The sequence below is a fragment of the Denticeps clupeoides genome, chromosome 13 (assembly GCF_900700375.1).
Source record: "Denticeps clupeoides chromosome 13, fDenClu1.1, whole genome shotgun sequence".
Classification (NCBI taxonomy): domain Eukaryota; kingdom Metazoa; phylum Chordata; class Actinopteri; order Clupeiformes; family Denticipitidae; genus Denticeps; species Denticeps clupeoides.
In genome coordinates, this window is record NC_041719.1 from 20,958,493 (window position 1) to 21,030,581 (window position 72,089).

At 40.8% G+C, this 72,089-nt stretch overlaps 3 protein-coding genes across 9 annotated transcripts in view; 1 reads left to right on the plus strand and 2 right to left on the minus strand.

Moving 5' to 3' along the window:
- Window positions 1-2,626: 2,626 nt before the first annotated feature.
- On the minus strand, window positions 2,627-19,421 carry podn (podocan). 4 transcript variants are annotated; one of them, XM_029001782.1, is made up of 11 exons: window positions 19,299-19,421; window positions 15,517-15,622; window positions 14,298-14,701; window positions 13,980-14,073; window positions 13,715-13,779; window positions 9,655-9,764; window positions 9,425-9,581; window positions 9,024-9,139; window positions 8,109-8,766; window positions 7,842-7,990; window positions 2,627-5,097 (listed from the first exon to the last, which is right to left on the minus strand). In XM_029001782.1, exons 3-11 carry the CDS (start codon window positions 14,595-14,597, stop codon window positions 4,947-4,949), a joined length of 1,800 nt encoding a protein of 599 aa, XP_028857615.1. In that variant the 5' UTR covers window positions 14,598-14,701; window positions 15,517-15,622; window positions 19,299-19,421; the 3' UTR covers window positions 2,627-4,946. The 4 variants fall into 4 exon arrangements, with proteins under 4 accessions (XP_028857615.1, XP_028857613.1, XP_028857612.1 ...); XM_029001780.1 differs by having other exon boundaries at window positions 14,298-14,798; XM_029001779.1 differs by lacking the exon at window positions 15,517-15,622 and having other exon boundaries at window positions 19,299-19,415.
- Window positions 19,422-23,922: 4,501 nt separating this feature from the next.
- scp2b (sterol carrier protein 2b) lies at window positions 23,923-31,390 on the minus strand. Its single transcript, XM_029001050.1, has 5 exons — window positions 31,149-31,390; window positions 29,796-29,895; window positions 28,750-28,879; window positions 25,548-25,627; window positions 23,923-24,527 (listed from the first exon to the last, which is right to left on the minus strand). Exons 1-5 carry the CDS (start codon window positions 31,169-31,171, stop codon window positions 24,432-24,434), a joined length of 429 nt encoding a protein of 142 aa, XP_028856883.1. The 5' UTR covers window positions 31,172-31,390; the 3' UTR covers window positions 23,923-24,431.
- Window positions 31,391-42,939: 11,549 nt separating this feature from the next.
- The window catches only part of st3gal3a (ST3 beta-galactoside alpha-2,3-sialyltransferase 3a), a 40,139-nt gene continuing 10,989 nt past the window's right edge, over window positions 42,940-72,089 (plus strand). The window contains exons 1-10 of one of the 4 annotated variants that reach the window (XM_029001079.1): window positions 42,940-43,243; window positions 43,518-43,637; window positions 43,722-43,865; window positions 47,408-47,455; window positions 49,143-49,185; window positions 53,481-53,573; window positions 56,541-56,635; window positions 65,426-65,489; window positions 67,076-67,171; window positions 67,256-67,442. In XM_029001079.1, the coding sequence (XP_028856912.1) occupies window positions 43,748-43,865; window positions 47,408-47,455; window positions 49,143-49,185; window positions 53,481-53,573; window positions 56,541-56,635; window positions 65,426-65,489; window positions 67,076-67,171; window positions 67,256-67,442 (744 nt within the window). In that variant the 5' untranslated portion in view covers window positions 42,940-43,243; window positions 43,518-43,637; window positions 43,722-43,747. The remainder of the gene's footprint in view (window positions 43,244-43,517; window positions 43,638-43,721; window positions 43,866-47,407; window positions 47,456-49,142; window positions 49,186-53,480; window positions 53,574-56,540; window positions 56,636-65,425; window positions 65,490-67,075; window positions 67,172-67,255; window positions 67,443-72,089) is intronic. The other 3 variants (XM_029001081.1, XM_029001082.1, XM_029001080.1) reach the window with 3 other exon arrangements.

The window sequence follows — 72,089 nt, forward strand, 5'->3', positions numbered from 1 at the left end:
TCAGTGGCACCTCAGTGGCACGTTGGTGGTTCGGGATTCGAACCGGCAACCTTCCAGTATCGGGTCTGTTTCCTTACCCGCTAGGCCACCACTGCCCCAACTGTTCACACTGTACACACGACTGTGCTCCAGCCCACAACAGCAACACCATAGTCACATTTGCAGATGACACCGTTGTGGTGGAGCTCATTTCTTGAGGTGTAGAGTGTGCTTACAGGGACAGAGGTTGAGGCGGAGAGGTTGACAGTGTGGTGCACAAACAATAACCTGCTCCTGATCACAGCAATGACCAAGGAGATTGTTGTGGATTTCAGGAAAAGGAAAATTGACATCAAACCTCTTAAATCAGTGTGGACTGTGTGGAGAGGGTGTCAGCCTTCCGCTTCCTTGGCATTCACATCATGGAGGACCTGTCCTGGGGAGTGAACTAAACAGAGCTGGTGAGGGAGGCTCAGCTCTTTTCTTTCAAAAACTGCTGGTGTCCTTCTACTATTGTTATACTGTGAGCATCCTGTTCTAATGCATCTGCACGTGGTTTTCTAGCTACACTACAGCGCAAAGAAAATCACTGCAGTGGTTGTGAAGAATGCCCAGAAAATAATTTGATCTGGATCCTTTCAAGTTATCCATCAGTTTTTTCCAGTGACTCTGTGGTGGCCAATTATTTTCATAAAATCACTTATGACGTTTAATTTTTCCACCTCCACCTTAAACTTTGTATCATATTTTGTGTTATATTTATATTACATTTTGCATTATATTAGTATATGTCTTCTTTTAAGATGCCTCTCTGGCTCAGGGACTGCACCTAATTTTGTTGTACTTGTTACAATGACAATAAAGATATTCTGACTCAGATTCTAATTCTGTTGTTGTCAAAGTCCTGAACTATGGCCGATGACCAATTTAAGGAGCTTTGCGCAAGATGCAGAGGAAAACTTGTAGTGTGTACATGACAAATGAATGAAGTAAAGGACTAAAAGGTGGGAACCATTGAGACCCTAAATGTAGAAGTTGAACAATAACATGTGGCATTAGGTAATATTGATGTACTCACCAGTCTGCTCTACTAGAACAAGAAGAAAAGAAGATTGACAAAGACGACTGGTACCAATTTAGAAAACAAACCTTTGAAACATTTGAGAAGGAAGTAGATATGTGGAAAAGTGCTAAATCTGAATCACAACCCAATTCAACCCTAGCTTCTGGTGGTGGTGTTGCTTCTAAAGCGTTGTTGGTGTCTCCTGCTTGACTGAAGGCTGAAGCTAAAAGGGCAGCCCTCATGCTAAGAAACACAGCACATGCTTTGGAAAGGGAAAACATTTAAGTGCAAATTGGAAAGAAAAAGGCTGAACTTGACACAGAATTGCCTGCATCTGAAGCCAAAGTATAAGTATTGAACATTGCTGTTGAGCCAACAAGCTTTTTCTTTACTTCAGTGGAACTCTCAGCACCAGATGGCACGGATGCGTATCTGAAGTGTTACCATGAGCAATCTCTGGAGGATCTTCACTCAGAGCCTTCACCACTGGAATATGCCAACATTTCTGTGGTTCCAAAAACACCACTGCAAAGAGTCTTAATACAGCATTCGAGGTTGCAGAGGTATGGTATTGGTAAAGGCAGAAACGTATGATTGTAATGATGACATTGTACTCTTGCAATTGTACCAGTTCACATAAAGGTAAGCAACTCAAGTCATGTATTTCAGGCATATACTTTCCTTGACCCCGGAAAAGACTTCATAGAACTACCTGAATTTTTCTCTTAGGAATAAATGCACCCAGGTTGATGGAGCCTTGGAGAATTATCAACAGCCAGAGTAATGGACCCTTTGCTATGAAGACACTGCTAGGTTGGGTGGTGAATTGACTTTTCCATATCAAAAGGTCAAAAACCTGTTCATGCTTATCTTATTTCTGTTGAAAAACTAAGCAAGCTTTTAACCTTTGAGGAAAAGATGTCCATGGAAGATTATGGAGATTATGGACATGTCTGCTAAGGTAGTTCATGGACATTTTCAGCTGCCTTTAAAATTCAGGAAGGAAAACCCTATAATACTGAGCTGCTTCAAGGTCCAAATCTTACAAATACCTTTGCCAAGGCAAAGCTGGCATAATGCCTGGAGAAAATGTTCCATCAAATCTCATTTCATCATGTAAACTTCTTATCCTTTCTCTGGTGGCCACATGGATACATCAGTCAGCCACTGAATGAGTACACAATGATTGTAAATGTTTTTGGCACAACACCATTATCCAGGTGTGCAGGTTATGCTTTTATTATTTTCATAATTAGAGCCATAATCTGAAGTTTTTGGTTTTGGTGCCACTGAGCACCATACTGTCCCCACACTCTGCTCCCCGGGCGCCTGTCATTGTTGCCCACTGCTCACTAAGGGTGATGAATTCAATACAGAGGACACATTTCGTTGTGTCCTCTGTGTGCTGTGCGTCAGTGTTTCACAATGACAATCACTTCACTTTCACTGATGTATCCCACCCTGACCATCCTTGTTCCTCACCTGATTGTATATAATGGCAACGTGCCTTAGTGGGATGACAGTTTCCATCTTCCAATGGAAAATACCAACAGGGTAAATATGCTCTAATCAATGTTAAATTGCTGAGAAAAAAAACTGCTTTATTGTTAACATTTTAAAGGTGCAGTATACCAACCTCTGTCAAGACAACATACAGGTGAGTTTGCATGAATAAGGCAGGTGACTTAGAGAATTTACCAAGAACAAATTATAACATGCATTTATAACACAGGTTTAGTTTAGCAAGATGAGTACCATAAATATTATACAGCCATTTTTAGAAAAGAGTATCCATTTCTTTTCATTTACTCTATTTTACTCTAGAAAAACATTTCTCGCTCAGTCTTTCGAGCAAATTATACATTCATGTGTCAATCCAATTTCAATTACTTTTCCATTACTTTATATGTTTATTTAAAATTCCATAACTTTTCCAGGTTGCTGCATAACAGCCTAATAGAGTATACTGGAATTCCATTGGTCATAATGTATCAATTTATCCAAATTTCCCAATATTGCACAGAGTACTCTATATCTAATGTCAGGTTCTTCTATGGAATTATAAACTGCTCAAAAAAATAAAGGGAACACAAAAATAACACTTCCTAGATCTGAATGAATGAAATGGTATTTTTAAATACTTTGTTATTTAGATAGTTGAATGTGCTGACAACAAAGTCACACAAAAATTATTGATTCAAATTTATCAAGTAGAAAAACACACTAAAGGCTGATCCAACTTTGATTTAATGTCCTTAAAACAAGTCAAAATGAGACTCAATAGTGTGTGTGGCCACCACATGCCTGAATGATCTCCCTACAATGCCTGGGGGATCCTGAGGGATCTCCTCCCAGACAAGGACTAAAGCATCCGCCAACTCCTGGACAGTCTGTGGAGCAACATGGCTTTGGTCAATGAAGCAAGAAATGATGTCCCTGATGCGCTTAAATGGATTCAGGTCTGGGGAACAAGTAGGCCAGTCCATAGCATCAATGCCTTTGTCTTGCAGGAACTGCTGACACACTCAAACAACATGAGGTCAGGCATTACCTTGCATTTGTAGGATCCCAGGGCAAACAGCATCAGCATATGGTCTCACAAGGGGTCTGAAGATCTCATCTCAGTACCTTATGGCATTCAGGCTACCTCTGACGAGCACATGGGGGCTGTGCAGCCCCCCCAAAGAAATGCCACCCCACACCATTACTGTCCCACTGCCAAACCGGTAATGCCGGAGGATGTTGCAGGAAGCAGAACGTTCTCCACTGCATCTCCAGACTCTATCACATCTGTCACATGTGCTCAATATGAACCTCCTTTCATCTGTGGAGAGCACAGGGTGCCAGTGGTGAATTTGCCAATCTTGGTGTTCTCTGGCAAATGCTAAACGTGCTGCACAGTGTTGGGCTGTAAGCACAACCCCCACTGTGGACACCAGGCCCTCATATCACCCTCATGGAGTTTGTTTCATGACCATTTGAGTAGACACATGCACATTTGTGGCCTGCTGGAGGTCAGGGCTCTGGCAGTGCTCCTCTTGTTCCTCCTTGCTCAAAGGTTGGGGTAGCGGTCCTGCTGCTGGGTTGTTGCCCTCCCACAACCTTTTTGCCACAGCTCGCCTTGATCTGCCATCCTGGATGAGCTGCACTATCTGAGCATCTTGTGTGGGTTGTAGACTCTGTCTCATGCTACCACTAGAGTGAAAGCGCCGGCACCATTCAAAAGTGACCAAAACATCAGCCAGAAAGCATAGGAACTGAGAAGTGGTCTGTGGTCACCATCTGCAGAAGCACTCCTTTACTGGGGATGTCTTGCTAATTGCCTATAATTTCCACCTGTTGCACAACAGCATGTGAAATTGATTGTCAACCAGTGTTGCTTCCTAAGTGGACAGTTTGATTTCACAGAAGTGCGATTGACTTAGAGTTACATTGTGTTGTTTAAGTGTTCCCTATATTTTTTTTAGCAGTGTATGTAACATCATACTTGGTGTAATAAATTACAATCATAATTTGAACAAACATGCTATAAAAATGGCAATGGCAATGATCTGTTCACATTTCTGGTTTAAGCAAATAATGACTATGATTTCTTTGATCTGAATCATCAGTAGTTGTCAGAGAAAAAACCCTCCTCTACTCAAAACCACAAAGCCTGCTCTACATAATCTCGTCTACATTATTGATGAAACTGGTATAGCATGTAATTGGCATAAACAATCTGATATTTTACATCAGACATCTATATGTTCTCTTTTCAATACTGCTAAATGTCAATCTTTGTGTACATGTCACATCAATATGTTAGAAAGATTACACTACAGGCATGAGGTGTCAGATATAGAGAACTGTTAGTGGTAGATGTAGTGTGATCTCAGAAATAAGCTTAGACACTCTTCAGCTTTTATTCCTTCTCCTGCCAAAGCAGGTCTTCCACTTCCTCCTCCTGCTTAGGAATGGGGATGACAATGGCCTGACCAATGTCCAGCACTTGCAGATGAGCCAGATGGGAGAAGGAACTCTCTTTTATGGAGTTCACAGAGAGGGGATTAAATCTATCGGAGAAATCAAGGAAAAGATAGGTTGTGTTTGTCTTAATAGGTAATTCTAGACTCTTTAAACTGAAACATTACAAATGTGATTTTTTGTACATACGTTTGTCTGTATGCGCAAGTCATGACTCCACCCCCCAACCAGCATAGGAAAAATCCAACCAATTGACCAAGTAATCACTATAGATGATGTTCCATGCTCTTTTTGCTCCCTCACACTGTGCTACCTCCTTGTGCAAGCTCTTCTGTTTCATGGCCTATACATCCCCCACTGCAGCTCCCTTATTTTTCATCAGTAGGGAAGGATAGAAGTGTCAGATGTTGAATTTATTAAGGCAAACATAAACAGGTATCTATATAAATCCCCCTTGCCCTTTCTCAATACAGACTCTAAGCAGTGGATCACCAGAGTGCCCATCACCTGGAGTGCATCCCGGATGAAGACTTGTGGCAAACTAGGCTCATTCTGCTGTGTCTCCTTCACCACAGACATTTTGTAAAGCTTGAGAAATGCTCCTTCCACAAAACCAAGGCCACCTTTCTCGGGTTCCTCATCAAAGGTCACTGCAGTCCTGGACTGGCACGCCAACTACAATGAAGCAGCTCCAGCAATTTATATGGTTTGTTTATTCTTAATTAGAGCTACCTGTCAGCACCCTTGACTCCTATATAAGAAAACTCACTCCAGTCCACTCCTACCCTGCTCCACACATTATGAAAAGATGGATCTTTTCATGTCAACTCTACCCTACGGAATGTAATTATGACATGGCCAATAGAGAACTCCTGCCTCTCAAACTAGCTCTGAAGGAATGGAATGACTGGTTGGAAGGAGCACAAAATCCATTTCTTGTCTGGACCAATGACAAGAACCCGGAGTACATCTGTGAGTGAAGGTTGGAAAGGTTGAAAACAAGTTGTGCTGCAGTGTTCTGGATCAACTGGAGAGGTCAAGGAACACTTAGAGAAGTGAGTTATAGTCTTGTTTGGAGATTACTAGAGATTGGACACGTATCTGCATAGCCTTTGTTGATAACATCCTTCTAATGCTGTAGACATGCTGTTAACCTGATATTGTGGTTACAGAGGGAGAGAGAATTTCAGATAATGAGTTCAGCCTTAGTCCTGCTCATGTATCCTCTGACACAGAATATATACTGTCTGATTCCTGCATTTTGGCTCTGGTACAGTGGACTCTGATAAATGAGATCCATACTACTCAATGGGGGCAGCCACCAGAGAGGCCCTCTTGCCATATATATGGTCCATTCCCATAATTATGTTCCACTGTTCCATTATACAGTTGAGACCAAAATTACTAGCCTCCCAGGCTAGTAATTAATTTTCCTGAACTTCTTCCCAATGTATGCTGCATTGATTAAACTTGAACATTTAGTAGCTTTTGGTACATTTTGTAATCTAAAATATATTTTGGGCTTGCTTTATATGAAATATAGTGAAAAAAAATGGGATGGTCAAAAATATTAGCCCCATGTGGATGTTTGCTTTGAAACCACACCTGTGCAGTCAATTGTCTTCCTAACACTATAAATCAACAAACAAAGTCTCCAAGTAACAGGACACTTGAACACATGAGAGGGAATATTGTTATTCACCACGACGAAAGCAAAGGAAACCAGTCTGGAGCTCAGAAAAAAGATAGAGGCTCATGCTTAGGGGGAAGGCTACATTGCCATCTCCAAGTGATTCAAAGTGTCTAAAACACCTGTAATGTTAATTACAAATGATAATTACCAAGTACAAGGAGAAAAACAAACCTGGCTATGGCCATAATATCCTAATTAAACTTATATTTCTAGAGTAATTGATGCACGGACATGATTGACATGCTCAATAATTAGTGGGGCACCATCTTGAATTAGGACCCGCTTGATTTTGCCTGTGTTAACGCTAGCCTTTTTCTGATTGCCGAAAGCGTAATAACAAAATTCACCTGAATGACGACCCTTTTGGATTGCCCTTATCTGTACTTTCATTGACCTGGATGTTGCAGTCTTCACGTCTGGACCTCAACGACTCTTTAGAACATCCCAGTTGCACGCTGACACTCAACAACTGCCTGAGATTCATGGTCAAGCCACCTTCCTCTTCACCCTGCCATAGTCAAGATGATCCACCATCCATCTCTGTGCATGCTGCCTGCCGCTTAATAGAACTCCATGACTTCGACCTCCCCCTCTCCACTGGCGCATGCACCGCTTGTCCCCCTTCTTTCCTTCTAAAGTGCCCATGGCTATCCAGAGACAAAAACCCTCCCAAAAATCCAACCCTCCTCCCAGTGATCAGATGCTGTGTCTAACCATGGCAAATGTGAGAAAAAAACTTTGCAGTTTGAGTTAATTCAATGATGGACCAGCCAACATCCCTGTAAGGGTGCTCAGAGAATGTGCAGACCAGCTGGTTGATGTTCTCATATCTTTAACACTGAGCATCACTGTTGATCCAACATGTCTCAAGGCCACCATCATTGTGCCTGTTCCAAAGAAGTCTTCAATGTTGTGTCTTAATGACTACACCTATCAGTGGGGCAGTGGCCTTGTGGCAGTGGTTGGTCTAGCGAGTAAGGAAACAGACCTTAGAACAATAAAACTCTACACTAACTAAACCAGTTTTAATTTGATTAATAATTTTAATTTGGTGATCGAGGAAAAATTACAATTGGGTTTATATTGCATAGTTAATACTTCTCTGTCCATGTCTGTGTGTAAGTGCACGTGTCTACTAACCTGAGGAAAATCCCTTTGATGTTAGGTGTGCTCTCAAAGGTAACTGCTGAGAGGCTGCTAATACGGTTGTTCTGTAGGCAGAGGAACTCCAGAGACTCAGGTAGGTCAGAGGGAGCATGGGAGAGCTGATTTCCTGAAAGATCTAAAGTCTATAAAGACATACAAAACAATAAATCAGCCCATAACAAATTGAATTAATATTCCCTTTCTACATTATACTACATGACTAAAACCAAATAGTCCAAAATATTTGACTCTGTTTCTCACCTTCAAGGAGCTAAGTTCCAGCCATGCCCCCTGGTAGATGGAGTTGAGTTTGAGTTGGTTATTTGCCAGACTGATCTCTCGCAGTTTGTTCATCCCTGCCAGTGACCCCTCAGGGACAGATTTCAGATGGTTGTCCTTGACTTTGAGCATATGGAGATTTTTGGGCAGTCCCATAGGCAATGTATGCAAACTGTTTCCAGAGAGATCCAGCACCTCCAGCAACCGCAGCTTCCGAAAAGCATCTCTGTGCAGCTTGGCATTGGTGAGTCGGTTGTAGCTGAGGTTAAGCTCTGTCAGAGTATATAGCAGCACCAGGTCATTACGGCTGATCTCAGAGATAAGATTGTGCAGCAACATGAGGGTTTTGGCACGGCGGGGCAAACCGCGAGGAACCTGCTCTAGCTGATTATTGTACATATGCAGTGTGTGCAGTTTTTTCAGGCCATGGAAAGCTGCTGGATGTATGTAGCGGGAGCGTAGGTGATTGTTGTGCAGCAGCAGATATTCCAGGTTGCGAATGGGTGTCAGGGCATTGGCTGGGATGCTGTTGATGGAGTTCTTCTCCAGATGAAGCACAACAAGGCTACGTGGAAGACACTGAGGAATTGCACTTAGGTTGTTGCTGGAAAGGTCCAGGTACTCCAGACTGCTCATTGTACTATTGAGAAATGGTAAACAAAAAAAAGAAAAAAGCTTTATGGATTAAACTGGTTTTAAAACACAGCCCATAGTTTATTGGTCAGACCAAACTGGAGGTCATTAGGTCAGCAGGGGCATTTTGACTTTCTGCCCAGTCCACAACTGATATTTTGTGGTATTAGACCAGATTGGCCTGTTAGGTCATGACTATGTTGCTGTTTGTTCTTTGTTAGGTCTCATTGTGGTGCATACTGGGGAAAACTGTCATTAACCAACCTGAAGGTCTCATTGTCCATGCCATCATTAGTGAGGAAATTGTTCTGTAGATAAAGTTCTCTTAAACTGGAGAGATTTTCAAAGGCCCTGTGAGGTATCTTCATTAGTTTATTATTCTAAACAAAGACAAAGACATATCAGAGAACAGGTCAGGATATTTACCTCTGACAATACATCTCTTAATTGCAGTCATCTATGAGCCTTATTATTATGTATACAATTATTATGTATACTAAAACATTTACAGCATTTATCAGCCCCTTATCCAGAGCACCAGACACAATGGTAGTAACCTGGGTTTGACCCACTAGGCTACTACTACCAGAGTTTTATATGACCTGTTGCTCAAATAGGAGGAAGCCAATTCTCTAAAAGGGAGCACGAGAAACTTGTGCAGTCACCTTTAAATGAAGCCGATGCAGGGCAGAGGGAAGATTTCGGGGCACCAGGCGGAGAAAGTTACTTGACAATATGAGGATCTCAACATTATTTGAACCATTAAACATGTGTTCAGGAAGGCCTGCATCTGTTAACTTGTTGTTATGGAGATATACTGACCTGGAAGTATAAGACAGACAAGATTTAGAAACACAACATAAGTTAAGTCTTAAACTCATCAGAAAAGACTTACTTGAGTATGGGCTTTTGACCAAAGGTGTAGGGATATATCTTAGTAAGTTGATTAGCAGCGAAGTCTGCACTGACCAGAGCGGCTGGGAGATGCTTTGGAGCAGCCGTGAGCTGACAATAAAATAAAGTTATGTGGTTTCAATCCTCCCTTACAAGCTTTGCTTTGTTTGCAAACTGAAATTTCACGGTATGTCACTTCAGAACAGATGATGCAGGATGACCCTGAATATCCTTTGCTTTGGGATCAGGATGTCTCCTGCCTAGGCATTCTACTTGCATCAATTTACACAGAATAAATTTTTTGTAAAAAAAATACATGGAACTTCATTTGTCCCTGGAGACAATGTAGTACAGTTCTTTCACTTTGGAGGGTTTTATTTCATTACTTAAATTGTGGGGTGGTTCTGTTTCTTTTCCCAATGTATTTCTATCACATGCACACTTGAGTTGCATTGTCACATGCTAAATGCCTATGGATGTGGTTTGCTCCATAATCAGTGCCAAAATTCATAGGAGAAGCTGGTGTAAATATTGAGGCTAACAGTGTTGCTGCTGTGACCGTCCAGACCAAACGTGGAGTCCAGTTGTTGTTATGTTTTATGGCTGACATTGTGATAGGGGGATGAGTGGAGAAAGGTTGATTGTGGTTGAATTGGTTACATTAGGTGAAATGTGTGGTGGTTGGAAGACTGAAAGTGTGACCATTGCTCTGTGTGATCATTGCTCTGTGAAATGCATGGGGGTGAATTAGAGAATGCACATATAAAAAGTGGAGTGAAGAATAGGAGAATGCATTGTAACAATTTTATCTGACATGTTCCCATGATAATCATCTTTTTGACATGTTCAAAAAAATAAAATTATTTTTTGTTTATTTTATGTTTGTTTTGAGATTATTTTATTTGTTTTATATTTGTCTCTTTATGCCTGTTGTATTTTATGTGTTATGGCTAAATATACTCAGTATTTTAAGATTACTCAATGCCAATTTCATCTGTAGCACAATGAACGTTTTGTTGATTTGTTTTTTATGTTTCTTTATTTGTTTTATTTGGTTGTAATGACTTCAACACACCAGCAGCATAAAGACTGTCTGAGGTTAGTAGAAGAAAGTTGAATAACAATATATTGGCTTTGCCAAGCCAACATAATAATAAGTAGAAGAAAGTCAAAGAATAATATGTGGGCTTGGCCAAGCCAACATAATAATAACTAGAAAGGGAAGTTCGTTGATGAACTTCATGTTAGCTTGACAAAGCCATTAGAAAACTTTAAAGATAAGACGTTGAACATATTTAAACTACCACATGATGACTTGCCATTATAAAATTATAAAAGATGTGCTAATAAATAATGTTAACAGGTGAATACAATCATATCAACTTTTCTTTATAACATATTAGACTTCCATAATAAGTATGCATGGGTTGTCTTTAAACAATCATTATCATTGAGTGTGTCCCCCATATTTGCAGTATTTTAAAAAAGGAGTTTTTATTGATGACGTTTCATTTGTTTAAAGTTTTTTTATTTCTTGCATTATTTTTATATTGTTTTTAGCAGGTATTTTGTTTAGTAAACATACAAAATAGAAAAGGGAGAAAAAGACTTCCCTTTCCTTAGGAAGTAAGCCACGCCTACATTAAAACATTGCTCATTACAGTGACTGTATTCCCCTATGTTCCTAGCATGCATTGCATGACCTTCTTTGAGGTGAAATGTATGGTGGTTGGAAGGCTGAGAGTGTGTGGTTAAAATGTATAGGAGTGAATTGGAGGATGAAGGGATGAAAAGAAGAAGGGAGAATAGGGGGATGAGTGAAGAGAGAGTTCAAATGTGGATGTGGCTCTTTTCAGTGGCTGTAGTCCCTTATGTTCCCAGCATGCATTGCTAATTTCTTCTTGACTTCTAAATTTGTGGTTTTAATATTACTCAATGCACATTTAATCTGTAACAAATTAAAAGTTAGGTTATTATATGTTTATTTTTTTGTTTCTGTGTTTTAAATGTGGTTGAATTGGTTACACTAGTAGAATGGGTGAACTGTGTGGTGGGTGGAAGACTGTTGTTGGAAAAAAATAATTTTTTGACAACATGGGCTCACATGAAAAATCTTACATAGTAAGCCTTTTAAATAAAGCACATGCAATTGGATTAGTCATTGCACAGAAAGGTGTTAAAGGAGCAATATCAGAAAGGTAAAACTATACTGGATGCCGTGATCTCTGGGCCCTTAAACGGCACTTTACTACAACCAGGAATGCTACTGTAAAGGAAATCAGGAATACTTCCAGAAACCATTATCAGTGAACACAATCCACCGTGCCATCCGCCGTTGCCAGCTGAAACTCTACAGTGCAAAGAAGAAGCCATTTCTAAGCAAGATCCACAAGCTCAGGCATTTTCACTGGGCCAGGGATCATTTAAAATTGAGGGTGGCAAAATGGAAGACTGTTCTGTGGTCAGACGAGTCACGATTCGAAGTTTTTTTTGGAAATCTGGGACGCCATGTCATCCAGACCAAAGAGGACAAAGACAACCCAAGTTGTTATCAACCCTCAGTTCAGAAGCCTGTATCTATGATGGTATGGGGTTGCATGAGTCCATGTGGCATGGGCAACTTGCATGTCTGGAAAGGCACCATCAATGCAGAAAAACATATTCAGGTTCTAGAACAACAGATGCTCCCATTCAGATGTCATCTCTTTCAGGGAAGACCTTGTATTTTTCAACAAGATAATGCCAGACCACATTCTGCATCAATCACAACATCATGGCTACATAGGAGAAGGATCCGGGTACTGCAGTCTAGATCTTTCACCTATAGAGAACATTTGGTGCATCATAAAGAGGAAAGTGCGACAAAGAAGCCCCAAGACGATTGAACAGTTAGAGGCCTGTATTAGACAAGAATGGGAGAGAATTCCTATTTCTAAACTTGAGAAACTGGTCTCCTCAGTCCCCAGACATCTGTTGAGTGTTGTAAGAAGAAAAGGAGATGCCACACAGTAGTGAAAATGGCCTTGTCCCAAAATTTAGGGATTTGTTGACACCATGAAATTCTGAATCAACATATTTTCCCTTAAAATTATACATTTTCTCAGTTTAAACTTTTATTCCATGATTTATGTTCTATTCTGAATAAAATATTATATTGGCACGATTTATTCACGATTTGTATAGTGTCCCAAATTTTTTGGGATCCGGTTTGTATTTCATGTTGTCATTATATGGGGTGCTGTGTGTAGAATTCTTGGAAAACTTGGATTAAGGCTGTAACATAACAAAATGAGGGAAAAAAAGATACTTTCTTTATGCACTGTACTGCGGAGAAGAATATCACCAGCAGCACAATTGCCCACAGTGTCCCAATAGTTCCTTAAGAAAAATTGGGTGGCAGAAGAGTAGCACTGACAAGTCCACCCTGTTTACCATTATGCTGTTCCACGTAACTGGTCTGTCACTGCCTCAGCCCTTGTTGAGTCACCGGGAGTCTTTGAAGTATGCCAGTCGAATCCCTCATAGAGCCCGCCCATATAGAAAGGGACAATCACATACTGGACACATCCACTCTATATTCTGCTCTCTCACACAGAACAAATTTCCCCTTACATCATTGCACAACCCCCGGCAGACATCTGACGCACTGGAGGAGTGAAGTCATTGGCTGATGGGAAGACTACAGCCAAAAAACCTGGATTCAGCTTATTTCACCTGTCTCTGTGATCCCACCTCTCTCTATTTCTCACTTAAATGTACTTAAATGCTATATTGTTTTCATTACCATAAACAAAATATATTTACATTTTAACACCAGTTCAGCTAAAATACTGATATGCCAATAAATGTCTAAACCATAAATGGTACACCATTTTGTGCATAAACCAATGTGGAAGAGGATTTTGTTCTTTAAGAGCAGACCTTAGGACTACACTCATTTCAACCATGCAGAATAAGGAGGCTGCTTCCAATACATTCATATACTTAGACATACATATACTTTGTAATGTTCAATGAATGTCTACCTTAGTTCATCATGTTTACAATTATAGATTACTCACCTTGTTATTTGCCAAATATAAATAATGTAAATGTTCCAGTATTTCAAACCCTTCATCTTCAAGACCTGAACAGACAGATAAACACAATAAATCCATTTCTCTCTCTTTCACCTAATCTCAAAATCTATTCCACTAACATTGTACATTATGTAAGAAAGGAAAATGAATGACTAAAAACAGGGGAAATGATCAACCCCCCCCCCCGACACATTCCAGTTCCCCAAATGCTACAATTTGTTTTCAATCACAGTTCTTGGCATTTTACCTCGTGTGGTGAGTTGGTTGTTTTGCAAATTCAAGGTCTCTAACAGGATGAGGCTTGACAGCTGCTCCAGAGTTACTTCTGATATCTGGTTGTTCTGACACACAGAAACAGGTTACATGAGGCTGTTCCAGCAGGGCAGGTTAACTAGACTGTTTAATTGTGAGTATGAAAAATTATTGGATGGCCACACCTGATCCAGGTCAATAAAAATTCATTAAATGAAATATAAACAGAGAGAATATTTAAAAGAATAGTTTAGAAAAAAGAAATATGACAAGACATCAGCCTTCCAAAGTAAAATACAAATCACACACATACTTGTAGAGAGAGTTGCCGGGTGTTTTCTGACAGTTCAGATGGGAAATTGGCAAGGTCTACACCAGCACAATCAACAGCCCAGTCGGTGGTGCAGGTACACTCCTGTGGACAGCCAATTGTCTCCTTCTCCTCCACTGCAGGTGCCCTGTCCTCATCAATGCCTTGCACCCAAACCTCATAGTCTTCCTCTTCCTCCAGCTGCCTGTGCTCCAGTTCAGGCTCGGCTTGGCAAAGTACCAACACCCAGCAGCCCAGGGTCAGCACACACAGCAGCAGCATGGTGGCCCTGCTTGGGCCCATGGCCTGCCCACCAACGGACTCTCTCTGGAGGGAAATGAGGTCGAACTGCTGTTCTCTCTCAGCTTAGTCCTGCCTCTTACTGGATGTTTCTCAAACTCTGAAGCCTTATGGACAGTAAATATGAATTTCAATGTTACTATTTACTATTATTAGCAGTATTTCAATATACATTAACCAAAACCATTAACGCTGAATTTTTCCCTGTGGAGCAAAAGAGAGAACAAGGGAGAAAGAGAAAAAAATGTACATTTACCATAGGGCTGTGCATATATTTGTACCAAACAATCATGGTAAGTGGGTCACAGTTCAGTACACACAGTCATACAGAGTATATGCAGTGAATGTACGAAAAATGAGGAACCAAATATTCACATTTTACATAAAAAGAACCTTAATCTAGTGCCTTTATTCACAGGCTAGAGTGTGGGAGACCTCCCTATAAAAGGCCATGGGGTCAAAGTGGATAGCTGCTGAGCTACATGCAATAATTAGAACCGTTTGAAACAGAGCCTGCTGTCATGTCCCTCAAGTTTGCTTCAGAAAAGTTGCATGGTGATGCACACGACGGATATCAGCCATTGTTGCACCTCAGTTGCCGATGCAGCATTGCCACTGGCCATATGCACACCTACGCCTCTTAGAGGTAAACACTGTGCTTCCCAGTTAGCATGAAGCACAGCACCACATGCAAGGTATTGTATTATAACACACTATGGGCTAATGTTGCATAACAAATAGTTGATTAGTTCATCCTTATCCTATGCTACTTCCCTGTAGAAAGGGATAAAATGCCTAAAGTGAAAAAAATCCTAGGTTCAAACAACGTCAGCAGCTTAGGCCAATAAGCCGGGTTTGGCTTTAGTATTAGATAGTGAGGCAAGACGTGTAGATAGAGAAAGCTGGCAGGTCACCTACTCACTTTGCAGAGATGGAAATAAGGGACCATCCTCTAGGTAGTGGGAACCAGTCGGCAAACCTCTGAAAAAAAATCTTTCAAAAGAGGGTAGCCGCCAAAGCCATATTGCCTGGTAGTAATTGCAAATGCAAACACCATTAGTATTGCTGCATCCGGCCTTGTAATGATCCTGCAAGAATGTTAACACACTGTATAGGGCAATCAGCCTGGCCTAAACCACAGTCTGCACACCAATCTGCAAAAATCTTTCAGCATGAAGCATAAGCCGACTTATGTAGAGTATGGATTACAGATTCTTTAAGCCCTATACAAGCTAGGCTGTTCCACTCAAGTGCCATTCCATCAAATGACGACTGACGAACAGACACACAGTTACTGCACCCTCCGCTTAAAAGAGGGCAGTTGCTAGATCTGGGCTAACAGCATCTGCTTCAATGTACTCGTAGGCCCGCCCCTGAAAGGCAAGCCTGTGATACAGTGGAGGAAATAATTATTTAACCCCTCGCTGATTTTGTAAGTTTGTCCAATGACAAAGAAATGAAAAATCTCAGGACAGTATAAATTTAATTGTAGGTTTATTTTAACAGTGACAGATAGCACAAAGGAAAATTGAAAAAATAACTTTAAATAAAAGATTTGCATTCCATTGAGTGAAATAAGTATTTGAACCCTTGTGAGAGAGAGAAAAAAAAAATAAAAATACTTAATACTTAGTGGCAAATACTTAGTGGCAAAAAGTAAAGTAAAGTAAAACCCTTGTTTGCAAACACAGAGGTCAAACGTTTCTTGTACTTGATGGCCAAGTTTGCACACATTTTAGGAGGAATTTTGGTCCACTCCTCTTTGCAGATCATCTCTAAATCACTAAGGTTTCGAGGCGGTCTCTGTGCAACTTTAAGCTTCAGCTCCCTCCATAGGTTTTCAATTGGATTAAGGTCAGGAGACTGACTAGGCCACTCCATGACCTTAATGTGCTTCTTCTTGAGCCACCCCTTTGTTGCCTTTGCTGTATGTTTTGGGTCATTGTCGTGCTGAAACACCCATCCACGACCCATTTTCAATTTCCTGGCAGAGGGAAGGAGGTTGTCGCTCAGGATTTTACGATACATGGCTCCGTCCATTTTCCAGTTGATGTGGTGAAGTTGTCCTGTGCCCTTAGCAGAAAAACACCCCCAAAGCAAAATGTTTCCACCTCCATGCTTGACTGTGGGGACGGTGTTTTGGGGGTCATAGGCAGCATTTTTCTTCCTCCAAACACAGCGAGTTGAGTTAATGCCAAAGAGCTCAATTTTGGTCTCATCTGACCACAGCGTTTCCAATGCTTTTCTTGGTTACTGTGGTCCCAGCTACTTTGAGGTCATTAATTAACTCCTCCCTTGTAGTTCTAGGATGATTTCTCACCTTTCTCAGAATCATTGAAACCCCACGAGGTGAGATCTTGTGTGGAGCCCCAGACCAAGGTCGATTGATGGTCATTTTATGCTCCTTCTATTTTCGAACAATTGCAGCAACAGTTATCACCTTTTCTCCCAGCTTCTTGCTAATGGTTTTGTATCCCATTCCAGCCTTGTGCAGGTCTACAATTTTGACTCTGACATCCTTTGACAGCTCTTTGGTCTTTCCCATGTTGGAGAGTTTGGAGTCTGCCTGATTGACTGATTCTGTGGACAGGTGTCTTTTATACAGGTGACTAGTTAAGACAGGTGTCATTAATGAGGGGGACAAATTGAGTAGGCGTGTCTAACCACTCTGTGGGAGCCAGAACTCTTAATGGTTGTTAGGGGTTTAAATACTTATTTCACTCAATTAAATGCAAATCAGTTTCTATTTTTTATTTAAAGTTTTTTTTTTATTATTTTCCTTTTGATGCGCTATTTGTCACTGTTAAAATAAACCTACAATTAAAATGATACTGTTCTGAGACTTTTCATTTCTTTGTCATTGGACAAACTTGTAAAGTCAGTGAGAGGTCAAATAATTATTTCCTCCATTGTATGTCCTCTGGGGAGGAGGACAGGTGTCGGAGGTGCACCAGCCTCCTTCCTTCACACGTTTCAGCAGCTTACCGACTGTGAGCATGCGAAAAAAAGAGCAGCATGCCACCTCACAATGTACTCATTCAGCCACTTTAAATTCTAAATTGGCCTGGAAATATGAAGCCTAAAAGCCATAGCACATCTCCAAGACGTAGGCGTGGCTGAGCATGCCCTTTTTTTAGCAGCTCACTATCTCCACCTCAAGCACTGCCACTTTGCAGTGATTTCAATACAGCTTCTGCCAGGTTGAGTGGTGCAGCAAGAACAGACGGGTGGATGAGTAAGCCTTCCCCACTCTTTTGATCCACTGTTCACAGAGAATCCACTGTTCACAGGCAGCAAAGCAATTTCCCTGCAATGATGAACGTGTTGCAGAGGTCTGAGATTTTACTGCCAATGATATGCATGTTGTTGTCTTACACTCCTGTTTAGTGTGACAGACACTCACACACTGTTGAGCAACAAAGCCTCCACATTCTGTCAGGGCCCGCTGGGCTCAGTGAGAGTCTGGTGAGAGTTCAACTGTGATGTTCACTCTGTCACTCTGACAGTTTGTCAAGTGAAAGGGATCATTTCATTACTGTGATACACAGCATAGCAGCACACGGTATATACAACGAAATGTGTCCTCTGTATCTAGCCCATCACCACAGGCCAAGTTTCACGTTTTTCATGAAACAGGGTGTAACCGTTAGCACATATTGGTATTGACAAAATGAAGCATAATGACACATGGGGTAGGAAGGCAGCAAAGAAGATTTAAATGTTCATGTGCTTTCTTGAGCAGGGGGACATTGCTGGCTGTAGGATTTCAGTCTTTCATGGCGTAATGTCTTACCAATTCTTTTCTTGGGGACTAAGGCCCATTCCAGTCTTGTGTAGGTCCACAATCTTGTCACCCAAAGATTTTTGGTCTTGGCCATAAGGCAGAGTTTGGAAGTTGGGTTGACTGAGCTTACTGATTGACATGGGATCAAATACTTATTTCATTCATGAAAATGGAAATTAATTGTTGAACTTTTTTTAAATGCATTATTTTTGGTATTATTGAAATTAAATCTTCTTTGAAGTGGCCAAACTTACAAAATCAGCAGGGGATCAAATAAGTTTCACCTTAATAAATTACTTTATTATTGTTTATTTATCTGAGATCACATTTATATTTATTATTAGCAGGCTGCAGCAGTATTGACACTTTTTAAGATCCATAATTTGTTCAGTAAATCCATTATTAATAAAGAAAAGAAAAAATCTATACCCCACTGGACGAAAAGAAATTGTGTTTAACATGACATGTAAATCAAGATACATACCAAATGCATGGTTTTTCTGTACTGTAACTTACGCCTCTAATTTACAGTTAGGCAGCAGTAAGACCAAGATTGTGAGCAGTCTTCTCTTCTTTGTCAGTGCAAATGGAAACATGGAAGAGCAGGCTATAATCTGGGGTGATTAAGTTCTCTCTGATAATCATTTATTCCGTTCTTTTTCTGCTTTCATAAACAGGCCCTAATACAGATTCCATTTGCATTAACAGCAGACACACTCATTCTGATCTGACAGGTTTAGATCAGAAGTCCACATGCATATAGTGTAAAAATGCAAGGACAAACATAACTGTGAAAACTCTGAACACATACTAGCTACTATACTGCCCACAGTCTCATAATCTGGACATGGAGACATGGAACTGTCCAGTTTGATAAAATGGTAGTATTGAGATACATAAATGTTATATACATTACATACCTTCACTTCCAAATGCTAAAATCAACTCTGCCATCAAAAATTAAGCTTCAGAAAGCCAGTAAAAATGAAGTCCAATTGCATAACCCAGAAGCAGAACGTCACAGTCCTGCTGCTATCATGCTCATGTGAGAGAAAGAGAGAGAGCACAGTAAAACTGAGCTACAGGGGAGGGGTATGAAAAGATTCAACTTTCTTTTTCTTTTCAGTTTTCCACTGTAAATTTTAATTAGCCATAATAATTTCTTTATTTACTTTATGGAAAGGTAGCGGAAATAAAGAAAGTAAGTTCAACATACTGTCATTAAAACAGTTATCTTTTTGTCTGTCTACAGAAAATGCATCGACAGAAAGCTGACAACATCTGCCAGAATCTAAAGAACCACATGTCTTACCCTTCTCCACTGCCTGTCTGACATATTATTCTGCTAACTTACTTCAAAATCCTTCGGCTGACACCAGGAAAAGGCAGACATTTAAGCTTAGAATTATCTTAACTTGTGCAATTTAAAAGATTAAAGACCAGAAAGTAATCAGAGGTTTCCAGCACTGAATCAAAATGATGCAGAAAAATATTAACAAATGGTGATTAAGTCTTATTTCTGTTAGGAAGAAGACATGCTGAATTGGCTTTCTTTCATGACCTACTTAGGATACAATCAAATTAGGCTTCCTGGCACATGTACCCATATACAACATGAAACAAGGAAAAGGTTAGTTCATGTGATTTCCACAATTTGAGTAAAAGCTTAGCCTGTAGCCGGTACCCAGGAATGACATCAGGAAACAGCAGGATAGCCAGCAGAGCATAATAACAACTATAAATAAAATCCATAGCACATTATTAATGTGATGAATTTGCAGGATGCACAGGAACAAGCTGTCTCCCAGACAGTTGGGAGGAGCAGGGCAAGTCCATTGCATGAGATTTTTACCAGTGAGAGAAGAGATCAGCCTTTTTTTTAAATCCAACCATTTCACTTTTTATTGTCCTACTAGCTGTTTTTTCGCTCTTGCAATGCTATAGTTCAGTGGTGTTGGTCAAAGAATTGAAAACAGTTTCATTACACAGAATATACATTTTGGTACTGCATACTTAAAACCATAATAGCTAATGAAAAATATTTATTTCAATATGCTGCTGTGGAGAGAATGCCATTTTATTTCCTTGAGATATGCATAACAAATTTCACACATTTAAAGAGGGGTGGAACAGCATCTGCTCTTTCTCAAGAGACTGTTATTTACAGCATTTATCAGACGCCCTTATCCAGAGCGACATACAATCAGTAATTACAGGGACAGTTCCCCCCTTGAGCAACTTAGGGTTGAACCTGGGTCTTCTGGTTCATAGGTGAGTGTGTTACCCACTAGGCTAATACCACCCCTAACAAGCAATAATGTGCTTGTTATCAGTCCTCACATCCTCAACTATCTAGACATTATGGACAAGCTCAGCCCTCTGGTTTTATTGGGATATATGGCTGAGGTGCGGATTGGACTGAAGGTAATATTATGAGGTCAGTCTAAATGTGATGCACAGCTGTTGTCCCACGGGTATGTCCCATTCTTTGAATGCAGTATCTCAAAGGTTCACTTGGACTGAGATTTGTGTTTTTTTGTAGTCATTCACAGGTCAGGTCAAATAGGGAGTGTTGGTTACAAAAGACTGAGCTGGTTAGTGAAGTCATAGGTTTGGTAATTTTTTTGATTTATATTTAAAAATGTCCTGAATTGCTCACAGCTGTTTTCACTGTCCACCATGCACAACCAACAATACCAACTGAGCCTATTTTTGTTTCTTGATGTAAAAATGTTGGTATATCAATTTGTCAGTAATATGGCCCATTGTAACCCGAAAATTAAATCAACCTTTATTTTCCAATCACTTTTTACAATATACATTGGCACAAAGCACCATAAGAATAGTGTACAAGGCCCGTAGTGAGCAAGCCAAAGGCAACAGCAGGAAGGAAAAACCGAGGTTCAACACTGGATTTCCCTGCGTTGTTCATGTCAAGATTGTGGATGGTCATGTACAGTATGTAATGTTAACGGGAACTCCTATTTGTAATTCATGTCAGAGTTCCTGTTAACATTACATTTACTGTACATGATCATCCACAACACAATATGGAAGAAGGTGACCAACACTGGGGAGAGAAACTGTAGCATTGGCGTCCTAGCGGATAAGGAAGCGGACCCGTAATTTGAAGGTTTCGAGAAACAAAACGATGTGACTGTGAGGAAATCCAACCCTCCTTTCAGTGATCAGGTGATAAGTCTAACCATGGCGGACGTGACAAAGTTAACTCATGAAAGGCTGCTGGACCAGACAATCCTGGCAGATGTTCTCACAGACATCTTCAACATCTCACTGAGCACCGCCGTTGTTCCTACGTGTCTCAAAGTCACCACCATTGTGCCTGTGCTGATGCACTTACACCCATCATGATGAAGTGCTTCGAGAGGCTCATCATGAAACACCCTGGACTGCAATTTGCCTATTGTTCGAACCGCTCCACGGACGATGCCATCACCACCACCCTGCATCTGACCCTCACCCACCTGGACAATAAGGACATAATAAGTTCATAGACTTCTGTTTCAGATTCAATACCATCATTCCTCAGCACCTAGTCAAGAAGCTGAGCCTGCTGGGCCTGAACTCCTCCCTCTGCGACTAGATCTGATCTTGGACTTCCTGACTGAGAGGGTCTCATCATGAGAGGATCTCATCAGCCAGAACGATGAGGAGCAACGACAGACTGACTGGTGTAAGGCCAACAATCTGTTTCTGAACATGCATAGATGATTGATGACTTCAGAAGACAATGACCTCCACTGAACATCAACAGTTCTTGTGTGGAGATCATCAAGAACACAAAGTTCCTCGGTATTCAATTACAATAGATCCTCTCCTGGAATCCCAACACCAACTCAACAGCCAAGAAAGCCCAGCAGAGTCTCTACTTCCTGCAGAGGCTGAAGAAAGCCCATCTCCCACCACCCATCCTCACCACCTTCTACAGAGGGACTTTTGAGAGCATTCTGACCAGCTGCATCACTGTCTGGTTTGGGAACTGCACCATATTGGACCGCAAGACCATAAGGGGACATTTACCACACACGCTCCATCAGGAAAGCCACGAAGGATTCTACACACCCCTCACATGCACCCTTCACCCTCCCACCATCCGGAAAAAGGTATCAAAGCGTTCGGGCCCTCACTGCCAGATCCCGCTAGCAATCAAACACCTGAACACTCAGGGACTCACCAGTACCTCTGTTATATTGTATGATTATCTATCTGTAATATCATCTATTAATGCACCATTCCATTTTTGCACATTTATTATTCATTTCACCTGTTTAGTGCTGTCTATCTCATTGTTGTATACATGTTTTTTTGTTAAATGTTATTTTTGCACTGCCTCTGCCCCGTTTGCACTTTATGTAGCCCAGTTCGTCCGTGTCGCACATTTTGTTTCAGTATGTACTGTCTAACAATGTATATAGCTGAAATGACAATTAAGCTCAACTTCAACTTCATTTTCACAATAAACCACACAAATAAGGCAAAGGGTACAGTGTCTCACTGCAAATTCTCTTCAGTGATGGTTTGAGGAAAAACTACCCTGATCTTAAATAATTTTTTAATAATAATGATTGTACTGTTTGAACCCTTACAGGGCAGCTATATGTTTAGTACAATTGAAACACCCATCGAAACTAAACTAGGAGAAATGGTGGCCTAGCAGGTAAGGAGCGGACCCGTAATCGGAAGGCACCTCCCCAGGCACCTTTCATGGCTGCCCACTGCTAAGGTTGATGGTTAGATGCAGAGGACACATTTCGTTGTCACCGTGGGCTGTGCTGAAGTGTATCACAATGTCAATCACTTCACTTCTACTAAATTTGATGTATTTTTTGGAGTTGTGAAAATCTTATTTAAAAGGACAGATGTGCACAACTTTTGAGTGTGCTGAAAAATGGGTCTTGTTGCAGTCTTCATTCTCTGGTCCAGAAATCAGGGAAAGGGTGTTACTAAAAACCTTGTCTGGAAACCTTATAAAGAGGATTAGAAACTGGAGAAAGGATAAATCATACTGAATTGTCTGCTTAAAAGAAGGTGGGTGCAGATGTTGCTATGATAATTAATGATAATGATAATGATAATTAAAATCATATCAGTCACAGGCTGCAGCCCAATGGTATTTATACAGCACAGATTAAAATCATAATGTGCATTGCATAATTTGTTTTTGTTTGTTACACTGTGATCTGTTATCAAAGTTAAACCTATGAATAAAATGAAAGGAATGTGTTGTTAACTAAAACAGCATTTATCAGATGCCCTTATCCAGAGCAGTGGTGGCCTAACGGTTAAGGAAGCGGCCCCGTAATCAGAAGGTTGCTGGTTCGAATCCCAATCTGCCAAGGTACCACTGAGCAAAGCACTGTCCTCACACACTGCTCCCCGGGCGCCTGTCATGGCTGCCCACTGCTCACTCAGGGTGATGGGTTAAATGCAGAGGACAAATTTCACTGTGTGCTGTGCTGCTGTGTATCACGTGTGACAATCACTTCACTTTCACTTACTAAAAGAAATCTTCAGAAGCCACTGTATGCAACAATTACTCATTTTATTTAAAATCCATTATTGCAAAATCCTACAGAGTTGATCACTAGTCTAACATCAGTAATGGGCCTTAAAATGTAACTAAAGAAGGACTGTATTGAATAGGCAATATTATCCGATTAAAAACCTGGCACAGACACAAAGTCAAATGTTTTGAAGGGACATTATGTAGTGAATTATATTTGTAGATATTGGACCTCTTTTTTTTTATATATATCCATAACTAACTCTTTAGTAACGACACTGCACCCAACAAACGTTCTTCACGTAAAAGGCACTTTTAACATAATTGAAGAGAGACAGAATATTTTTCAGTATATTTTTTCTGCATTTCACAGGCATATTTCTTGAGCACTAAGTTAATATTAGTAGTCCAGAACAGTAGTTAAAAAAAAAGATTATCTCTCAATCTACCGTTTTATTCTCATCTTTCCTGCATTAACACTGCTTGTGCACAGATGGTAGAGCTTGGATGGAATGGCTCAACCTATATTTCACAACTTGGCTTTGCCTGCCTGCAGCTGCAGATTCTGGAGCTTCATGGCCATGCCCATATTGCCTGTGATCTTCAGCTTTCCTTGGAAAAAAGCCTGAGGGTGAAACAAGCAAAGTTCATTTTCAACACTTTTCTTTCTGCAGTCATTGCACATTTTCTTTCCCCAATAACCCATAGACACTAATAAGGGTCGTTAACATTTTTTGGTTTGAGTTGGAACACTAGAAGGCCTGTCCTGAGACAGAAAATACTACAATAAGACCAGGCCTCTATTTTCACAATCTAGCATGCTTTGTTACATGTTGGGCAGGAAGGAAAGAAATTAACTTTGTCAGACCAGAGAATTTTAATATTGCACTTGTGGTGAAGTGTGGTGACAGACAGGAACTCCCCATAAAAACAGACAGGACCTCCTGACCCAGATTCAACTATATTAATATGATTCAAATGGTTAATGCAGGAGGATTATATGTGCTTCGGAAACTGGGGCAGAGTCAGCCACGGCAGGAGCAGCTTACAGGAGGGAAAAAGGTCCAATAACACTTTCTCCCTCACAACATAAGCATTTTTCCGACTGCATAGATACTCACAAAATTTGGAAATATACACAAGTTACAAGTGATGACACAGCCAATCTCCTCCAATGCAAAAACTGCACTGTGTCTGATGCAAAACAGGAAGACCCCAAAATATTGTTACACACAACAAGAGATTGAATGACACACATAAAATGTTCCATATTCATGAGAATCTCAGCAAAAATTAACCAAAGTAAAACCGTTAGCCTTCAGAGAAGCATCTGATTCAATACCAATGCTGCACTCTGAAGGCTTCCTAAGGGAACTATGTTCTGGAATTTCCTGTAGATCCCATGCTTACACCAAACAGGCGTCTGAGAGGGATCCTGGCTTTCAGTCAAATGAGCTTGATAACAGTATAATACTGTTCATTTGTGTTAATTTGAGTACTGATTTAGGCATTATGGTACAGAATGGGGACCTCTTTCCTGTTGGACAAACCATAGAAAAGCTTGATCATAAAATCCAAATGATCCCTCACAGCTGATATAAATGAAAAAAAAATTCAAATCACATACTGAAAAGCAAGTACTTACTGTCTGAGGATTCATTTTCCCCATCATTAGAGTCAGCAAATCCGCATCAGTCATAGCAATGGTGCAGTCTGCATTTTTGGCTGAAGATTAAAGTAAAGGGGGGCAGATTGAAAAATTTTAACAGATGAAGAAATGACTTGGCATGTCTCATACTTCCACTCTTTCACTAAAACAATGTGCTCAACCTGAAATGATGCTTGTTTATTCTGAAACACGGCCCAAGCTTTCCAGCCAAATCAAACACAGAGATATGCACTCTCTAAAACAACACATGTACTATGGATGTGAAAGTAAGAATTTTACTGTTCCTAGCTCTGCTTGCAAACTTGTTCTTTCTAATTCCTGCTGTATCTTGATGTTTCAGAAAATGACTTTAAATCTAATATGACATAGAGTCTCATTTAGGGCTTTAGAGTGCATGTTGCGGGTTCAAATCCCACTTACTACCACTGTGTCCCTGAGCAAGACACTTAACCCTAAGTTGCTCCAGGGAGACTGTCCCTGTAACTACTGATTGTAAGTCGCTCTGGATAAGGGCGTCTGATAAATGCTGTAAATGTAAATGTAAATGTTGCTACAGTCATGCAACCTAATTTATAAATGGCGACTAGTGTTTTGGGAGGGGGGAAAAGAAGGAAAAAAATAATAAAATTCCCAGTGGTTCACATAACAAACACATATTCATGTCGTAGTCAGAAGAGGTGTTTAAAGCTATAATCTACGGATTAGAGCTTTAAACAGGCCTTAAAAGTTAGACTCGAGCCTGACAAGAACATCTTTTAAAAAGCCCACACCAGACATTAATGTGGCATAAATCCCCCCAATTGCAAGAGGTGGTACATTTATTGCACTTAGCATATGCAATTATACAGAGTGGCTTATAATCAGTAGTTACAGGCACAGCTTGCCTGGAGACACTCAGTGGGGTTTGAACCTGGGTCTTCCCATGAGCCATGAGGTAGTCCACTGAGACGAATGAAATGGCAGAGGTGACTTATGGGGACAAAAGGTGCCCATGGCCGAGGTGAAGTGGCTTTGAGTAGTGAATACCTGCATCAAGGCAGACAAAAGGCAGGGCTCTAGAGTGCAACCTAATTTCTCAATGGAATCATAAAAAAATAAATAAATCTGAGGTCAGCCATTTGGGGAGGGTTACTGATTTTCTGTAACACTGAAAGATTGTGATTCAAGCAGACACAGAAAGAAAGTGAAGTGATTGTCATTGTGATACACTGCAGCACAGCAGACGTGCACACAAGCAGTGGACAGCCATGACAGGCACCTCAGTGGCATCTTTGCTCAGTGGCATCTCAGTGGCACCTTGGCGGATCGGGATTCGAACCAGCAACCTTCTGATTACGGGACCGCTTCCTTACCGCTTGGCCACCACTGCACCATTATTTGGCTCAATATTAGGCCATATTAGGTCCAATTATAAATCGTGAAGAGCATGGTCTGCCTCTGATTGGCCGTTGTATAGATATTCCTGTATGTTTTAAAGTGGGTGTGCTGCAGTGAAACAGTGAACAGTAAATAGTCTACACCAGTCAGGTAGACTGAGTAGATGTAGCAACGGATTTTAGTAGGCCTTAAAAGTTAATCGTGTTTATTGTTTAAAGTTTAAGGCTTTATTGAGGTGGTGGATGCCAGCCAACCTGACTGGCAACACATGCCCCACCACAAGATTGGGGGTAACATACATGGCCGTGGCAGTCCCAATTATTATTGAAATTGATTAATATTCATTATATATATTAATATTCATATATATTGTTCCATTTAATATTACATTTATATTATTGATAATTCTGTATTTATTATTTAGACATTTTCTGTCTATTCATTCATCTATTTACTGATATATCATATTTCTCATATCGTGATTACAGACTATGAATTCAGTTGCAAATATTTCAATTGCTATTAATGAAAATAAAATTACATTTTCAATCAACTTCAAACTCGTAAGTCCTTTAAATGTTTCTGCCATATACAGTAATACTTAGTTATATCATATTTTATGTTATCAGTTACACCAAAAGATCAGGGTTTGTTACTCAGCATAATGCAATGGTACAGTCATCATTCTTATTATTTCATGTAATGTTTCAGCAGACACAGACAGAGAGAAAGTAAAAATCTTACGTTGCAGTGACAATTAAACAGCACTGTCAGTTTAGCATATGCAGCCATATAACTGCATTCTATGCATTACCTAAGAACAGACTTATATTATAATAGATGACTCAGGTGTTACTTGATGGCTTAACGAGTGGGTCAGATTGTGAAAAAACTTCCTGGCAGACGTTCCCCCAGGACCAGGTTTGGGAAACACTGCTATAGACTAACTTTTTGCACCAGCACAAACGTTATATGCACCAAATTTTCAACCACATCACATTTAATAACAGTTTTACAGGTTCACTTTTTAAAATTGCTGTCCATATAGGCAATATTCACTATATTGACTAAAAACAGGGTGGTAGTAGCCTAGTGGGTAACACACTCACCTATGAACCAGAAGACCCGGGTTCGAATCCCACTTACTACCATTGTGTCCCTGAGCAAGACACTTAACCCTAAGTTGCTCCAGGGAGACTGTCCCTGTAACTACTGATTGTAAGTCGCTCTGGATAAGGGCGTCTGATAAATGCTGTAAATGTAAATGTAAAAATTATTAGATATCAATCTGGTTAACAAAGTTATGGCAATCAGAGGCCCCACACAGTCATGCGAGACTTATTTTTTCTGGAAAAACGCCAACATGACTTCAAGGCTGAATTTCAGAAAGAGACTTCAGATACAGTATTAGAGGACCACTAAGACTAAATGTTGATGTCAGGGGACCTTTAAAATGTATATCATTGTAATCTCCCCTCTGCAAATACAATGAGTTTAATAATTTCAGATGTTGATTTCACAGCACTGTGACATGTCAGTTAGTGTCATGGTTTTGACATTGTTTGAGTTTGCTCCAGCTTTGTATGTGCTGAGTTTGTGTTGCTCTGTGTTGATGCAGGTTTCCTACCGGTCCTTCTGAGTCCTCCTGCACTCCAATTGCCAGTTGGCAACTTAATGGTTATTTTAACATTACAACTGTACAGTCTGATGTAACAGGCAACACAGAATTTTTGCTAATACTACCCAGATACAGAAAGCAGAAGCAAATATCTGTGGAACAACCACACCACAGTTAGCCTACCTGTATCATTGTGAACACATCCCTTTCCATTCTTCACATCCACAATCCACGTGGCCTCCTTCCCATCTGGCCCATCCTTCACCTTGAATGCGAAAACACCGCCAATCTTCTTCACAAACTGCTCCCCATTCTTAAAAACAGCAACATTATTAATATATAATTGTGCTATCCTTTATGTGTAGAAAGATCACATAACAGTGTTAACTGTTAAACTGACAAATAAATACTAGGAACAGTCAGATGAAATGCAATTTATCCAAGCATCCATTGACATTCTACATTCAAAGTGTAGTGATTGTCACGTGATACACAGCACAGCACACAGTGAAATATGTCCTCTGCATTTAACCCATCACCCTGAGTGAACAGTGGGCAGCCATGACAGGCACCCGGGGAGCAGTGTGTGGGGACGGTGCTTTGCTCAGTGGCACCTCAGTGGCACCTTGGCAGATCGGGATTCGAACCGGCAACCTTCTGATTACGGGCCGTTTCCTTAACCGCTAGGCCACCACTGCCCCACAGTTCACTGTTCACAGGACACCATATGCATATTACATGTACTGTAACAATTGATTAATATTCCAAGCGCAGGTTGTGAATTAAAAGCTCTATTTACAACACAGTGAGTCACAGCTAGACTTTTTCTGTAATACCAATTAATTGTATAGGGCTGAAAGTATGTATGAACTAATATCTTCCGTCTCCTGAGGTGCTGGTTATCCAACTCTTTGAGTTCATATGCAAAATCAGTCTCATTTATTCAATTTAAAGTACCTGGTGGTATGACATTTGGAGAGGCAGTATTCTGACAGATATTTTATAGATATAAATGGAGATACAAATTTGTTGCAATTCGGTATTCAGATAGTTTTCTGAAAAAAATTAAGTGAACTGAAATAACCATGTTTCCATTTCTATGTGCATGTGCTTATACAGGAGTTGGAGAGTGTGCACAATTGCACAAATACTTTCAGTTTGGTCACAAAACTACACAGCATTGCAAGGACACAGGAGGTACAATGCATTTAACAGAACAGAAATGGTACCTCTTCAAGCTTCTTTGCAATCTCCTGAAAGACAGCGTGTGCCTTGAAGTCCTGCATAGCACTTGCTGCATTTGTGTTCACTGCCTCTATCCGTACAGTGCTATAGAAGAAAACATTTCAGGTAAGATAGATCCACTGTGTGTGAGAAGGCAGGTTTAGCACTACCACAAGGAGTGTAAGAACAAGGTTCACAAAAGTTACCGTTAATCTTTTAAGCAGGCATTCTTCATATTATGGTTATGACTTTATTTTTATTTTTTATTAAAAATCACTTCACTTCATTAAAAACATAAAAGGTGTCCAGGATCTCTCAGAAAATATAGACCTACATTATCACAGAATGTTATAGCTCGGATAAGGTCATTGCAGCAATCACTTTATGCTATATAAAATAATGCAATAATTTCAGTTTCAACACACCATAGAACACTTTAACCATTAGTTGCAGTAGCGTTAAGCAACCTCCTCGCTTGTGATGCAGTCAACAAAAAGAACAAGCCTTTAATGGCAACACTGAATAATCCAATCACTGCATGACCAATTTTTTAAAAAGCTGCTGCAACATGAATCTACGCACTGTTAATTTAACAGTGGCTGCATCTGCATTTTCTATACAGGTTTTATGTAACTTAATGTTATTGTCAAATTGGCAACAACCAGTTCGCACACATTCAGAAATCAGAAAGTAAAGTGCAACAAAGCTTTTCTTGCATAAGTCAGCCTGGCCAGTGAAGCCATGACAGAACCCTGCTGCACTGCATAATTATGCATAACATGCAGGCTGTGGTCAATATTCTGCTTAGAAATACATGTCCTGTTTGATACTTGAAGCCTAGTGCTTCAGTTCTTCCAAGAGAATAGCTTCCACAATTTCCATTTCATTACAATGTAACAGGACAGAGTTTAGACTGTATAGTTTGAAATACTTAAGCCTGTTTTTATTGATTTGTGTAATATAAATGAATACAAAACAAGTTTCAAACAACATAAAACGGATTACCAGGATGTGTGCCTACACTATAACCTTACTAATACTAACTGATGTATTGTGTAATGTGTATTTGTTTTCCTTCTTGCTACACAGCGCTAAAAGCGCAAATTTTGTGATACAACATCCAATTTGGTTTGTCTTGACAGTACTTGCATTATATAGAAATGGAAACTAGCAACTGAAATTTGCCATGATATGTTTGTGGTGGACACTGCTGATACGAAGCTTTTTAACATCAGGCCATCTTGCTGTAGTTGTGTAATGTAATTGTTGTTGTACACCGCAGCTTTAGCTAATACGAACATTAGAGCAACGCTACTTTTAAATGCGTCATTACTGTCGGTTGTAGCATATTATCTCACCTTGTGGGCTGCAGTTCACGCATTTTGGAAAATTGATTGTGTGAGGTCGTCTTGTACGACTGATGCCAGAGCGACTTCCGCGTTCAACTGCGTCCCCAGACCCCATCAGTCAAGCACCGATAGTAGCCGGCAACATTAGAGATCACACTGCCTCAGCATTCTCCTAATAGTAATCAGCCTGCAAGTGTTTAAAAAAAGTCAGATTTTTACTCACATTATTGTATATGTTTTACTGTAAACTAAATTACATAACTATTCAGAATCACAAAACGTGCACATGGCAAGGATCTGGGTTCTGGTTCTGGGAAGGGGGCGGAGCTAGCAGGAACCAAGTTCAGGGGTTTTCTCTTTACATTGGTTTATATCAATTTAAAAGGGGTTTGTGAGGAATACAATTATTGCTTTTTATATAAAATGTATTATTTTGATGAATATGTGTAAATGTCAAGATATGGGAGGTTTTGAAATGACTTAATTGATTATGTTATTAGCCATTCTAGGGCTAATAACATAAAATAAGTATTTTATCAACAAACAAAAAATAAATAAAAAAGAAATACATACAAACGATTACAACGCATAACGACAAACAAAACGGTAAAAAAAAGAAAAAACAAACACAGACAAGCAGGCAGACACAACAAGTTGCATCGCCTCCAAGGGGAAGCGCAGGGGAAACCGGAAGTGAGGCAATCAGGAAATGCTAGGGAAACGGGCGGGGTGGATGGCAAGTGCAGCCCCGAAAAAGGGAACTGAGGCCCCATTTATTCTGGCTGTCCACAGCAGGAACAGGTGGACTCAATTTGCAATCACCAGGCATCCTACAAACACAACACAGAACCAAAACACACCAAAAAAAGTCAGGAGGTAACAATTATGTCAGCCAGATAAATGTTTTGGGCCATTGCTATAAGAGCTCAGGTAACACATTGTACTAGTGATGGGAACTCCTTTCAAAGCTTTGGCTCTTTTGGATTGGCTCCCAAATGGCTCTTCATTTAATATCACTTGGATGCTTATATTTTAGTCTAATTAAGCAATTATGACTGGTTAGTGTATAAGCAATTTCTTATTCATTGTTTTCAGACATTACGCATTTTTATGCATTTTATCATATTTGACACCAATTGCAGGCTCACTCTACCCTGGATGGGCGTTCCACTCTGTATCACTCCTTCCCAAGGTTTCTTCCTTTCTTTTTTAGTGGAGTTTTTCCTTGTGCGCAGAAGGGTCAAGTGTGGTGGATGTCAACTGTAGAGCCTGTCAAAACCCATTGAGACATACTGTATGTGATTAAGGACTATCTAACTATCTACTATGATGTTGTTGTATGTATTATGTTCTTTTGAAATGAGTGTCATTTGGTAAGGGTCTGTTGAAAAGTTCCTTCCTGTTAAAAACCTCCTTCCAGAGTTCTGCAGAAGGTAAAGAAGGAAAAGAGCAGTACCTAACTTAAGGCACTGCTACTGAATGTTGGTTTTTCATCCATCACAACATGCTGCTACTTCTCTCTCTAAATCACAAGACAATGTCACTTTTTCAAATCACTTCTCTAATTAATGTCACTTTTTTACGATACCTGTCACAGTTCTTTACTTTTTTCTGCATTATTACAATTTTCTTTAAAAGTACCAAAATAGATGAGAGAATGGGAGTTGAAATTAATTAGATACTGTAACGGTCCTGGCAAGGGACCAAAATAAAATCCTCTGGTTTACTATGCGAAAGAGAGCCGGCGTGAGCCGCAACACCACACAGATGTTGTCATTCGCGTTTGAGGTTGAATTTGGGACAGGGCAGGATTAGAGGGAGGAGTAGAAAGGAGAGGATATGAGATGAACAGGAGAGGTCTTACTGGTAGCAGGTTGAGTCGGAGCCGAGTCGAGTTGACGGATGTCAATCAATGACTGAGTGGCTGGCAGTGGCCATCTCGGCAATTTATAGGAGTCACATTACCTCGTTTCCGTGTTGCTCCCAGTCACATGGATAGAATCCGGACGACCCCGGAGCGGAATCGGTACACTGCCAGTACTCAATCACCAAGGAAGGGTCCAGGATGAAGCAACTCTGAATCCATGACTGCTCCTCCGGCCCATAGCCAGCCCAGTGCACCAGATAGTGGACCCCCCCGACCCCTGTAACGAGAGTCGATGATACGCTCGACGGTGTAAGCAGGTCCCCCGTTGACGATTCGTGGCGGTGGCGGATCCTGAGCCAGTAGATGAAGGGTTTCAGCCTGCTGACATGTAACGCTGGATGGGCACAGATATTAGGTGGGAGTTGGAGACGGTAAGTGAGGGGATTCAGCTAGCCGAGGATCCGAAACAGCCCGATGTACTGTGCCCGAGGGGACAGTTTGTGTGTTGTGATGAAGATCTTGGATGGACAACCACTCTCTCTGTCCCACTTGGAAGCGCAGCTGGCGTGGGTGTCGTCGTCGGTCATATTGGCCCGACATCCAGTGGGTGGATGTGATGAGGGCCATCCGTGCTGTTCTCCAGGCATTTTGGCTGCCACAGATCATCTGACGGGCCGACGGGACCCCACCTGCGGGCACCCGGTGGGCGAAGATGGCCGGTTGAAATCCGTAACAGAACTCAAAAGGGCTGTGTCCAGTGGCAGAGGAAACCTGCAGGTTATGGGCCAGCTCTGCCAAAAGGAAGTAACTGGGCCAGGTGCATTTATTGTCTGTTGGTTGGTTCTGTCCACCTGGCCGTTGGTCTGAGGGTGGTAGTCAGAGGAGAGACTGCAGGTGGAACCGATGAGGTGGCAGAAGGTCTTCCACACAGCTGAGAAGTGATTGGGGTCCCCGATCGCAGACAATATCCTGGGGGAACCTGTAAAGGCAGAGGACGTGTTGGAGCACAAGGTCAGCAGTTGTGGCAGAGGACGTTAGGCCGGGCAGGGTGACAAAGTGGACCGCTACTTGGAGACGAGATCCACTATGGTCAGGATGGTGGTCATTCCATTGGCTTTGGGGAGACCGGTGATGAAGTCCAAGGCGAGGTGGGTCCAGGGACGATGAGGAATGGGAAGAGGGCGCAGGGATCCAACAACAGGAGTGTTTGGAGCCCGGACACAGATGTCACAGATGTCCATGTAGGCCTGTACATTTTGCAATAACAATGGCCACCAGAATGCCCGGCAAATGAAGGAGAGGGTCTATTGGCTTCCTGGATGGCCGGAGAGCACAGAGGAGTGACCACAATGCAGCACATCAGACCGGCAGGTGTTGGGGATATACAGACACCCTGCTGGGACGTTGGCTGGGCCAGGGTCGGCCCGGACCTTAGTCTCCAGGGACCACCGGAGAGGGCCTAGGATGCAGTGGGACAGAAGGATTGGTTCGGGTTCAGAGGAAGAGGAGTCTGGAGTGTGCTGTTGGGACAGGGCGATGGCTTTCTGATTCCAGGAACAAGGAGGGTAGGACAGGTGAAAATGGAACTTAGCGAAAAAGATGGCCCACCTCGACTGAGTGAGTTGTTTAGTTGATTAGGCTTTCATGTGAAAATGGCGTGATGAGGGTTTAGTGAGAGCAGTGAGTTGGGCTGCGACTGTACTTTAGCCCCGGATGAAGCAACGATAGAAATTGGCAAACTTAAGGAACAGTTGCAGTTTTTTCAGTGTCGTAGGTAGGGGCCACAATGCCACTGCTTCCAGCTTCTTGGGCTCCATGGTCGCACTCTGGGGCTAGATGGTAAACCCCAGGAACATGGTGAAGTGCTGGTGGAAGGCGCATTTTTCCAGCTTACAGTACAGCCGGTGGGCGAGCAATCTCTGTTCTCACGTGTTGGATGTGGGTTTCCAGGGATGGTGAGTAAATCAGGACATCGTCCAGGTAGGCTTACACATTGTTGATGAACTGCTGAAAGTCTGCAGTTGCATTATACGTCCACAGGGGACGACTAGTGATTCAAATTTGCTGATGGGTGTGATGAATGCAGTTTTCCACTCGTTGCCCTCTCGAACGCAGATCAGATTGTAGGCAGAGTGCCGATCCAGATTCGTGAAGTACTTGGCCCCCGAGAGGGCATCGAGGTGTTGGTGAGTGGCAAGGGTGTTCAGTTTTTAACTGTGATTTTGTTGAGGCCGCAATAGTCGATGTAGGGCCTCAGCCCACCATCCTTCTTCAAGACAAAGAAGAAGCCTGCCGCGGCCGTTGAGGTGGATGGGCGGATGGTGGCATTCTGGAGTGCATATGATAAGGGCTTCATATGTCTCTGGCATCTCTTGGCTGACCATCTTGTGGATTCTCGGGGAGAGCCCTTCATAATAAATCAGACTGATGAGGAACCCTGTCACCCTGGCAGATGGTAGAGCTGCAACAAGACATCCTCCATGCCGACCAGATGGCAGAATGTGGTTTTCAGTTCTGCCACAAAGGATGGATACGTCAGGGACATGGAAGTGGGGGTGTTTAACCACGCCGCTCCCCATTCCGTGGTGGGGCTGGTCAGCAGCGAGAGCAGGAGTGCGATTTGCAATGGGGAAGTGGGGTAGCAGCGAGGCTGCAACTCAAAGATAAATGACAATGTGGTTAGAAGCACCTCGCTGCTCGCCTCGGTACCGCTCCAGCACTCTGGGAGAGCCAGACTGGGTTCTGTAACCTCTGGCACCGAGCAGCCACCCCATGTAAACGCTGCCGCAGGTGGATGACCTCCTGTGACAAACATTCAATGAGGGTGGCCTGCGGGGCCACTTGATCACATAGCGCGGCAAATTTTGCAGAAGGCTCAGTCATTCTGTCACGGTAACAGCGTGGGACCAGAATGTGAGCGCGTGTTTGAAGAAACAAGAAACCCTGGTGCGATTGGACGCAAGGAGGCAGGTAAGTTCCCTCTGTTTTAATATGCAAAATGAGCCGGCATGAGCCACAACCCCGCACGGATGTTGTTATTTGCGTTTTAGGTGAATTGGGGAAGGGACAGGATGAGGGGGAAGAGTTGAAACTTAAGGACATGAACTGGATAAATCTTATGAGTTGAGCTGGTGAAGGTGCCACTGAGGTGCCACTGAGCAAAGCACCGTCCCCACACACTGCTCCCCGGGCGCCTGTCATGGCTGCCCACTGCTCACTCTGGGTGATGCAGAGGACTGTGTGCATCATGTGCTGTGTATCACATGTGACATTCACTTCACTTCAATGACTGAGAGGCCATCTTGCTAATTTAAAGGAGTCACGTTACCTTATCTCTGTGTTGCTCCTGGTCACATTTACATCTATTTGTAAATTTTTTAATGAGACATGGTTTGATCCAGCAAGAGGGGCTACAGATGGAAGTACCCCGTAAAAGCCTGAAGGATCATGGAGAGAGAGATGGAGAGGAGAGAAATTAATTAAAGTCACTGATTTTCAGTACCTGTGTCAATGTTCCTCTGAGTGTGGGTGCAGACAGTCGAAGGAGGTTGTGAGTTTTCTCCTGTTATGGAGGTTTGTGATCCGGCCTGCTTTGGAGTGATATTTGTGAGGGTGGCAATGGCTAGCTTCTGTAAATGTGCAAATGTATATGGAGTACAATGTCTGTATATGGAGTACAACTGCCACGCTCATATTATTATGCAATGATCATGCTTCCAAATCTTCACACTTGTCGTCCACTCTTGCTTGTTTGATTGTCAGACACACCAATTTGGCCTGAAGTGAGACTAAATCATCATGGTTCAACCACTGTTTTATTTAAAGCATGTCTAATCTTAATCAATCCAACAATTCTTTTTTGCTGCATGTTAAATAGGTGCTCCTTCAGTGTGGCCTAAAGCTTGGTTTTATAACTGTCATCTCACTGTGAAGAGAGAGAGTCTCGCCTCGAACTCAATGCAGGCCACTGAATAAGATTTGAATTTGACGTTTTGATAAACCAGAAATTAGCTCTGATGTTTAAACTGAAACAAACATAGAAAATTTATTGTAAGTATGCCTAAAGAAGGATATTTTTTTTTTTTTCCATATTATGTAAAACTAATGCTGGAATTAATTTGTAGATACTCTATATGTAGCTACAAATAAGAGTTAAGCTTGTTTTTATTATAGTATTATAAGTATTATAAGTGAAAAGCATGCTACAGTGCTTCTGTCTCTAACAGATGTCATTTCTGATTACTTTTTGCAAGTGACAGGAGTGATAGAAAGGATGCAAATAGCCGTAGTTTGACCGTCGGGACAGAACCTTCGTCAGTTTCTGTAGGGAACCACATGGGCTGATGTTCTGTGGAGGCCTTGAATGGGGATAGTGTGATAGGGTGGTATTAACTAGTTGGTAACACACTCGCCTGTGAACCAGAAGGCCCAGTTTCAACATCCCACTTACTATCATTGTGTCCCTAAGCAAGACATTTAACCCTAAGTTGCTCCAGGGGGACTGTCCCTGTAACTACTTATTGTAAGTCTCTCTGAATAAGGGCATCTGATAAATCCTGTAAATGTCCTGTAGTCCTGTGTCCTAATTTGGTTCCGATGATTTCAGCCAGAAGGAGGTGCTTTGACCAGGTATTTGGGCATGTCGAGCAATAAAACATAGGTACTTTTCTAATTCCTGATTGATGTGTTCGGTTTGACCATTACACTCAGGGTGGTAACCGGAGGGCAGGCTCATGGACACCACTAGCTGACCCCAGAAGTACTCATCGTAGTACTTCTTGGATGATGATTGTGGCTGCTTGAGAGGTGGTGGGCAGACCTTTCAGAGCAATGAAGTGAGTCGCTTTCAAGACACGATGCACTATGACCAGGACCGCTGTCCGTCCTTCAAGGGAGAGACCAGGGGCAATGTGGATGAGGTAGCGGAAGAGGTGTGTGGTCGCTGGTACCAGCTTGTGGGCAGTGCATGTAGGGCATGCGGCAATGTATTCTGTGATGTCCCCAGGGAGCCACCTGGCCACCAGAAGGTATGATGAAACTGTTCTTGGGTCTCGGCTAGTAAGGCACAATGACCCCATTGTACAACCCCAAATCAGAAAAATTTGGGACAGGGTGGAAAATGTGAATAAAAAATAAAGCAGTAATTCACAAATTTCCCTTAACTTTTCATTGCAGACAGTATGAAAACAAAATAATTCATGTTTTTTCTTGTCAACATCATTTGATTTGTAAATAAATATCCATTTTTGCCATTCAGGCTTGCAACACATCCCAAAAAAGTTGGGACAGCACAGCATTTACCACTTTGTACAGTTCCCCTGTCTTTTAACAACACTTAAAAGACGTTTAGGCTTTGAACAAATCAAGTGACTTAGTGTTGCAGATGTTAGTTTGTCTGATTCTTCCTGCTTTTGTACCGAATCACCTGTTAACATCACCAGTTCACATCATTATTTAGTTATTATACCTCATTATACATTATTATACCCATGAATTGCCCCCATCCCAACTTTTTTTGGAATGTGTTGCAAGCCTGAATGGCAAGAATGGATGTTTATTTACAAATCAAATGATGTTGACCAAAAAAACATGAATTATCTTGTGTTCATACAGTCTGCAATGAAATAATTTTCATTATGAAATAATTAGTGAATTACTGCTTTATTTTTTTAGTCACATTTTCCACCCTGTCCCATCTTTTTCTGATTTGGGGTTGTAGGATGCGAAAGCATCTGGGATAGGTGGGTGGCTGGTGTTGGTAGGTGGTGGTTCTTGGGCCTGACTGGACTGAACGTCCTGGAGGAGGGTCCATTGGATTGGGGCAAGGATATGGGGTCAGGAATTATGAGTTCTTGTGGTGGGTGAGCATCAAGAATGGGTGAATGGCCCCCTCCAACCAGTGGCACCACTCCTCGAGGGCCAACTTAACTGCAAGCAGTTCCCAAATGCCCACATCATAATTTTGTTCAGCCTGACTGTGGCACCAAGAGAAGAAGTTGCAGGGGTGCATCTTTTGGTTGGCAGGTGTTTTTAGGAGAGAATATGAAAGAGAGGTGTGAAACCTCTGGTTCGATGTGCTACTGTAGAGGTTTGGTTTGAAACAGTTCAGAGCCTTGAACCCAAGGTCGACTGTTGAGCCCCATGACGGCCCGTGGGGGATTACATCAGATAGCAAAGAACTGGACATGAGTGTTCAGGTCAACATTGATCAGATTCACCTCAATTCACCAGGACCACTATTGTCCAGTTCAAGGAGATGGGCAGTGAGCACCGTGCAGCGGAGTGATGGGGGCACCTGGGCTTGCCTGGGCGCTCCATGGCCCTGACGAGCGGAGGTGTTTTCCTGGTCCTGCGGTGCTGAGCAACGGTTAGGGCAGATGACACTGAAGTGATTTTGCCCTCCACAATAATACAAGAGAATGAGCTCCACTCTCTGCTGTCGCTTTGGGGTTTGAGTGGCCCATGGGCCTGCTTAAACTGCATGGGTATTCTGGAGCAAGAGGGTAGGCGTGACTCGTGGTGGTTGAGGTCAGTGAGGAGGGGCGTGCTGTTTGTGGTTTCATTCAGTCATCTACTGAAATGGCGAGATCAATGGCGCTTTACAGTGAAGAACTCAAGTCGTGCCTCACCACGTCATGTTATTCACGTAATCCTTGTTAAAGCACGACAGGAAGCACAATGTGGCCAGGGTGCAAAATTCTACCATGTAATCCACATCCAGGAATGCGTCAATGGAGCAGCAAACCAGGTCTCACAGTTCCAGGAGTGTGTTGAGCCACTGTACGCTACTGCAGTTTTGTCAGTGGGGAATTGTTCATCTTGCAATATTGTGTCAGAAAACCAAGAGAACCCCTGGAATTAATATCGTACAAAGGATAGGGAGCCAGGCCCTGGAGATTGGTATGGTGGTGAAACAGGGTCACAGTGGCGGTTGACAGAAGTGCAGTGGGAGTGGGGTGAGTAGGTTGCATCTGTTGTGCCTATACTTGTGCTGTGAGAGTCATCACTGCTGTGCCCAGCTGCAGAAGGGCTTGCTGTTGCTGCTGCTGGAGGGATGCTAGGATCTGATTCAACGTTCCTTGCATGAAGGCCGTGTCTGGTACGCCGAGTGGTAGCGGACCGATACTATGAGACGACAGGTCCTGGGGCGAAAGTTTGGCTGCGTGGAAAGCTGAGGGCGGTGAGCTGTGGCTGGGACTGGTGGTGTCCAGGTGTCTATGGAGCTTTGGCGAGGAAGGGGGAGTGTGAGCAGCTGCGGCAAGTGGTTCCACAGTGGAGAGAGACGAGAGAGATTTAACTCTACCATAGCACCGGGTACTCGAAGGTTGCAGGCTGTAGAGAAGTCAGTTGGAAATGGTCATAACTAGTGGAACGTGGGCTTTCAGAGACTGGAGAGCATCATGGGCGGAGTCAGGGGTCAAATTCATCAGGATCAAACAGGAACAAACACGGCTAATCCAAAAGAGTGGTCAAACAGACGGTTGGCGTGAGGCTTGCTTCAGGCAAAGAATCGGCTTACAGCAAATGTGAAAGTAGTTTGATGAATGAGTTTGCAATGTGTTTTTATGCTCCCCACTGACCTTTGCCCTTTCTTCTTCTTCTTCTTCTTCTTTCGGGACAACGGTCCCTGCACCCCCCCGGCGACTTGGTGGAGTGCTGGTGGCCATGCCAGTAACCACTAGCAGCAAAAGATCCAAAGAGAATGATGCTACCTCCAAAATGTTTGACACTCGGTACAGTGTTTTGAAAGTCTCACATTAACCACTGGGGTGAATTCAGTCAAACAACTCGAGTAACAGTAACTACAGCAACAGCATTCTGGTTGCTTCAGGTAAATAAACAAATCAAAGTCAAAATTCATTCAGCAGGGTTGTGACAATATACATTACTGCTAACAAACTAACAAATTAAGGCAGCTGTTGCGCATTGTGAAGTGATTGTAATTATGATGCACAGCAAGCACAGAACACAGTGACTTGATGAAATGTGTCCTCTGCATTTAACCATTACCCTTTAGAGAGCAGTGGGCAGCAATGAAAGCCCCCCCCCCCCCCCCCGTTAGCAGTGTGTGGGGACAGTGCTTTGCTCAGTGGCACCTCGGGGCCACTTTCAGGATTTGAAGCTTCTGATTCTGATTTGCTTTCTTAACTGCTAGGCCATAATATTACATATTTACATATTAATAATGATATGCATTACATATGGCATGGGGTGCATGAGGCCAAACATTTAGGATCAGACTGGCATCATCAGAAATTCACTATGCCAAAAACCCAGCTTTTGCTGTAATCTCTTGGAACAGGAAAGCAACTACACCGAATGTTTCATTTACAGTTTTGTGTTCATCAGCCTACTAGTGCCACCACCAGGCCAAATATTCACTTTCATGGAAGTTTGTTCTGTACTAAATGTTTTAGGTACAGTGTTTTTTCAACATATTCAATTATGTATTGAAACAGATTCAGGCATTTTATTTCTAGAGATGCTAAAACATTCGCCATGAAAATGAGGCTGATATACAGTACAGGTCAAAACTTTGGACACACCAACTGTACACAAACAAATACTACTAATACAATGTACTAATTTCAACCAATTTAAGAAATACAGTACAGGCCAGACATTTGGACACACCTTCTCTGTATTTTCATGACCATTTACATTGGTAGATTCTCACTGAAGGCATCAAAACTATGAATGAACACACGTGGAGTTATGTACTTAACAAAAAGGTGAAATAATTGAAAACATGTTTTATATTCTAGTTTCTTCAAAAAACCCTTTGCTCTGATGACTCCTTTTCGCACTCTTGGCATTCTCTCAAGAGGTCATCACAGTCTTGAAGGAGTTCCCAGAAGTGTTTTTTTATGTACATAACTCCACATGTGTTTATTCATAGTTTTGATGTGTCCAAACTTTTGGCCTGTACTGTATTTCCTAAATTAGTTGAAATTGGTACATTGTATTAGTAGTATTTGCTTTGTGCCTATTGGGGAGAAGGTAGACCCATATAACCATATCCTTGTCTTTATGGTTTCAGCTGTTGTAACTACTTCACATCATCACATGATTTTTGGCTAACATTTTGAAATATGCTACTCCTGTTTCTAGAACAAATAAATATTCTGTATGTATACGTTTATACATTTATATCAAATATTGATTGTTAATTAAGGGTATGATAAATAATAATAAAATAATTATTGTTAACATATACACTAGCAGTCAAAAACAATTCAAGGGAGTTGTTCCTTGTGTCCAGAGAGTGTCAAAGTATGAGGGGGGTGATCTGTAGTGGTTGTTAAGCCTATTGAGACATACTGCATGTTGTCAAAATTTGGGGTGTACCTACTCTGTAGTGGTTATGAAGACTAAGATGGAGGCTTTTTTGAAGATCCCATATTTAGAATTTGTTGTATCAGGAGAAAGTGAAGTATCTATTTTTTCCTTTTTTTACCTTCATGACTGCTTTGTTCACTATTGTCATCATCGAAAACTGTTTCATGAGATGCTCATTAATATGAGTGAATGATAAGAAAGTGTTCAGCATAGGACTGGAAACCCTCACCGTTGTGCAACTTAAGGTGGTTGACAGAAGACAAGAGTTTGAAATGCCTCTATTACAGCAAAAACTCCCTGATTTGGAAAGCTTTGCATTTTTTGTTTATTATATAACCTCATGTGTATTACTATTATGATTGCTGTTATTATATAGTCCTGTGTTTTCAGTTTTGATCTAAATGTGCAACACCTATAAATGACTAGGTGCATCCCGCCATTTGACTGGTAGTGTAGGTTGTTTAAATTTCTATTATATTTAAATGTATAGATTTATATATGCCTATATTTATCTAGCCCACACTGCAACGCCGGACAGCTTGTCATTTCCTGCAGGCCGCTTCCGGTCATGCGCAGGTCGTGTTGCTGGCTAGGGGGTGGGGGGGCTGCCTTTGTAAATATGTAACTGGCTAACCGTTATCGCAGAGCCCGTTCCATGAAACTGCGCTCAGCCCCAGTATTACTCAATATCGCATGAGATCATCAATTCTGCTATTTCTCTTGTACAATGGGCTTCTGTTTTAACCGTCGTGTTCCTTTCAGAGTGACGTTGACATCCTGTTAGCTAAAAGTAGCTAAGGGACTGTAGGGCTAACGTTAGAGATGCTATAACAGTCTTGCTAACGGCATTAGTTCACTTAACGAGCTGTATGCACCGTTAATCGAGATCATCTAATATGTAAGTTTGCTTATTAAATTGGCCAGTTACTTTTTAAGACCAATTTAAACATTCGTTTACAATGTCTGCCATGCTTACTAAGTTAGTGAACGTATTTCTACATTCACCTTTGTTCTTGCATTTAATTTCACTATTATTACCTTGATTTTATTGTTTTTCTAAATTGAACAATTCTTGACCAGGAACTTATGTTAACAGCTGTTTCTGTAGACAGGGCTTGTGTTAATTAGGGCTTAGTTTTTAAGCTAACGGAAACCTGTTTTTACTTTTGAAGCTGCTATTGCCGAAAGTATTTAATACATTCCTATGACATGTAAAATGAGAAAGATTCAGTCAGTGGGACGTTTGCAATAAATACATATGTAAAAGTCATAAAGAGGACCCAGGGTGACAGGTGATGTATAACATTATTTGTTATGTCGAGTTCCTCTTAAATGACTCAACTAAAAGTTGTCTTCTTGTCATTGTTTGATATCAGTATATGCAGACCATACAATGTAAGAGATGAGCAGAATGAAGCCCACCCGCAACCTGATGCTGGTTGTCTGTTTCATCTTGGTCCTGCTTTTCCTCTATTACTCTTCATGGAGGCTGCACCTTCGTATCTGGTGGCAGAAATCACGTGAGTATCAGTCATTGTACCAAGGATGTCTAAGAACAGGCTGCTTTGTGCTGTGTTTTATTTCAACAAGCACATTTGTGTCTTAAGATGCAGTGTTGACTGAACAGGCTACATAGCGTGTTGTATGTAATTATTTTACAACACCCTTAGTAGTAATCTGTGTCTTGTGGATACAGTAAATATGTTGAACATGTTGAAAAAGTGAAATGATTGTCATTGTGACACACAGTGTCCTCACCTGAAATGTGTCCTCTGCTCCACTTATCTGCCTTAATGAACAGTTTGCAGCCATGAAAGGTGCCCGGGGAGCAGTACCTGCTAGGCCATCACTACCCCATGTTTAAATAGTTGTTCAAGAATTAAGCAAACTAGCTCAATAGCGCTCAAAAGTTTGTTCAAAATAAACTTTATTCTATGACTAGGCTTATATGGAAGTTGATCCATTTTGTTTAATAAACAACATAGTCAGTCAGTTGTGGTGTGAATTTTGAAAATCAGTTTAACCTTTTGTATTCTGGAAAAAGGCTGGTATGGATTATCACCACATGAGGGAGTTGGAACACTAAATTCCATTTACTGCTTCTTTCCTGAATGTGCTTAATGTGGTTGGGCAGTGAGTGTCGGGTGTATGGTTATTGGGGGGGAAATATTGTGGCTTTCTTTTTATTGTACAACCCAAAGGATTCTGTTTTTAAAGACGTGAATAAAGTTTACCACACAGGTAATTAGGTTTTTGCTGCTTCATATATTTAAGCAAATTTAGTTTATGCTATTAACTCGTCTTTGACACCTGATTATGCTGGAAAAATCCCCCAGTTCTAATTAATTGAATGTCTACTGTTTCTAAAGCAAAAAAGATTGATTTACAGAACACACATTAGGATCAGTTTTTTTCTCTAAATGTATTTGCAGTTAGTTCTAACATCATAACTCAAGTGGGAGTTTAATAGTTTCAATTTAAAATACGACTATAAAATATGACTTAACAATATTAAGCTACTTGGAAGTAAATCTTCGTTATGCCTTTTATTGGACTAAAATGTAAGTTGATTGTATGAAGCTTTTTGAAGTTATGAGTGACTGCATATAATTTGTGCTGTTTTCTGGTAAAAGAAATTTCAGATTTTTCTTAAATTCATATAAGTTGTTAATTTAGAGGTGTTTGCTATTTTAATCCATGTTTAAATGCTATTTCACATTGTATTTCACCTTTTATTATTCCAAGTTAAGTTTCATTCTGTCTGGAGATGTATTCAGTTGTATTTTTGCGGTGTTCATTCAAATTAATCATTTTTGTATTTTAACCTTTTCTGTTAAGAAAATCAGCAATGTTATTTTCTACTTGATTTTAATTTATAAATTGATAATGTTTAAGTTTGCATAATCATTCTAAATTATGTGTGTGCATGTATGTATTAGGGGTGTTGAAATGAATCTCATAATTGATGCAGTGTAGAACATAATTGATTATATGTGTGTAATACATATAATCGTAATTGATTATATGTAATGACGATGCTTGGTGACTTTCAGGTGGTGGTGCCGGTAGTGATCAGTAATTGGAATAACATGGTTACCGTTACTGACATTAACGTGTGCACATTATTTTCAACCGAATAGCCACAGGAGCAGGAATGCTTTTTTCTTTTCTTTAGTGAGGGGCCAAACAACTTCATTAGGGATGATTGGCTAAGGCTGGGCTAAAGTTCATGGTAATCCAACCAGAGGCAGAGGTGGGCCGGTGTTTACACAAAACATACATGCAGGAGAGACAGCAATGAAGAGTTCAAAAGTAGGGTTTTACAGTGCGGATATAGACATGACTTTTCCCTTGTTAAATGTACATTATGCCCCGGAACCACATCTTTAATCACATCAGTCACAAGCAAATAAAATCTGATTAAGTTTCTCTCATCATCTCACGCTTCATCAAAACTAGTGGCCAACGTGGAAGTTGATGAGCATTTGAAGTCATGAACATTTTAAATTACTTTCTCTGGTAACTGGTTACTTAAATAATGATGTAACTCAGTTACTTTGTAAAAAGTAGCTATAACTAATAACTTTTTTTTTGTAATTTGCCTGTGTGTAACACTGCCTGATCTGAGTATAGTGGCACTCAGGTAACTCTCATCTCACTGACAAATTTACAGCATGCATCAAGAGTTCAAATGGATTTACTGACATGATAATCCCACTATATATAATCTCAATGGAAAAAAATCCTCCCTGCATCGTCCTTTTTCTTTTTTTCCTTTTTTCTGTACTGAACTCATGCAGATTTTTAACCATTTTAAATGAATGTAGGGTGCACAGTTCATTGTGGATATGGACTAGCAAAATTAAACTTTCCAACCAACCAATTTAATTTAGGATTTGCAAGCATGTTTCTCTCAATTGATTAAACTAAAACCCTCACAAAACTACATGGTGTGTGTTCACACAGTCTGGGCTCCTACATGTGATTTCTGATGTTTTCCTGGTAATATGATGTGGAGGATAAAGGCTTTCTAAACAAAGCAATTAAGGATTGCTATGAATTCTAATTCTAATTCACAATTAATTATTGTTGTGGTTATTGAAAGCTATTGCAGATTGTGCAAAAAATGCAAATCTAAAATTAATACAAATTGTTTAAATGGGCAACTGGCAATTTTTTGTACCTGAAAACTGTATGCTAATCCAGTGCTTAATCAAGCACTTGGATGAAGCTTTCCCCATTGCTCTGACAGTACAGGTGCCCTTGTCTCAATGTTGGGAAGTGTCTGTCTTCACAGCTATAATTTCATCAATGTCATGTGATCTAGGTGTAATTCAGCAAGATTTTTGTTCTTCAGTTTACAGTTTTGATGCTTCCCAGAAACTTTAGATTATTTCTTGCTTGGCCCCTAATTTAACATTTTGCATGACTTATTATGTCATTTTACTTTTGAGGTGAGTGTCATTGTGGGACTCTAACCTAATAGAAAAGTTCTTTTAGCTCAGCTCCAAGAGCATGTTATATATAATATATAACAGGATTTCAAGTTGTATATAACAACTGTCTATTATATTGCTATTTATTAAAATGTATTGGTATGTTTGATAAGCTACATGCCTTCTATTGGTTCTGAGATCTGTGTGGTATCATTTATTGTGGAATGAACTCTAGATCAGGGGAGTCCCAACAGAATGTTTTGATACAAACCTTATCTACATCCAGCCTCCCCCCTGAATTAGTAGGTTGTTAACAATCTGTGGAATGTTAGATTGATGAGCATTGGGTGCCACCACAAAGTAGGTGGGGATCCCCTGCTCTAGACCAGTTTTTTTCAAATCATGCCAAGGAACTGAATTTGCCCTATGTTTGAAGAACCCAAAATTTGATCCACTTTTTAAACTAAATATGCTCACTCCAGCCTGTGAGGAAGGTGGAGATTATCTGGCCATGATCTTGTAGCCCATCATATAAAAAAAACAAAAAAAAAAAACATACTGTATAATTTTGGATCTATCTGCTCCCAAGCTTGTTTACAGGCTGAATTGAACCTCTTGTTTTGCAGAATCGGAAATGGATAACGTATTCACCGTGGGACGAGTGGTAGATTCAGGTATAGGTCCAAAATGTGCTCTGAGACATTCAAACTTTGCAGGCATGTTGGGATGTTAATGTTCTGGTATTTACAAATACATTTGGATTAAATAATTACCAGAGACTAAACTTAACAATGTCCTGTCACTGCTGGTTCAAATCAGTACTTTTTAACCTCCCAACGTTGCCTAGCTTTGCTAAATTTCCACTTTCTTTCATGCAAGCATTACTGTGCTTGACCTGAATGCTTCTTTGAAGACCTCTGGCTTGTGCTTCTGTCTTAATTTTATTCAAGGATTTGAATGCTTATTAACTTTGCTCTCAAAAAGTGTATTTCTTAAATTTTATTTCATTCGACCTAATGGTGTACATCAAATCTGGCCTTAAATGGCATTGTGCGGATTTTGCTATTGTAAAAAGAGTGCTTTGTTAAGTGTTTGGTAACCTTTACCAGTTTGTTGCAGAATAGAAAATGAGTTTCAAATTTTTTTCTCATGCAATTTTGATACTCTTCTTCAAAACATTCATAGACATAATGAATTGGTCTTAAGAGATGATTCTTGATATTGCTCAACATAATCCAGTCTAGAACTGTGAAAGAGACTGCATGTGATGCTTTGGCAGTGAGCAGATGTGAGCATTGTGATTGAGTCCAATGGTGCCTTGCCTGTTTACAATGTTTTTTGGCAAAACCTTGTGCTGCACTGTAATCCTCTGACTCTTAGAAATCCCAGTAGTTTGTGCTTCCAGTACAGTTTGCTTTAGCCTTTAAGGACCATAACAGGATATGTATAAAAGCCATGACAATATTCTCATCCTAGCTGCACAAAAGATCAGTATTTTGTGCCCAATTTACTCAGTTTTCGTAGACAAAAATATATTTACTGCTGCAGTTAAGTTTCAGCAGTTTTTCACAAGATGGATTTGCGTACAGGGTTATTTTAATGTAGACTTCTACATTCTTATCAGTTTACAAATATGTGCCTTGTTATTATTGGAAATCTTTGGGTTCAAGCAAAAAAGTGTAGGTTAACTACTCACTGTCCTATGCAGAACTTGACACTCAGAATGTGAGTGGCCTCAATGTGGTTTATAGTGTTTATCAAATTGACCTTTAGTCAGACGTGCAAATATTTCTCTTTCTTCTTTTTATTTTATTTATTTATTTTTATTTTTTCATGCATAGACCGTGCTGGCCCATGGACAGTGGCTATAATAGATATCATCCTCTGGATCATATCTGTTACATTTTTGTGCCTTGTGTTCCACTGCAAGATGGGAACGATCATGGACATCCACAAATGTGTTCTCTGTAAAGGGATGGATGAAAAGGACCATCACCAGACCATCAGTGCCACCTTTGTCTTGAACAAAATGTCAGAGACAGACAAGCACTTTATAGGAACCACATATACTTTATAAGTTAGCTTTTTCCTACTCAGGATCATTGTGTCCATGAGTTTTAAACTGGAAGTTCCTTGCCACCGGATTTTTCCTGTTTCCTCTGTGCCATGCATGTTAACCTTTGAACATTCTAACATAACATAGCTCCTGGCTTGAATGCTTTTCCTGTTACCTTAGGTAGAAGGACATTTGCCTGACATTTTGCAGTAAAGTCAACTGAGAGTTGAAATGGATGTCTAGAAATTCTGTCTTTTTTTAATGTCATTTAATGCATTTCTGAAATGTGTTCCCTCTTTCCTCAGTGTATGACAAGCAGGGGTTCTTGCTGAAGCTCGATGGCAAACTGTGAGTAACTATATCCCCCCTTCTTTTACACATTATTTTTAATAAACTCATAATACAGTTCTCCACTGTTCTGTAGGACTAACTTAATATTAATATTAATGCATCCTTTACATGCACTGTAATGATTGCTGGAGTGTGACAGAGCATAATTTAGGCTGTTATCATGATATGATATGCACAAGAATATATATTTTTTCACTAAGATGACAACATTGAAAGTGAAGTGATTGTCATTATGATGCACAGCAAGCATAGCACACAATGAAATGAGTCCTCTGCATTTAACCCATCACCTTAGTTCGCTTTGGGTAGCCATTGAAGGTCACCGGGGAGCAGCTTGTGGGGACGGTGGTTTGCTCAGTGGCACCATGGTGTTTCGGGGATTTGAACCAGCAACTTTCTCATTACGGTCCGCTTCCATACCCGCTAGGCCACCACTGCCCCAAAAGCAGATTAGTTGCATTGTCCAGGTATCATATTACTTAATACTATTATCCTCAACATAAAAATTTTGGCTGAAAAATATAAGTGTATTGAAATAAATACTGTGATGTTACAAAATATTTATTTAAGCAGTGCCGTGGCATTTGCATGCTTTAGTGAAAGTTAAAGGAGTGCAAGACAGTTAGGTGTTAACATTAATACTGTGTGAAAAAATGTATTATGTTCAGTAGGGTTGGGAGTAACAGTACTCGGGTCTTCTAAAACTGGACTCCTATTTATTTTATAGTTAAGAATGGCCAGGTAGCAGTTAATGTCTCTGCTCCCAACCTTTGGGACATCATGCCACAGGATTTACGGGTATCAAAATGCACAAAGAAAAAAATTAGACTAGGGTGCCAAATTTATCACAGTAACTGCAACTAATTTATGACATAACTACTTAATACCTCGCATTGTTGGGAAGATTTCTTTGTGTAATAACAAATGTTATTTGTTACCATATTTCAAATTAAATTGTAGTATATAATGTTAATTACCATTGATTATTCACTCATAATTTACAAAAGTTATCTGTTAACATTTTAATTGTATTTAACTTACAGCATTACTAATGATTAACTTTGGTCAAACTCCTTTCCATGCATAAGTTAACATCATTGTAATTGATAAAGTTTAGCTACTGCTAAATCAAATATTTAACATTCAAGAGCTTTGAATAATATGAGAAACTTTATTGTTAGTTTATGGTCTGCCATTCCTCACCTCCATCCTGATAGACCACCACCTGTTCACTGACAAATCATGCCTGGCAGGCTGGTAGCAGCCTACATTTTTCTCCAGCAATACAAATACTGCCAACTGCCTTCTTACTGGCAGAACCCTTTACTGATGACAAAATATGTAAGTCACACTAAGTCTTTTAGTGTTCTCTTTGGATTAATTTAAGGCCGGTTTCTTGGAGATTGGCATTGAGGAGATAGCAGGGTGGTAGTGGCTTTTATGAACAAGAACCACAATCTGGTTTCATGTAAGACCATTTTCATGCATATTGGCCTAAAACCCAGGGCTCGTTCGAAAAAAAGCCATCATTTTCTATTATAGCAATTTACATATTTACAGCTGAAATTAGTTAGTGAAATGAAGCACACATTTTTTAATTTACCTATACAGTGAAGGATTTAGGAAAGTCAAAAGATTTTCTCTGTGTCATGGTTCAGGTGCAAGTGCAACGTGCAAGTTTGTATAACGCATGTCAAATTTAATGACTACTGGCTAACTATGATTTGGCTTGTTGCTTTTTTTTTCATTTATGCATTTCAGCCATGTTTACCATGATAAGGTTGGATTATATCAAGGATAGGATTTTAGTCTGTGCTAGAACCACATCTTAAAGTGCTAAGTGTGCATTTTTGAACTGCTTCACCCTACCACTGATGGTATTGTGTAGATTTTGCACATTTCAATCTGCTATAGGCTGCTATTTGGCTAGAATGTTTAGGGCTACATTGTACGTGTCTGTACCATATTTAGTGGCCGTAGTTCCTGTGGTTCACAAGTTATTGCTGTTTGTCAAAGCATGCAAATTCTACAACATTTATGAGAGTCTTGCATATCAAATCACACCAATTTTGTGCTCATGGGTTTGAAGAATATTAGGCAAATTAGCAAAAATCCAGTATGGCAGAAATAATTATGGGCCTGGTCTCATTACACAACTTTTGATCTGTTCAAATGCTATGATTTAAAGTATTTATAATAATGTTACCTGTTGTTACAAACGTGACGATGCTGCACCTATGCTGGGGCAAGAGGGCAATTTAAACAAATGTCCTGCCCATTAAATGATTAAAACTGAATATGAACAAAATTTACTACAGTAGCTGAAAAATCCTCTGGTCAAGACACATGAAACTGCACATGAAATCTCTGCTCGGTCAGCTGTGACAGACACAAGCAAACGTTTTTAACATGGTCTCGCCAACTTATTGTGACCGGAACAACAGGGAGAAAATGTATTTATAGTGATAAATAAAATACATTTTTTGTATCTTTTCTAAAGTGTAGTCATGCACTCCACCACCTCTTTTTTTTAATGACCAAAGCATTTCGCTTTGCCCAGCATCACTATTGATGTGGCTTCTTTTTCTTCATCTGCTTCCGATGTGTTCATATTGCTTATGTATTCTGTAATCGTTACAGAATATGTAATCGTTCAGTCTAGCCATTTATTTGGACAGTTTGAGTTGGGTGTTTACCCCACAACAGGAAACAACTATGAAAAATTGCACAGTGTATGACAACCTTAAGCAGGGAAGAGCAAAATGAGCAAGAGGCTTAGCGCCTGGTGAGAATTAACAAATAATTATATCTGTACAGCCACTGTTCTTTCAGTCTTGTAGAACTTTGTACCTGAGAACCAGATACAAAGTAAAATTTATTCACTTTCCACCCCATCAGCATACAAAGGGAAAGTTAATGCTGTGAGATCCTTTTTTCAACAATTCAACAATTGAATTAACAATTAGTTTGGTTAATATTGACAATAGTGAGAAATGTTATTTTTGGGTTTTTATATATTTGATATAGACCATCCAATTAAATTTTAGTTTTAATCTGATTAGGATTATTGTGTTATTTTTTGACCATGTCCTGGTCAAGGGGTTTGTGTGCCTCAGTGACCCTAAACTCAGCCTTCAGGTGGGTCTTAAGTTAGAGGACTGACAAAGTGCAATCCAGTTATATGACAAAAACAGTTAACAGAGCACCCCAACACCACCCATTTCCCACCTCTGTTGCCTCTTTACATTTCTGCCTGTCTAGAACTGGTCCTGATATAATCTGTCTGTTTCATTACTTAAAAAATTCTGTTGAAATTGAACAGTACAGTAAACTATTGATATCAGTATCAATGTCATACCCAGTCCTAATTGTAACAGTGGTATTTTCAGACTCTTGTCTTCTGCGCCGTTAGTCAGTGCTGCCCTGTTCTTGTCTCCCTGTTTATTTGAATAAGTTAATTAATGTAGCGGTTAGAGGCTGCCACATGAATCGGTGATTAATAAGAGTGAGTGTGTGTGGTATGGAGGCCCATCCGCTGACCCACTTCCCAGAGGACATGTTCAGCTAATTTATGAGGTGATGACACATATTTCACCCCAACCCACATAAAACACAAATTGTTATTATCAATTTAGTTTTAGTGAATCAAAAATACATTCATAACAAGCATACACATCCTTCCCTTTAAATTTGGGCCTTTGTCTTATTTATAAGGGCCAATTCGAATCACAGTGACATTGCTAGAGCACTAGTTTTACTGAGGTTTCACGTTGACACATTGAAATTAGCTTATGTAAAAATATAAACCTCTTCAGGGATAAAGGCCAGGGTTTTATTTAGTATTGTTGCCCTTTGGGAATTTTGTCTGTCTAGCACTAACATAATACAGCTGGACCTGTCCATGTCTTTCATCAGTTTGTTCTCATGCTGGTGCTGTAGTTTGTAGAACAATATAATTAATGTCTGTTTGGAATCTCAAACGTTTTTGTGAACCATGAGTACTTTCACTGTTTTCTTATTCCATTCAATTTTATTTGCACACAACATCACATACATCCAAAACCCGTTTGAGGTTGCTAGAAAACGTCTGTTGCAGACAACACAGTCTGCATAAACACAACGTTTTAACCTATAAACTTCCAAAGATACGTTTTGCAAAATCTAATCACATGAATTCTTTTGTGGTGAGCTCTCCACATTGTGAACAGTCAGGACGCGGGTCACAATGACCACTTCACAAAAGTCTTGCTGGCTAAGGCTGTTTTTTTTTTTTTTTGTCTGTCCTTTTGCAGGCCTCAGGAGCTTATGTACAAGTATGGAAATCTCAGCAAAGGAGCCTGCAAGCCAGGTTACTCAGCTGCCAAAATGACTGCCATTTATCCAGCGTAAGTTACTTTTATAATATTTAATTCAATATTTGTCCTGGTTTATGTTTTATTCGTTTTTATTTCAGTATTGGTTTGCAACAGAATTTTTTTTTTTTAGCACTTATTAAATTTTATAACCACACCAGTGCAAATATGGCTGACATCTACTCCTTTTTAATTGATTGTCATCATTCAGGCCTACAACTAATCCAATGTTAATTCTTTCAAATTAACATTTAGACCCTTCAGGCCACAGTTCTCAAACATCTGCTTAAAATTAAATATAATTATTTACATTTTAGGCGGTGTTCCTAAAATTTTCAGCAGAGAGCACCAGTGCTCCTAGACGGAAAATGTTGTTCTATAACCCTTGCTGTCATCTGCTTTGTAATTTTTGGCTTTATATTTGCCCATCTGTTCAAAGTTCAAAGAGGGAAGATTTTTTTTTGTGCCTTTAAATAAGTCAAACACATTGAATGGGTTTCACCTTTCGGTGTTTTCTCAGAACATGCGAAATGCGTGTTATCCACTAAGATTCAATCCAAGTTACAAAAGACATGCTGAAGGTTTCCTGGGGCATGCAAGAGACACAGGATTTGTCCATTTACATGGCCTGATTAATCACAGTACACATGCAAGGCAAGACTCCACCAGAGGGCTGGTGGGACATCGTATGTCAGCCAGTCACACAGCAAGGAAGTGATCATGGGCTGCTGGAGTAATGCTGCTGGGCGTTTTCACTGGGGGGTATGCTTTGATACACTTTGAGCTTTGAACAAGCAAAATGCTAGCCTGGCTCTGAATGGGCTGTTATTTTCCTTTATTATTCTAATGGTCTGTGAGCAAATTAAGAGCAGGTGTATGAATCAGTGCAGGCCTCCAAGGAAAACTCCCATTTCTGCTGATTAATTGTGCTCCACACATTCCAGCACTCGCTGATAAGCAAGGCTGAAACCTGCTAAAACCTAACCCCAATATCCTGCCATTTTACTCATGTACATGAAAAGTGTTTTTTTGGATAAAAGTAAGGGTAACAGATCTCTTCATCACCCTAGAGACTGACACATTTGTGTGGATTTCCTCTGTGAGGTGAACTGCACTGTAGCGCAGACCAGCACCATCATTTATATAAAATCACAGTGTATTGTTTTAGTTTCCATCTGACATATGAAGGCATGATTATCTGTGATCAGTTCTCACCTGTCCATTTAAGGAGCTCCAGTAATAAGTCATACTAATAAATGCAATACTACAATGTCTGTATATCTAATTTAATGATATACAAACATTTTCTCTAATGTGCTAAGTGAATCAAAGGAGTAAATAAATGATGACAAATTACATTTTGTTTTAAAATTTCCTGGTTTGGTAGGGGAGGGATAATTGTATTGTTTAATGAATGCTGTTCATGAAAATGTGTGAGACATAGTTTTGTATAAATGGGCAATGATTTGTTGCCTTTTGTGTTTAATGACACCTTAACACTGGTGCAAATAATCACAAATTCAAATAGGCTACACATAAGAAATCCACTGAGTTTTTTCAACATCCCCATCTCTCTGATTTTCCGAGTTGATCGGAATATTTGGACATTGCTTGATGTGTTCTCTCCCCAGACCTCAGCGTAATTAAACACCATTTTCTTGTCCTTATGATGGGAGCATTTGGGGGACTGTTTTAGATCCAAAATTGTTTTAAATTCATGTACATCCATACCTCAGTAATGAGAGTCATTACTAGAACAATTACAAAACTTGCTTGCTAGTGAGGAGTGTTGAGAAGACCTTTTGTCTGAATTAAAGCTGTTTTCAGTTTAATTCTCATTGTGTGCCACCTTTATGTGTGTGAGGTCAGTAATACAAAACATTTATTAAACGCCAGGGACAGTCACCCTTGGTGAGCAGTGGGCAGCCATGAAAACAGTATCATGGTGGTGGAATAGGGAGCATTTTAACATTTTGAATGTTTAAAATGCTATTGTAATGTGTAATGTTTGTAAATTAAATGTAAATTAATGAATTGATGTTGTAATGCTTCAAGTTTTTATTTATTTATTTATTTATTTAAAAATAGTACACCATTAATTTTATGCATTTGCCCACTTGCCTACATGAGAAATGCTTGAAAAAAGCCCCTGAGATCAGAACTAGCTAACCCGGTGTGTGTGGAACAAGGCCCTGTAGCTTGACTGACTCCTAAGTGGAGACAGATGTGAGCACTAAATAGATCATTACATGTTGAATGTTTGTTGAGACACTAAACCTACCAAAATTAGTTAAGCATGTAATTTGAATCTTACACGCATTGTTGAACATGCTCCTAAAGTGCTCTAACTGAATCTGACTTTACTTCATATTTTGACTTCTAGAAAAATAAACTTTACAGTACAGGGTTTACAGTAAACCTGAATGAATGAATGAACGAAAACACCAAACATGCTGTAATTTTTCTATAGTACAACAGTGCACTTCTGTATATAATGTATATTGGGAAAATTGTGTGTGACTTCAGCTTAAGCCCTTTTTTGCCTCATTTCCAACACTGTTCTTCTCTCAGAGGAACAAGGCTGTCAGTCTCATTTACACAGTCAGACTGTGAGAAACGGCAGTCCCACCTTTTGAAAAAACAGTATATATGAAGCATATACTGTTTTAAATCACAGTTATTAATATTTTCCCAGTAGATGTGTTTGGAAAAATGCACCAGTAGAAACTGGCAAATATTTATACAGACATTGAAAATGCAGAAAGTGCTCACTGGTCCACATGAAATGTCAAACCCTCATTGCATTAATGCATCGTCTAATGCTCCAGCATTAGACGATGCTCCAGCATTAGACGATGCTGCTAAAATCAAATGTTGTGTCTCCCTCAACTGTGATGTTCCAATATGTATTTGAGCATTCAGTTTTTATGTGTACATTCTTAATTTTAACCAGCTTCTCTTCCTCTCTCTTCTCCCCCTTCTCCATATATATCTATTCAGATTTAAGAAACCTGCTCCAATGTTCCTGGATCGAAATTTTAGACGTTTGACAAAGACCAGCAATTATTTACCACCTTTTGGATTTAAAACGCAAGGTAGAGTATATAAAATTTTCTACACCCACAAAATACTGTTGGACCACACCTTATTGACAATCCAGGTGTCTTGCCAGAGTATTTATTCTTCTATATGGTGCTCAGTATGCTTGTTTTATGTTAAGACAATTAACACAATATGGCTGCTGCCCAACTGCTTGCGGTGTGGGAAGAAAATGACAGGGTACAAAAATGAGAGAATGGTCTTGTCTTTGACTGGCAGACAATTCTGACATACATGTCCTTCAACAGCAAAAATGTAGCCAACTAAGTACATCCCATAGCAAACTGTGGAGAGGCTAGTTCTAATGTATATTTGTGTTTAGTGAAACCTTTGAAAACTATATTTGTATATATATTTGTCATAAGTGTGTGTGTGTGTGTGTGTGTGTGTGTGTGCCTGTATGTGTTCTGGACAGACTACGGATGGTGGGTGGATTCAGGTCTAGGGAATGGGCGGGCCAGTCAGTGGCATCTTTACGGTGTCATGTCTGTCATGTTCTAAGTGTGAACCTGAAGAGCTGAAGAACTTGCCAATCTTGGTGTTCTCTGGCAAATTTCAAACATTCTGCATGGTGTTGGGCTGTAAGCACAACCCCCTCCTGATGATGTCCCACCATTTGGGCCCTCATACCACCATCATAGAGTCTTTTATCTGCTGCTGGGTTGTTGTCCTCCTACAGTCTCCTCAACATCTTCTGATGTACTGGCCTGTTTCCTCGTAGCACTTCCTTGCTCTAGACACTATGCTGACAGACACAGCAAACCTTCTTGCCACAGCTCGCATTGATGTGCCATCCTGGATGAGCTGCACTACCTGAGCATCTTATGTGGGATGTAGACTCAGTGTCATGGTGCCGGAGTGAAAGAGTGAAAGTGCCGGCACCATTCAAAAGTGACCAAAACATCAGCCAGAAAGCATAGGAACTGAAGTAACTGGTCTGGTAACCCCCCACAGAGCCACGCCTTTATTGGGGATGTCTTGCTATTTGCCTATAATTTCCACCTGATGTCTCTTCCATTTGCACAACAGCATGTGAAATTGATTGTCAATCAGTGTTGCTTCCTAAGTGGACTGTTTGATTTCACAGAAGAGCGATTTAGTTCCATTGTGTTTAAGTGTTCTCTTTATTTTTTTTAGTAGATTAATTAAAGTGTCTTATTCTCTGCCAGAATCTGATTTCAGCAAATGACTGCATGTTTTTATTGATTTAAACAGTTGGGACAGTTGAATTGACAGGTGATTGGTTGAAGCTTGTGACATAAATGTCTATATCTAAGCTGTGCAGCTATACAGCTAGGATGTTTAGCATTCTGGTCTTCCTCTCAGTGCTAAGTGGAGTGTCCTGTACAGATAGCCTATCTGCCATTCTAATACTGTGCAGTAGAGAGTTCCAATTTGTGAAGCCCTGGTCATTCCTCACCCCTGAAGTACAAATCCAAGGAATTGCTTTGTTTGAAAACTCATGGGACCGTTTGAAATGTTTATGGAGCTCTTTAAAAAGATTGCATTTCACTGTATGTCTCGCTCAACACAAGCTCATGATTTGTGTCTCTGCTAATCATGGAAGTATTTCCAACCCTTATGCTCCTATAGTTGAATCCTGGTGTGCCAAGGGACATTGTTATGAGATGGCCTTTTAGGGTAGTTCACGTGAAGAGTGGTCTTGTCTAGCTTCTTCACATTTTTGTGTTATTGCTAAAAAAAAAAAGCGATAATAGCATTTGAGTCACTGCTCTTGAAGTTTTGCCTTTGTTAGTGGTATTACACTTTAGCTATTTTCTTTTAATCATGTATTAAAATGTATTAATTGCCTTTTTTTATTTACAGTAGCAAATCGTGCGTAGTTTCTATCTTTAAGGATCATTAATTGTTCTGATAAAAAAAATGTTTTCTTTCTTGTTTTAATGTAGTTTAGCCAGGTCATCAGGACTCAGTGGTTAGATAATGAGTCCACATAAGGTTTGCATTATGTTGACCTGAACTGCATAGTGATTACAGGGCCAGGTGTGTAGGAGACATGTTCAAACTTCTGAGGGCTGCATTTGTCTGAGACACTTGTGGCTCAACTCTGACCGAGTGATACTTTGCCCCACCAACTGATCATTGTTTGCCATTCCCCATCCACACTGATTAAAGTAAAAATGTGTGTTTAACATCCTGCTAGTTTTTCTCTTCTGTCCCTTGACCTCGTTTTATGTCTTGTTTTATAACGTGGTTCTGTGGGCTGAACTGACTGTGTTGTGCCCTGCTGATTCTTCATTAGTTTAAATTAATAGTTTGGTGTCTTTAAAAATAGAAATTGCTCAGAATATGCAAGAACAAGAGTTTTACCTAGGTAACAGAGCAAGTGCAGCAGTGTAAAGTGTGTTAGTCTTATTTGTCAGTCAGTCATTTTTCTGGTGTTCGTAGCTTCAGGTGAGCGCAGACTGAACATATCCTTTTTCTGCTCTTTGTAGCAAATCAAAATGTCCACACGGGTGAACAAGACCTTACCGCTTGTGTTTGAAAACATCTTGTGAATTAATGTAGAAAAATTATGGGATGTGTTCTGCTGCATTGATAATCAAGACACTGATAATCGTAATCCATTCCATCAATTTGCTCTGCTGTACGTCTCCTCTCCCCTGGACCAAGGGTGGTGGTTGCGTCACGGAGAAGTGACTTTTCTGTATTAAAGTTCTCCCTGGTGCTTTATCTCTTCAAGACTAGGAGAGTTATGGACTTAAAATTGTATAGACGCGAAAAATATGACTATGCAAAATATGCACGTTCTGAATCCAAAACAAGGATGGCAGCAGCAGTGTGCGACGTGAGCGACTCAGAGTTTCAACAATACAAGAAATGTGATCGTTTGTCAAAAGTGTGGCCATAGAAAGAAGCTTTTCTGTAATTTGCACTTTGTACTCATTGTTGGAGTAGGCTATATGAGGACAACTTAGCTGGGTATTTCCATATTGCGAGTGGACAGGGTGAAGGATGGCAATGATGTGACAAATGTTTAAGCAGACCGTAGGCATGTGCAACTGTAAAAGCATTAAAACACTTTCTGTATTCAAGCCCTCAAGTTTACATTATTGTATTCTTTCAATTGAGAGCATATGATCTATTAATCAATGCATCTTAAAATGAATTGCTAGATTAATCATTAAAAATATTTCGTTAGGGCCCTTCACAATGTAGCGAGCTCGACAGATGAGGTGGTTCTGTTAGAGCTGAGAGATGGATTGGAGAGGAAGTGACATGATGTTCACTGCAGGACCTTCTGCTCAGCAACAGTGGAGTTCATGTAGAATGATTGGATGAGGGAGGCTGGCCTTTTCAGTGTAGACGTTGTTGGGCTTTCTTGGTGATGGTGGAGGTGGTGTTGAGGCTCCAGGAGACACTGTCTGTAATGTGCACACACAGGTACAATTTCATGTGCAGTGGTCTGGGAAGAGGCAATTTCCTGAAGTTGACAGCCATCGCTTGCTGACATTGAGTGTTAGGTTGTTGCTCTTGCCCCACTGTACCAGTTGTGTTACCTCCCCTCTGTACACAGACTCATTGTTGTTGGTGGTGAGCCCCACTACTGTTGTGTCATCTGTGAACTTGATGATATGTTTTGAACTCTACTGTACAGCACAGTCATGTGTCAGCAGAGTGAACAGCAGTGAGGAGAGCACACATCCCAGTGGGGAACCTGTGCTCAGTCTGAGGACCTTCCTATAGGCACGGACTGAGGCCTGTCTGTTAGGAAGTCCAAGATCCAGCTGGTGAGCTTATTCCCAGCAGGTCCAATTTCCTTACCAGCTTCAGGGGATGAAGGGCAGACGAAATGGCATCCTCTGTGGAGCAGTTTGGTCATTAAGCAACTGAAGTGACTCCAGCTCATTCAGAATGCTGCAGCCAGATTTCTAACTAGAGCCAGACAATCACTGCACTGGTTCCCATCAGATTTAGGATTGACTACAAAATCCTACTTTTGACCTATAAAGCTCTAAATGGTCTTGCTCCACGGTACCCGAGTGAACTCTTAGTAATTTACAACTCACCACGCACCCTGCATTCAAAGGGTGCGGGGTCACTACTGGTACCCAAAGTACAGAAGGTTACAGCTGGGAGCAGATCCTCCTCATATAGAGCTCCACAGTTGTGGAACGGCTTGCCGGTCAGTATTCAGGACTTAGACACAGTCTCAGTGTTTAAATCTAAACACATCTGTTTTCTCTGGCCTTCTGTTAAAGTCCCAGACACAGTGTCAATTATTAAGTCCACTTTATCACACAGTCCCCCTGTCAAGCACAGGCAGTGTTATATTCACCTTAGTTAGGATGTCCTAGTTACGGTACCGGGCCACTGTTGCACAATTATACCACTATAACCACATTTTTCTGTACCAGTTTTACAATGCCACTGTCTGCTACTGCTTCTGTTTGATTTCCCTGAGGCACTGAAATAAGCGCACAGATGAATCTTAGTCCCTAGCAATGAACAGTTAATGAGACGTCTTAGCATGAAATGAACCTGAGGGTCACCACAGCCACCGTAACAGTAACATTATAATGGACACGTAATGTACATCTTTACACTGGACTAAACCTACTCCGCACTGTCCAGTACCTCCAAACATGGACAGATGGTCTATGCTGCACTTTTCCACCTCTACAACTGTCAGACTTTTTCTCTTCTTGGACAAATAATCAGTCACACCAATTGAAGGCTCACTGTACCCTAGAAGGGCGTCCCTCTCTTTATCACTCCTTTTTAAGGTTTCTTCCTTTTTCTTTTTTTCTCTGTCCTATTTTTTTTTCTGTGCAGAAGGGTCAAGTGTGGGGGGTGTCAACTGTAGGGCTTGTCAAAGCCCATTGAGACATACTGTATGTGATTCCGGGCTATTTAAGAAATAAATGTTATTGTTGTTTACGCTGCATTTTGAGTATTCGGTTGCAGAGCTCTCCTGTGGGAGTGGCTTTGCCTCATTTGCCAGCAAGTATTTGAGTGACAGCCACTTTCAATACCCTGGTTGAAGGAAGGAGGTTCTCATCCAAGATCCAAGTACATGGCCCTGTCTATCCTCGCTTTGATGCAGTGCAGTTGTTCAGTCCCCTTGGCAGAAAAACTCTTCCAAAGTGTAATGTTTCCACCTCTTGATTGATGGTGGGGACAGTGCTCTTGGAGTCATAGGCAGCATTCCTCCTCCTCTAAACATGGTGAGTTGTGTTTGGGCAGCGGTGGCCTAGCCGTTAAGGAAGCGGCCCCATAATCAGAAGGTTGCCGGTTCGAATCCCGATCCGCCAGGTGCCACTGAGCAAAGCACAATCCCCACACACTGCTCCCCGGGCGCCTGTCATGGCATACCACAATGACAGTCACTTCACTTTCACTTTGAGTTGATGCCAAAGAGCTAGATAATCTTACATTTTTACCCCGTCCTCCTCTGAATAATGTTCAGTGGTAAACTGTACATGTGCAGGTGGACCTTGTGGGCTGCAGGATTTCAGTCTTTCACGCCATAGAGTGTTATCTTGGTTTTTGAGATCATTGATAAGTTCCTCCCGAGTAATTCTAAGCGGGTTCCATACAGTTCTCCATGAGGTGAGATCTAACTCCATGAGGTGAGATCTTCCATGCAACCCCAGACTGAGGAAGATTGACAGTTTTTTTACTGACTGTTATCCACTTCTCACCCTGCTGCTTGGATTCCAGCCTAGGGTAGGTCCACAATCTCACCCTTGACATCCTTGGTAAGCTCTTTGGTCTTGGCCATGTTGCAGAGTTGGGGGATCTGGACAGATCGAGTGCTTCTATACAGGTAATGAGTTGAAAAATGTCAGCTCCTTACCTGTATAAAATACAACTGGGGTCTAGAAATCTCGCTGATTGATAGTGGATCAAATACTTATTTCTTTAATAAATGGGTCGATAAATATAACGTATATAACTTGTTTGAAATGCGTTATTTGTTTTTTATTGTTCTTTCTCTGTCTTGTCTATTGTTCTGTCTTCTGTTAAAATAAACCTAAAATAAGGACTCGGAAGATTCAAATGGCTTTGACACTAAGAACTAGTTGTCCCGTTAAATATGGCCGTGAATTCAAGCTTTTCTAAGATTGTACAGATATCCAGGAGCACAAAGATCATCCTGGAGATCTTGGGAGGATGAAAGTGAAGTGATTGTCATTGTGATACACTGCAGCACAGCACACATCGAAATGTGTCCTCTGCTTTTAACCCATCACCCAGGGAGCAGTATGTGGGGACGGTGCTTTGCTTAGGGGCACCTCATTGGCTCGGGATTCAAACCTGCAACCTTCTGATTCCTTAACCGTTTGGCCACCACTGCCCCACTAAACAAGCAGTTCCCTTTTGCACTGCGAGCAGGTTTTGAACCTGCACAGGGAGACTCCACTGGATTTAAAACCCACTTTACTGTCACAGCTTTTTAACCATTAGGATTTGTTCCATTTGGCTGGGCTGATAGACAGAGCTGGGAAAGATGTGCAGCAGGTGAGGTGTGATATAGGGTAACTGTGTTTAGAGTGTGTTTAGCTGGAAGAGTATTTTGAGTGGCTTATGAATGAAGAAAATTATGGATGAGGCAGAGATTGTGAACCAGGAGGTGCAGAAAATGAGCAAAGTGGAAGTAAGGAAAACTTAGAATTGGAATGGGAAGGCTGTTCAACCACCTGACACCCATGGATGTGCTACAGGGAGCTAAATTTGATCTGCCATAGCATGGAGCGTTGTAGAAGGTAATCATCAATGAGCAGAAATATGGTTTCATGAAAGACCACTACAGATACAGTGTTTGCTTTTATGGTGTTGATACAGAGAGGCAGTGGTGACCTTGCGGTTAAGGAAACAGCCCCGTAATCAGGAGGTTGCCTGTTTGAATCTCGATCCGCCAAGGTGCCACTGAGGTGACACTGAGCAAAGGACCATCAGGGTTAAGTGTCTTGCTCAGGGATGAAATGGTAGTAAGTGGGCTTTGAACCTGTTGAAGTCGAAGCATCACTGCACAGTTGTGGGTCAGCAGGGTGAACACGTCTGGACTGAGCACACAGTCTAGAGGAGCTCAAGTGCTCAGCGTGGTGATGCTGGAGATGCTGTTCCCAATCCGGGCAAACAGAGGTCTCAACAGGATGGTAGTCATTAAGACATGACACTGAGGACTTCTTAGGGACGGGCAAAATGGTAATGGTCTTGAGACATGTTGGAACAAGGCGGTGCTCGGTGAAATGTTGAAGATTAGAAAATCTGACAGCTGGTCTGCACATTCTCTGAGCATTTTCCAGGGATGTTGTCTGGTCAAGTAGCCTTTTGTGAGCTAACACTGCAAATAGTTTTCCTCACGTTGGCTTTGGTTAGACACAGCACTTGATCACTGGGAGGAGGGTTGGATTTCCTCAGTCACGTTGTTCTGTGTGTCAAATCATTCAGCACATCCGGTAGTCCTGGGTCACTGTCACATGCACCATGTGTCTCCACGGTCCTGGAAGTGGCCATGGATTTTCTGTCCATGTGCATGATTTGCTGCTCTAACGTCTAACACTGTTCTCAAAACATACTTGAAGAGCTTCAGAACCGGTTTTACAGTCTGACAGTGATTTAGTCTGATCGGCTGAGATTGGCTCGGTACACACTAGCTATGTTTGTGTAAATGAAATCCAGCGTGTTTTTTGTTTTTCGTCACAAATTCCACATGATGAAATCTCCAGTGACAACAAACAGTCTTTCAGGGTGTACATTCTGCAGATTGCTAATAGCTCTTTAGCTCTGCAGCACATGAAGACCCAGCTCACACAGACATTCACTTAAACGTTACACTATGCTGTAGAGGTGAATCTTCACTGGTCTCTATATTCGATTACGATTATCAATGCCTTGATATCATTGCGATGCATCCCATAAATTTTCTCCATTGTCACATGATTTTTTCAAATACTGTGTGGAGCTAGTGTGGCCTAGCATGTAAGGAAATGGACCAGTAATCAGAAGGTTGCCACTGAGGTGCCACCGAGCAAAGTACCGTCCCCTCTGCTCCCTGGGCACCTTTCATGGCTTGGTGATTGTTTAAATGTAGATGAAACATTTTGTTGTGTGCTGTGTTTCACAATGTTAATCACTTGATTTATGGTCTTGTACACCTGTGTGAACACTTTTGCTACAATGACCAGAAAAACTTGCCATTTAATCCACACTCACCCAGTCTCCTTTAAATGCATTACCAGAGTTTTCTCCACTACACTGATCAAAGAAAATCACCAAGCAACATCATTATGATATAATGGATTATGTTCCTCTCAGCATCGATGCAGAATTGTCCACATTTGCATCGCTTATAGGATATTTAAACACCCCTACTGTGCTGTTCTCAAAATTGTGAAAAAATATTTCCTGACCCGTAACTTTTTTCTTTTTTTTTTTTCTTGTAGACCATTTGTGGAATGCTAGGGTGGTCCTATAAATAGCTTGGGTAGAGGATGAGAAGTGCTGTAAACATGCAGTCCTTTGACCACAAAAACAGCCCTTGTGATCTAGTGCTAATATAATGCGATCTGTGCAAAGTTTCTTATTAAAAAATGCCTTGCATTTAATGGATATTTCTTACTTTGCATCACCAACGGTTTGGGCATATATGCATCTTACTTGAAGGGGTGACTCCAGGCTTTCAACACATTTCCCATCCATTCCAAGACATTATATATACATGAAAAAGTGCATGTCTTATCTGCTATAATGATCTTTCTTTCTCTCTCTCCCCCAACCCCCCCCCCCCCCCTCTCTCTCTCTCTCTCTCTCTCCAGAAAGGATCATAGAGAGTATTTTAGCAACTGCAAAGAACTACGGCCTGGGCTATGAACTGGACAGGTATGGCAGCTAGATTTGTATGCGTGAGGTTCAGCAGCGTGCTGCAGTCGTTCACTGATTCTGTGGAATGTTGTTGTCTCCTTACGGTTTCTCTCGTTAGGGGTTACCACAGCGGATCACCCAGTCTGGTTGTCTGCACAAAGATTTGGCCACAATTTTATGCCTGACACACTTTTTGCCTCCCCATTTACCAAGGCTTGGGACCAGCATCAAGAAATGTATGGTCACATGCTTATTGACTGGGTCTCACTAATATTATGGAATACATAGCATTAACACTTTCTCAAGCTTAACCCAGCCACTAGTGTGTGACAATGCATTTCTTGCTGCAGCAAATAAGAACTATCAACCCCTTTTATCATATAAAAAAATGAAAAAAACTGTCCCGATGTTTTTGTGCTTAAAATAATGCCAGAACTCTTCAGATATGGCATAATCATGTATTTAGCAGCAAGCATGAAGTCAAAGGAATTGTCTGTAGACCTCCAAGACAGGATTGTCTCAAACCACAAATCTGGGGAAGGTTACAGAAAAAATTCTGTTGCTTTGAAGGTCCCAATGAGCACTGTGGCCTCCATCAGTCGTAAATGGAAGAAGTTCAAAACCACCAAGACTCTTCCTAGAGTGATCAGGGGAGGAAATCCTTACTCAGGGAGGTGACCAAGAAGCCTAGGGTCACTCTGGCAGAGCTCCAGAGGTCCTCTGTGGTCTGAGGAGAAGTTTCTAAAATGTGAACGTGAAATGATTGTCTTTGGCAAGCACAGCACACTGTGTGAGCAGTGGGCAGCATGAAAGGCCCCAGGGGAGCAGTGTGTGGGGACGGTGCTTTGCTCAGTGGCAGCTTAGTGGCACCTTAGGTTGCCGATTTTGAACTGCCAATTACGTGTCCACTTCCTTACCCGCTAGGCCACCACTGCCCCAACCATCTCTGCAGCAATCCACTATTCAGACCGGCATGGTAGAGTGACCAGACGGAAGCCACTGCTTGCTTGGAGTTTTCCAAAGGCACCTGAAGCACTCTCAGACCATGAAAGCGCTCTTGAACTGAGATTGGGGGGACTTTTCATATTTCAAGGATAGGTGTGCCAAGCTTGTGTCATCATATTCAAAAAATTTGAAACTGTATTTGCTGCTCAGTTATTTTTTATTTTTAATAAATTTGCCAAGTCCTCAAGTAAAAAAAAAATGTATTGGGGTGTTGTGTGTAGAGTTCTGAGGAATACATTTTGGAATAAGGCTGTAACATAAAGTGTGGAAAAACATGTGCTGTGAACACTTTCTGAATGCATTGTATATTAAAATGTTAACCTCTTTGAATGTATATGGAATGTATATGGAATCCTTAAGTGTTAAGTCACCTTTTGCGCCAATTTTCATTAATCATGTTCATAAAAATGGCAAATAAATTTTGAACTCAATATCATTCACATTACATGCAAAAATTTAAGTTTTCTGATTCATAAATAGTGTTGCAGTTCAATTGAACACATAACAGGTATAATGATAAATTACACCAGCAGTTATACCGCTGGTGTACATTATAACTGAATTTTGCTTTAGTTTTTCTGCTCTATCCTCTGCACCAGGTTAAGCTGTAAACGATGCATAATCATGGGGAATGGGGGCATTCTATCAAACAAGTCCCTTGGGTCCATCATTGATAAGTATGATGTCATTGTGAGGTAAGTAGCATTACTGTCCAGTGTCCAGAACTGATATTCAGTAGTTAATGGGATTGTAATTTAAGCCTCTGTTGACCTCTGCAGGCTAAACCAGGCCCCAGTGAAGGGTTTTGAGAAAGATGTTGGGTCTAAGACCACCTTGCGTATCACCTACCCTGAAGGAGCCTTCCAGAAAACTGATTCCTATGAGAAGGACTCCCTCTTTGTTTTCTCAGCCTTTAAACCACTGGATTTCAAGTGGCTTCGGCACATTGTTTTCAAAGAGAGACTGGTAAGGCAGCAATTTAACTGCAGTAGTGGGCAGTAAAGCCCTGGTGTCAGTGAATATTTTAGCTTTAGTTGTCAGCTTAGTTGTCTGATAATTGTGATGTTTTCAGTGTTATTGTGATTGTCATTGTGAAACACTGCAGCACATAGTGACAGAATGTCGTCTACATTTAAGTGGTGGACTAGTGGGTAAAGACCCATGATCGGAATGTTAGCGGTTTGAATCCTGAGCCAATTATATGAAATGCACTTGGGCAGCAGTGTGTTGGCCTAGCGGTTAAGGAAGCAGGCCCCATAATCAGAAGGTTGCCAGTTCGAATCCTGCTCACAAAGGGTGATGGTTAAATGCAGAGAAACAATTTCCTTCTAGATTAAAAAAGTATAATATAAAAAAAAAATGCCACTCTTCGTATGGGCGTCCTTACCTGCAAACGGGGAATAGGAAACAGATCAGTGCCAATGCAATCCCAACAATGTCCTGGCATAATGTTGGGACTGCATGGGCAGTACTGCATGGGCAGTACTGCATGGGCAATGCTGATGCCCGTGATGCTGCCCTGGGCATGGGCCCATGTCGCCCACACCAAAAACTGGCACTGTTCATGAGAGAGAAAGACAGAGGTGTCATCACAGATTTGTCACTGAGTGTTGTAGTACAGTCTACGGTTATAGCATTTACATGTAATACATTTGGCAGACGCCCTTATCCAGAGCGACTTACGATGTGCTTTCAAGGTACCATCGATGAAGTGGTCAGTTCTGGTTTTTGAAAGTGCCGTTTTCTGGCCGTTTGAAAGTGCTCAGTGATTGAGCTGTTCTGACCTCAAGGGAAGTTTCATTCCACCACCGAGGGGCCAAAACAGAGAAGAGTCTAGATGAGTGTCTTCCTTTTACCTTCAGAGATGGAGGGACCAGACGAGCAGTACTGGAGGCTCGGAGCATACGAGGTGCAGTGCGAGGTGTTATAAGGGCTGTGAGGTAGGATGGTGCTACTCCATGTTTGGCTTTGTAGGCCAGCATCAGTATTTTGAATCTGATGCGTGCAGCTACTGGCTGCCCTCCAGTGGAGGGAACATAACAGAGGGGTAGTGTAGGACAATTTGGCAATGTTGAATGCTGCTGCATTTTGTATTTGTTGTAGAGGTCGGATGGTATATTGAGGTAGGCCAACTAGAAGGGAGTTACAGTAATCCAGTCGTGAGATCTACATGAGTGGGAAAGATTGCTGATGTGAGTCAAGAATGAGAGTTGGTTGTCTACTGTTACTCCAGGTAAATAGCAAGATCCTGATGTGGTGAAGAATCTGCTGGAATGAATATTAGTTCAGTTTTGGTGGTATTTGAGTTTGAGGTGATGGGCTGCAATCCAAGATGAGATGTCAGTTAGACATGCAGAGATTTTGGAAGCAGCATGTAGATCTAAGGGAGAAAAAGAGAAGATGAGTTGTGTGTCGTCGGCATAGCAGTGGTAGGATAATCCATGTGAGGAAATGACCTCACCAAGTGATCTCGTGTAGAGTGAGAAAAGGAGAGGACCTAGTACTGAGCCTTGAGGGACACCAGTGGACAGTCTACATGAGGTAGAGGTGGATCCTTGCCAAGTTACTTGGTAAGATCACTCATCAAGGTAGGAAGCAAACCATGCTGAGCCCCGAATTCCAAGCCTCTTCAGGATAGACAAGAGAGTCTTGTGGTTAATAGCGCTTGGCAAAGACTGCATTCTGAACCAAAGAAGAAGAAACCATAGCGGAATGTGGTTTTCATTTCATGGCTGCACAACATCAAAGCATTAGCATTTGAAACTGAGCTGGTTCATGTACAAGGCAAGTATTTTTAATGATGCAGTAGGATTATTTACCATTGCCCCCCCCCCTAAAAAAAGGAAATCTGTAAAATAATTGAATTGGCATTAGGCATTACCTTTATGTGCGGTAAACTATCATAACATAAAATGTTTTTTCTACCTAGACATATCTCAGCAATTGGAAACATTGCCTCAAAGAAGAGAGCTAGCTTCTCCAAATGATGTCTGTTGCTTAATTTATATATTTCCACATTAGCTTTTGTCTTTGCTCTGACATTTTTAATGTTTATTTATTTTTAGATTTACATATACATGTAATAAAGCTATCAAGCTTAATTTCCAGATTCCTCTGTAGACATAAACCAGAGCTGCTTCAGTGTTTTTAGATCTTTTTGTCAGTTGTTTCTGTGGTGTACTGAAGGCTTTTATTGACAATGACATCAAGTTTATGCAAACAGTCAAAGTTTGCCCTTTTTTTTCCAAGACCTCTGCAATTCACCCTGGCATGCTGTCAGTCAACTCTGGGCCAAATCCTGATTGATGGCAACCCATTCCTTCATAATCAGTGCTTAAAGTTTGTCAGAATATGTGGGTTTTTGTTTGTCCACTCGCCTCTTGAGGATTGACCACAAGTTCTTAATTGAATTAAGATCATGGGACCAAAATTTCAATGTTCTGTTCACCTAGCCACTTATTTATCTTTTTTGCCTTATGGTACGGTTCTCCATCAGGCTGGAAGAGGCATCGTTCTTCATATAACTGTTCTTGGAGGGTTGGGAAAAGTTGCTGTCAGAGCATGTTTTGGTACATTCTTTATTCATGGCTGTGTTCTTAGTTAAAATTGAGAGTGAGTCCACTCCCTTGGATAAGCAGCCCCACACATGAATGGTCTCAGGATGCTTTACTGATTGCACAAGACAGGAATGATGGTAGCACTCAAATTTTCTTCTCGAGACAATAATTTTTTCTGATGCCCCAAACCATTGGACAGGGGCTTCATCAGAGAAATAGATTTTACCCCAATCCTCAGCAGTCCAATCCCTGTACTTTTTGCAGATTATTAGTCTGTCCTTGATGTTTTTCTTGGGGAGACGAGGTTTCTTTGCTGCCCTTCTTGACACCAGGCCATCCTTTGCCTCACTATGTGTGCAGATATCCTAACACCTGCCTGCTGCCATTTTTGAGCAAGCTCTGCACTGGTGGTACCCCGATCCCGCAGCTGAATCATCTTTAGGAGACTGTCCTGGCGCTTGTTGGACTTTCTTGGACGCCCTGAAGCCTTCTTCACAACACTTGAACCTCTCTCCTTGGAGGGTTTTGATGATTCGATAAATGGTTGATTAAGGCAAATTAGTAGTAGCTAGACCTTGCCTGTGAAGAACATTTTATGTAACACAATGAGGACTGCATGTATTTCCTTGCAGGTAACCATGGTTAACAGAGGAAGTATCTATAGTATCTTTAATATCTAAACTTGTTGGAGTAATATTAAATATATTTGTGTATAATAATGGGAATATATTTTAGTAGTACTATATTTTTCGTTTGAATGTTTATCGTCTAAGCTGTTGTTTTCAGTGGTCTCATTTATCCCTTGCTTTGACATGCTGTACCTTTAGGCTTTCCTGAAAATATCAAGACACTATACATTTACATTAATGACATTTATCAGACAGAGTGACTTACAAACAGTAGTTATAGGACAGTCCACCTGGAGGAAAAAAGTGTTTTGCTCAGGAACCAGAGGGGTTTGAACCTGTGTCTTCAAGTACATTGCCAGGTGTGTTACCCACTAGCCTATCACCACCGTGTTTGCGCTATAATCGTTAGGGGTGTGTATAGGCAAGGCTTATGATGGGTCACGATATGATTATATCAGGATATATTGTGATACTGTATATTATATTGCGGTATTATACAGTTCACTGAAAATGTAAAAACAGCTGAAACACAAGATGCTGTGATTGGTCTGCCATGATTTTTTGTGATTTCACTTGCCAAGCTGTAATTCAAAGTACCCAGCTGTACAGCGCCATCTGCAAAAGTGGAGGTTGTAGTTTATTCAGATGCTGATTCTCACCTCTGCTGACCTCACAAAAGAAGTTACATACCGAAATAAAGCTATTTGATCTCCCTTTATACATATTGCTATATATTGCTGTATCAATAGTTTGTAACAACCCTCATATTCATTGTATTTTATTAAATGGATGTAAATTTGGATAAGAGTGTCTTTGCAAAAATCTGTTGTGTGCTTTCGTGTCTAGAAGCATTGAAGTATGTGTCCAGTAGCTGCCCTAACTGCAGTGCCTTCAGTCCAACTGAAATAGAGTAGAAGCTTTTAGGAGAAATTTTCAGAATTTTTAACTTCTAAACACAGTGTGTGCAATGTTTTGTATGCTAATATTAATTTGGAGTGCATTTCTTTGACATCTCTTTACTTCATAACATGACTTTAACCCTTTAGTAATCACTTTCATTGGCAGGATACAGACAGTCCAGTTCTAACATTCAAACAGACAGGCCACTTGTCACATTCAACTAACAAAGTCCACTTCATAGGGATTTTTAAAACCACTGACTTCTGATTGGCTGACACAAAAACCACTCCCATGATTCCAGCTACACCACTATTGTTAAACATACAGGGCTGATAGCATTCAGCCACCATTCCTGCATACCGACGTGGCTGCAAAAATTAATAAATATAAATCATGTTCTTCCGGTGATCTGACAGTATATCTAAGAGCTGCAATCAGAGACTAATCAGAGATAGGGAAGGGGGCGGGCCTTTGGTCACTGCCAAACAGATACAGATCCAGGTGTCACTCCAACTCTGGTTTTGTGT

Excerpts from the sequence above, each read along its gene's own strand:
- podn (XM_029001782.1), bottom strand. The coding sequence starts at position 14,597 with ATGGGCCCAAGCAGGGCCACCATGCTGCTGCTGTGTGTGCTGACCCTG. Across the intron at positions 14,074-14,297 it reads CCCGGCAACTCTCTCTACAA|AACAACCAGATATCAGAAGT; the intron begins GTATGTGTGTGA and ends TCTGTGTGTCAG. Across the intron at positions 8,767-9,023 it reads ATGGACAATGAGACCTTCAG|TACAATGAGCAGTCTGGAGT; the intron begins GTTGGTTAATGA and ends ATTTCTCAATAG.
- scp2b (XM_029001050.1), bottom strand. The coding sequence starts at position 31,171 with ATGCGTGAACTGCAGCCCACAAG. Across the intron at positions 29,896-31,148 it reads CGTGAACTGCAGCCCACAAG|CACTGTACGGATAGAGGCAG; the intron begins GTGAGATAATAT and ends TTTCTTCTATAG. Across the intron at positions 24,528-25,547 it reads GGAAAATGAATCCTCAGACA|GCTTTTTTCCAAGGAAAGCT; the intron begins GTAAGTACTTGC and ends TTTCACCCTCAG.